Below are 72,089 nucleotides of genomic sequence, written 5' to 3' on the forward strand. Positions count from 1 at the left end.
TTTGGTAGGGGGACCAGGCATAATGACTTGGGAAAATGTTTAATTACTACTAGTTACAGAAAGAAAGCAGCAGAGAAATTGAAAATATGGGGAGAGGTCGGGCTCGGTGGCTCGCGCCTGTAATCCCAGCACTTTGGGAGGCCGAGGCAGGTGGATCACCTGAGGTCGTCACGAGTTCCGGACCAGCCTGGCCAACACGGCGAAATCCCGTCTCTACTAAAAATACAAAATTAGCCGGGTGTGGTGGCGCATGCCTGTGATCCCAGCTACATGGGAGGCTGAAGCAGGAGAATAGCTTGAACCTGGGAGGCGGGGGTTGCAGTGAGCTGAGATTGCACCATTCCACTACAGCCTGGAGAACAAAAGTAAAACTCCGCCTCAAAAAAAAAAAAAAAAAAAAGTAAAAGAAAAGAAAAAGAAAATACGCGAGAAATGGAAAAGGATGCATTTGTTAAGGGCCCTGAGAACCGCGGGGAATACAGCATCTGGTCCAGAACAAGAGAAGAAATCAGCCTTTGCAGGAAAGGGAGCCAAATCTCCTAACCATTTTCTCTGTCAAACAGGTGGGGAAATAATCTGATGAATGGGAGCTGTGGCGTGGGAAATATAAAGCGTGGACAAGGTTTTAAACGGCTGCAGTAGAGCAGAAGGATGGGAGAGGAGGCAGAAGAACAAATGATAGGTTGCAGAGATACAGCTAGAGTCCATAGAAGGAGAAAAACATGGCCTTTCTAATGCAAAGTTGAGCAATTTTCTCCAAGGGTGCCCTGAAGTTCCGATGTAAAAGCCCAGAAGACTGACACCACGTCTGTGAGCAGATGCTGAAAGCAGAAGGCGGGAGAGCGCGGTTCGCAGCACGTGATGGGCAGCGCCTGGCCCACGGGGAGCAGACGATCGAGACGACGGCCAGCGGGGTTGGCGGCGGCGCGGGGAGGAGGGGGCCGGATTTGGGAGACCACCGCCCGTCCCCGTCCCGGCGCTTACCAGCAGGCCCTCCACGTTGATGGGGTCTCGGCACCGACGGCGAACCGTCTCCTCCGTCGGGTCCAGGAGGAGACTGGGCAACTTCCTCGCCGGCCGCTGCTGACTCATGCTGCCTGGCCGGGCGTCCTGCTCCCCTCGCACCCCACGAGCTCTCCCGCCCTCTCGCGCTCAGCTCGAGCACCGCCCCCCACGCGCCGATTTCCAAGGGCCCAGCACCTAACGGGTCCGCGGCCTCCTCCGAGGCGCCGCCCGGCTAGGCCGTCCCGCCTGCCAGCAAACGCGGCACCGCCTCACGTGCCCGGGAGCTCCCGACACAGATGGAAAAGGAGGAGGGAGATCCGCAGCTCTCAAGTCGCCCGGCCCGCCATCTTCCCGCATGCGCAGTACGCCGCTCTCTCTGCGCATGCCCGCCGCGGCCGGAGCGCTCCCACGCACCGATCCTCTCCAGGCGGCTGGCGCCCGGGAAACCCGGACCGCGGAATCCACGGAGAGGCTGGCAAAGGAAAAGGAAGAGGTGGAGCCGAATTCCAGAGGAAGGGAACGGGGGTGAGAGAAAAGAGGCAGCCGGGAAAACGCAGCGCTCGCCTGGAATTCTGGACGGTGATAACTGAAAGTTCTGAGCCGCAGAGATGTTCATTTATTCCTTTTTTTTATTTTAATTTTTTTTGTCGCCTAGGCTGGAGTGCAGTGGCGTGAGCAGGGCTCACTGCAGCCTCGAATTCCCAGGCTCAAGCGATCCTCCCACTTCAGCCTCCCAAGTAGCTGGGACTACAGACACGCTCCACTGCGCCTGGCTAATTTTTAATTTTAATTTTAGTAGAGACAGGGTCTCAGTATATTGCCCCGGCTGGTCTTGAGCTCTGGGGCTCAAGCCATTCTCCCACCTTGGCCTCTCAAGTGCTGGGATTATAGGCATGAGCTACCACGCCCGGCCTTCATTTATTCGTGAGCTCTGTTAGCGCATCTTACAGGCTGGTCAGTGTTGATGCTTAGTAGATGTGAGCAACCAAACCATTGTGGAATCGCTTTACTTCTGCCTGCCTGCCTGCCTTCCTTCCTTCCTCCTTCCTGTTTGACGAATGAGTTATCGTTGACCTATAGTGTCAGACATTGGGGTGGGCACAGGCGATGCTTACTCATTTAAAAATGCCACGGGCTCAACCTCCAATTTCAGTGGGGACAGATAAGTAAACAGAGCATGTTAATTAAGCTGGAGCCAGAAGGTGTGTTTTCAAATCCTGGCTCCTGCTACTTATAAACTAGAAGACCTTATTAAGCCAGTTACTTAATCTGTCTGTGCCTCAGTTTCCTTATTTGGAAAATGCAAATAATGACAATACTTACCTGATAAGGTTGTTGTGAGGATTAAATGAATTAATGGATACAGGTTGCTGTGGTTAGAACAGAGGCCAACACATGTTTGAAATAAAAAGGCAACACCGTGGTATGTACAGAGTTGGAGGGAAACAACTGGTTAGACTAGGGATTTCTACACAGCCTGAGGTGGGCGAGGTGAGGCAGGGAAAAATCCCTGAAGAAGCTGGCTCCCCACTAGACCGTGAGGTCAGAGGCCTTCTCTAATCTTTTTTTTTTTTTTTTTTTTTCTGTCACCCGGGCTGGAGGGCAGTGTCACGGTCATAATTCACTGTAGCGTCAAACTCCTGGCCTCAAGTGATCTCCCAGCTAAGACTCCCAAGTAGCTGAGAGTACAGGTGCATACCACTATGCCTGGCTAATTTTTTTTTATGTTTTATTTTATTTTATTTTTTGAACTCCTTACCTTAAGCAATCCTCCTGCCTCGGCCTCCCAAGGTGCTGGAGTTATAGGCGTGAGACACCATGCCTGGCTTCTAATCTTTGTATCTCTATCGTCTAGCACAGTGGCTGGCAAATAAAACATGCTCTATTAATGTTTGCTAAATAAACGATGAGAAAAAAAGAGAACGTAGTGGAGGTCTCGAGAAGATTGCATATTGTTGCAGAATGGAGAATTTCCCAGAGCCGTTAGAAATGGCCGTTTTAAGGCATTTATTCCGCATCTGCTATATGTTTGGCATTCCACATACATTTGCTTATGTAAATCTCATATCAAAACTGAAAGGTTTTTTTCTGCCCAATTTGTGGATCAGCAGAATTAAGATCAGCAGGATTTACTCAAGGTCCTAGGTAGGCAGTGGTAGAGGCAGGCTTTGACTCCACAACTGATTAATTAACTTGACAGTCAGATCTTTAGGAAGATTCTTGAAGGACGACTAGATTCTCTACAACCAGATATGGGATTGGGCAAGTAAAGGTGGGGTGTGGATCAGGACGGGGTAGCAAGTGGTCCAGGCTAAGGAAAGAGCGTAAGCACAGAGCTGGGAGAGTCGGGGAAATGGCACAATCCTCACACTTATTGTGCCTGTGACCTGGCCTTCCCCCAAGACATAATCTTTTGCACATTTTGTTTTTTGAGCATCTCTCATGGGCCGAGCTGTAGGGTAGGTGTTCAGGGAAGAACTCAATCTGATGGGGCCTTACCTTGTGTTCCAGGGGCTACTAGCCTGGTGGAGATACATAAGCAGAAAGCGTAAGTACTAAATTAGAGTATGTCTAACACACAATAGCAGCACAGCAGAGGAAGAAAAAATAATAACTGAATTAGTTGTAAACTACAGGTGCTTTTCCACATCTGCCTGTGAGGTAGCTATTTCAAGAATACTTTATAGAAGGCCGGGTGTGGTGGCTCACACCTGTAATCTCAGCACTTTGGGAGGCTGAGGCAGGAGGTTCACTTGAGGTCAGGAGTTTGCAACCAGCCTGACCATCATGGCACAACCCTGTCTCTTCTATAAATACAAAAATTAGTCAGACGTGGTGGCAGGCGCCTGTAATCCCAGCTACTCAGGAGGCTGAGGCAAGAGAATCACTTGAACTTGGGAGGTAAAGGTTGCAGTGAGCTAAGATCGTGCCACTGCACTCCAGCCTGGGTGACAGAGCGAGACCCTGTCTCAAAAAAAAAAATATATATATATATATATATATATATATATGAATGAGGGTACAGAGGCTCAGAGAAGTTTTTTCCAGGTTGGGGACTCAAATACCAGGACTTTGGCCACTGTGTCCTTGGCTTTGTCCACCATGGCCTTACATTGGTATACAGACACAGTTCCGAGCACAGAAATTCTAGTATTTCCCAGTTCCAGCCCTGTTTTTGTGTGTGCTTCCTGGGGCAACATGATGCTAGGGCAGAATGGGGCATGGGCTCTGGAACTTTCAAGTTAGGGCTGAAGACTATGCTTCCAGGGATCATCATTTTTAAAGTTAGGGCTGAAATATTACGCCAACTGCACAGGTGTGCTTGAGCAATCCTGAAAGGCCTCATCTATCAGAGGATATTTTATTTCCCTTCTACTTGAAAATGTCCTCTCTAGAGGTCCATGAGGAAATGACCGTATCCACTAGGGCTTTCTGTGATGATGGAAATGTTCTGCATTGTTCCATATGGTGGCCACTGCCCTATGTGGCCATTGGCACCTGAAATAAGGCTGGTGTGTCTGAGGAAGTGAATTTCAATTTAATTTAATTTAATTTGTAATTTAGATAGCCACATAACTAGTGGCTACCATATAGAATAGCACAGGCGAAGAAGCTAAAATTGTAGCTATCATTGAGTCCAGTTGCTATGGTCAGAAGGTTTGTGTTCCCTCAAAATTCACATGTTGAAACCTAATCTCCAATGTGATCATATTTGGATGTGGGGGCTTTGGGAGGTGATTAGGTCGCGAGCAAAGATTGCCCAGGAGTGGGATTAGTGCCTAAGCCAAAGGGGAAAGCCAAGCTGAGAACCGCATCATGCAGACCTGCCTCCCATTCTGTTCATAGATGTATATATGAGGGGAAGTTTACTAAAGAGTGTTGACTCACACGATCACAAGGTGAAGTCCCACAATAGGCCGTCTGCAAGCTAAGGAGCAAGGAAGCCAGTCCGAGTCCCAAAACCTCAAAAGTAGGGAAGCCAACAGTGCAGCCTTCAGTCTGTGGTCAAAGATCCAAGAGTCCCAAAGCTGGAGAACTTGGAGTCTGATGCTCAAGGATAGGAAGCATCCAGCATAGGAGAAAGATGGAGGCCAGAACACTCAGCCAGTCTAGTCTTTCCATGTTCTCCTGCCTGCATTTTATTCTGGCCACACTGGCAGCTGATTAGATTGTGCCCACCCAGATTGAGAGTGGGTCTGCCTTTCCCAGTCCACTGACTCAAATGTTAATCTCCTTTGGCAACACCCTCACAGACACACACCAGGAACAATACTTTGCATACTTTGTGGCTATTTTAATTAATTGCATCCAATTAAGTTGACACTCAATATTAACCATCACATTATCTATGAACCAGGAAGCAAAGTGGACCTTCACTAGACACTGAATCTGCCAGTGCCTTGATTTTGGACTTCCCAGCCTCCAGAACTGAGTTTCTGTTGCTTATATGCTCGCTCAGTTCACAGTGTTCTGTTACAGCAGCCTGAACAGACTAAGACACCAGTGGTATTCTAAGCATGGTCTGTGGACCTCAGCATTGCCATCACCTGCAAGCTTGTTAAAAATACAAATTCTCAGGTCCTGTGCAGATCTACTGAATCAGAAACTGAACGTTTGGGTGTACTCTGCAAGGCACTGGCCCAGTCCAACTCCTTATTTTCCAGATAAGGAAACTGCCCCCTGCCCCTCTTCTGATACCCCTATATTACAGCCAAGTTAACTTTTCTAATGCAGTGTTTTGGGATTGAGGGCTTAGAACAAATACCAAAGGGCACCACTTGTCTCAGTCATTTTATGCCACTATAACAGAATACGTTGGCTCACAGTCTGGAGGCTGCAAAGTTCAAGGTCAAGATGCTGGCATCTGGTGAGGACCTTCTTGCTGCATCATCACACTTACTGCTTCATCACGTGAACATCTCCCATTGGACCCCACTTCCCAGCACTCTTGCATGGGAGTTTAAGTTTCCAACACATGAATTCTAGGGGGCACATTCAAACTATAGCATCATTGTAACCTAATATTTGCTAGATGTTCCAACTCTCTGTCTATACCTCTCGCTCCAGCATAGGCATTCTTATATCTTACAGATTTTTCTGATAGTTAAAGGTGGATGGGGTGATGGTGCAGAGAATATAGGAAGAGGAGTCGAACTGGAGGCAAGAAGAATGGTTAGGATGCTGCCATAGTCACTGAACAAATAGCCAAACTGTGTTGGGGCTGTGAAAATGGAGAGGGAATAGACTCAAGAGATGGAAACGTAGAAAGAACAGAGTTTGGAGGCTGTTTGGATTCCAGGGAAGACTTGGCCTGACTATGGCAATTTGGGTGCTTGAAGTTTAGGCATGGATCATTCAGGGAGCATGAGTGAAGCAACGTGGGGCAAAACCAGAGGATGGAACCCAGAGGAACACCCAAATTTAAAGGCCTAGGCCAGGCGTGGTGGCTCACGCCTGTAATCCCAGCACTTGGGAAATGCTGACAGGGATGAGATGCAGACAGCGAACAGAGGAGGGGATGGGAGATGAGAGAAAAGACCCCCCCCCCCAAAGTGACAGGAGGAGGGGAGAAAAGTCTAAGGACAGATGCAGGTAAATTTGTAAGGTGCTTTGGCAGGAAGTTGAGGGAGTTCTTATTCTGTGAGGCAGGAGCAAAGGTCATTGGCTGAGAGTAAGGGGAGAGGGTAGAATTGGAGATGTGAGAGACAGCAGGTGCTCAGCACATATTTATGGATGGGCAGGTGGATGGGGAACAGTAGAGGAGACTGACTTGGGAAACACGACAAGATTGTGGGGCCTCACAGGAGATTATCTGTGCCTGTCTGTGGCTATCTCACAGGATCTCTAGGTACACATCCTCCCGTGATAACTGGAGTAGGGAGAGGCACTAGTGAAGCATGGCAAAGGAGAAAGAGTGACAGCAAGGATTGTTCCCCATCAGTTTTCTGTAATATGTAATAGTCTGGGTCCTAGAACCTTAGAGCAGGAAGAGGTATTGAGTAAATCCTCTTATTTTACAGAGGAGGTGTGGTCTGTTCTCACAGTGCTATAAATACCAGAGACTGGGTAATTTATAAAGAAAAGAGGTTTGATTGGCCCATGGTGGCACAGGCTGTACAGGAAGCATGGTGCTGGCATCTGCTTGGCTTCTGGGGAGACCTCAGAAGACTTACAATCATGGCGGAAGGTGAGGGGAAGCAGGCGTGTCACATGACCAGAGCAGGAGAAAGAGAGCGAGTGAGGGGCAAGGTACTATACACTTTTAAACAACCAGATCTTCTGAGAACACACTCACTGTCATTAGAACAGCATGAAAATCTTATAGCATTTCCAAGGTCAGTCCCCTCTACTGTTTGCCATCCATTCACCCATCTATAAATCTGTGCTGATTGCCCTCTATGTCTCCCAAATCTCCAATTCTACCCTCTCCCCTTACTCCCCGCCAATGACCCAAGGGGATGGTGCTAAACCATTCATGAGAAATCCACCCCAATGATTCAATCATCTCCCCAGGCCCCACCTCTTATATTGGGGATTACAATTCGACATAAGATTTGGGCAGGGACACAAATCCAAAGCATATTAGGAGGAAACTGAGAACAGCGGTCAAATGACTTGCTTAATGTCCATAAGACGGTCCCTATCAGAGCTGCCACTTGAATGCTGGTCTTATTCTTCCCAGATGAGCCCAGCTTTTATGAAGGGCCTAGAACAAACACACTTGGCAGGAGAGGAGTGTGGAAGAGATGGGAGGATGCAGAAAGAGGAGGATGGAGTGGCATGAGCAGATGAGCCCAGGCTGGAGTGTGTCCAGCACCAACTCCAATTATCCCTCACGGCAGGTAACCTCATCTTTAGGACTCTCAGTGTCCATATTTTTAAACTGAAGGTAAACATACGTGCAATTCTGTTGTATGAGAGATAATAGGTGTCAAGTGCCTAGTGCAAAATCCATCTTCAATGGTCAGGCAAGCTTCACAGTTTCACAGGAGCCGTTTCTAATCGAGTCTTGAAGCTCTCTACCCCAGTGACTAAGAATGCTTCTAAAATGACATCAAATGGAACAAAGAGAGGTGCGGTGAACGCTTTGTCCTGAGGTTTTGTTCAGAACTTGACAGGCTATCCAGAGGGCTCCTAAGATGGTAGCTCATGGAGGCTTTCATTGGTCCCGGCACGTGGATTCAGTCTCTGCACTTAGTAACAGTATCTGCCTCCTGCTTTGGAAAGAAAACAAAAAGGTAACCCTGTAGTCGAATACACCCACGACAGCAAATCCCCATGACAGCCTGTCCACAAAGAGCTGCAGGAAAGATGAGCTATTGCTGTCCGCCTCAGCGAACTCCAATGAGAGGGTGACAAAGGGAAGGGAGTGGATGGGCACGGGGGCTTGTCAGCTCTGCCTCCAAAAAGCATTTCAGCCTCCTCTTCGCCCTTGATTCCCGCTGCCCGCTACTGCCCTCCTCATCATTGTTCCCCGACTGTCACAGCTGCTTCCTAATTCATCTCCCTGTCTTTGGTCTCTCCACTGGCTCTCCACTGTCACTGTCAAAGAGCTACTTTTTTCTTCTTCTTATTTTTTATTTTTATTTTTTGCATCTGTGGACCTCACATTGCCAGAGAAATCATCTCAAAATGCGGATCTGACCTCATCCATCCTCTGATTGAAATCTGTTGTGTGCCTTGTTTTATACTCCTTGTTAGTATTTTCCCCTGTAAACTGGCCGCTTGCCTGCCTGGCGGTCTCCCCGTCATGCTGCCGGCTGCTGGAGGGTTGCAGCTGTTTCTGAGCACTCAGGAGCCCCTGGCCACCACCTTATCATGGACTACTTGCTGCATTGCACTCTCCCTGGGCCAGTCACACTAATATTCACTCAATTCCTTAAAAGCTTTTCCTTATTACTGAGTCTTCTCACATTTTCTTTGCCTAAAACATTATCCCTTCGCTGCTTCCTCTAGCAAACTCCTTATCCTCATTTTGGACATCATTTGCTCAGGGAAACCTTCCCTGGACCCCCAGATGAGGCTAGCACCCCAGCTTCCTCCCTGTAGGTAGCTCGATGACCCCAGCAACCTGGACAAATGACAATAATGATGTTTCACTGTCAACACGTGCATTACATTATAAATAACTAAATCAAATTTGAAAAAGAGAATCTCAACTATGCTGACTTTGAAATATGAAGCAAAACATGATGACAAAATGTAATGTTTTGTCTTAAATCTTCTAAGTAAATATTACAAAGGATTTTGTTTTGATTCAGCCCTATCAAATTATTGGTAAGTTTAGCAACTTCTATTTTCCCTCCTGCTTGAATTATATGCTGAATAATAATTTTTTTAGTATTGCTTAAATACTATTGATTCAAATTAGTTTTGTTTTGTAGAAAAAATAGTAGTTAGCCTTGGGAATTCTCAGAAATGAAAATAGTAAGGAAAACAGGAATACTCGTGCTCAAGTTGCGATAATGATGATAATTTATCCTCTATAAATTTGCAGAGTTCAAATATAATTTGTTAAAAATTTTGTTTTGTCTTTGAGACGGAGTCTCACTCTGTCGCCAGGCTGGAGTGCAGTGGCGCCATCTCATCTCACTGCAATCTCCGCCTCCTGGATTCGAGTGATTCTCCTGCCTCAGCCTCCTGAGTAGCTGGGATTACAGGCGTGCGCCACCATACCCAGCTAATTTTTTTGTATTTTTAGTAGAGACAGGGTTTCACCATGTTGGCCTGGATGGTCTCGATCTCCTGACCTTGTGATCTGCCCGCCTCAGCCTCCTGAAGTGCTGGGATTACAGGCATGAGCCACCGTGCCCGGCCAATTTGTTAAAGATTTTACCAGGCCGGGTGTGGTGGCTCATACCTGTAATCCCAGCACTTTGGGAGGCAGAGACAGGCAGATTGCTTGAGCCCAGGAGTTCAAGACCAGCCTGGGCAACAAAGTAAGACTCTCATCTCTACAAAAAATACAAAAATTAACCAGGCATGGTAGCACACACCTGTAGTCCCCAGCTGTTTGGGAGGCTGCGAGGTGGGAGGATCACTTGAGCCCAGGAGTTTGAGGCTGCAGTGAGCCGTGATTGCACCACTGCACTCCAGCCTGGGCAACAGAGTGAGATCCTGTCTCAAAAAAAAAAAAAAATTTACCAAAGCAAAGTTTCATTGGTAATAATTCGGATGAATCATTTCAATTTTTCTTTTGCATTTACTGTAGTAGGGGTATATGTTACAAAAATTCATTTGAATTAATTGTGTTGAAAAAGGAAATACAGTCAACAAGCTTAAAATCTTTTGTTTTGCTAAGTAGTTCTGTATCATTTACATAATAAAAAAATAAATTATAGTACCTTCTCCTAAAATAGAAAGAAAGTAGTCAAATATCGGAGAATAATCCCATCATATTGGCTTCAGGCTCGTGATACCAAAAAATTTTAAATATCATTAGACCTTGGAGAAATTTTGGTCAAGGCAAATTACAGAAACAAAAAAACTTTGAATTTTTTTTTGAAGAGGTATATTTACATGGCTCAAAATTCAAAAGACACAAAAGAGTAACAATGAAAAATCTCCCTTTCACTCTTGTCTCTTGGCAGTAATGTCCTCTCTTTGGAGACTATCATTGTGCTGGTTTCTCAGGTATTCTTCCAGAATATTTATGCAAAAATGTTCATCTATGTTATCCTTCCCCTTTTTAGCACACTAGTAATGTATTTTTTTCCTTCTTTCAATCTAACAAAATACCTTGCAGATTGCTCTCTGTCAGTGCAATAAATACCTTTCTTACTCTTTTTTTTTTTTTTTTTTTTTTCTGGAGAAGTTTTGTTTTTGTTGCCCAGGCTGGAGTGCAGTGGCGTAATCTTGGCTCACTGCAACCTCCGCCTCCTGGGTTCAAGCGATTCTCCTGCCTCAGCCTCCTGAGTAGCTGGGATTACAGGCACCCACCACCACACTCTGCTAAGTTTTGTATTTTTAGTAGAGGCAGGGTTTCACCATGTTGGCCAGGCTGGTCTCGAACTCCTCACCTCAGGTGATCCACCTGCCTTGGCCTCCCAAAGTGCTGGGATTACAGGCATGAGCCACCATACCCGGCCCTTTCTTACTCTTTTTTATGTCTTCACAGTATTGAATTGTGTGTATACACCATAAATTACCCATGCTGTACCCCAAGACTGGACACTTAGGTTATTTCCAATATTTTGCTACTATAAATAACACTGAATATAGAATAATCTTGTGCAGATGTTACTTCATTTAAGGTTGAGTATTTCTAAAAGATAAATGGCTAGAAGTGAACTACCAGGTCAGAGATACATGCATTGGTGATTTTGATCATTGGCAATTGCCAAATTGTCCTCCATAGATTATCCTACCAATTTACCTTAACTCTTTCTAGCAAGAGATAAAGGTGTGGAACTATGATAAAGCAAATAAATTTTCACTCAGCTTTTAAGAAACAGCATTGTTCATTTGTATTAACACATTTCTCCAACAAAAGAATCCTCATTCTTTTGGATAGAAAGAAGCTCTATGTCGAAAGGCTGCTAACTGCCAGAACAGTAGTTTTCTTTGCTGGTGCTATTAAAGGTTTTCAATCATTTTAGCTTAAAGTCTGACGTGGTACTGAAATGTATATATGAATTTTGGGACACATACAATCATTCAAGTATATTACATATGTATATAGGCTGGGTGTGGTGGCTCATGCCTGTAATCCCAGCTACTTGGGATTACTTTGGGAGGCCGAAGTGTGCCAATCGCTTGAGCCAGGAGTTCGAGACCAGACTGGGCAACAAGGCAAAACCCCATATCTACCAAAAATACAAAAATTAGCTGGATGTGGTGGTGCATGCCTGTACTCCCAGCTACTTGGGAGGCTGAGGTGGCAGGATCAATTGAACCCAGGGGACCAAGGCTGCAGTGAGCCATGATGCCACCACTGCACTCCAGCCTGCGCGACAGAGTGCGACTCTGTCTCAGAAAACAACAAACACACAACAAAACATGTATATAATGTACCTCATGTATATTACATACTATCACATGCCTTAAAGAATGAACTCCCAAGAGGTGTTCTTTGGAGAAAAAGAGAAATCAGATGACAAGGTTAAGTGTGATGGGTACAGACACTCACTGTGATATTGTTTTCTACCCTTTGCATTTTCTTGTCCTATGTAATTTGTTCCGTAACTGCCATTAGAGATCAAGAAGGTAGTCCTTAAATGTTGCTACACACCTGACAGAAAGGTGTATTTCTATATATGTTATTGGAACAACAGAGATTCTTCCCATTCAAACGTTTATAAAATTTCATCTTCTTTGGTTATTGGGAGCCCAGGTCTAGTGTGCACCCACACTGCACTCAGATTTTTTTTTTCTAAATAAAAAATTCTAAATTTTAATTAAAAAACAATTATTCAAGTGACAATTTAAAACACATAAAACAATTTCCTTATCTGATAGATTTCATCTTTGCTTTGTGGCAGATATTCCAGATGAGAGAAAATTTCTCTCATTTTGCACTTCATGTCGGTTCACTTGTTAAACGTGCTTCCAAAGTATTATCAGATTGGATGTTGGGGTATCTGTTGCTTTATATAAGCTGAATTACTTTTTTTTATTATTATAATTTAGGTTTTAGGGTACATGTGCACAATGTGCAGGTTTGTTACATATGTATCCATGACTGCACCCAGATTTTTAAAGAAAACTCCATCAGAGGTGAATTACTACCTTCTATTCTTGAATTCCATGCAAATACTACCTAGTTTGTTAGATAATGTCTTCTTGATTATTAAATGTTCTATTTAAATGTTCACGTCTCATGCACTACCCCCATGAACTATACTGGTTGCATCAAATTCATTTTGCTCCCCGATTCCTTCCTCTGTTTTATCTAATATTTAATGTCAACCAAGATGCTTTTGGTAGTGCTGTTACCAGCTGGTCTATCATTTGCAAATGTGCAGTGAATTCAAAGTGCTCTCCACCAGGTGGAGCACTTTCACCTTAGGGAGTCCATTGAATGGAGCGCTTGAATTTTGGGTGACCAATATTCCTGATAAGATCCGGGTGAGGATCTTATCCCCTCCCTTACCCCCTCCCTTGGTGGGGAGAGGGGTGCAGTTGGATTTGAGTTCAAGGTTTCTAACGAGGAAGTGCCACATCTAGGCTTCAGATTTACTACTGATCAAGATGGAGTTTAGTATTTCTGGTCTAAACCTCACTCCGGAACAAGCCAAACCCGAAGCTTACTGCTACGGGTCAAATTGTGTCCTATTTGTGCCAGGACCATTCCAAAATTCATATGTTGCAGTTCTAACTGGTACCTCAGGATGTGACCTTATTTGGAGAGAGGATCTTTTCAGAGGTAATCAAACTAAAATGAAGTAATTAGGGCGGGTCCTGTCCAAAATGACTGGTGTGTCTTTATAAGAAGAGGAAATTTGGACACAGATTTGCATAGAGGGGCCAGGCATGGTGGTTCACGCCTGTAATCCCAGCACTTTGGGAGACTGAGGCGGGTGGATCACCTGAGGTCAGGAGTTTGAGACCAGCCTGGCCAGCATGGTGAAAGCCCGTCTCTACTAAAAATACAGGAATTAGCTGGGCATGGTGCTGCATGCCTGTAATCTCAGCTACTCAGGAGGCTGAGGCAGGAGAATCACTTGAACCTGGGAGGCGGAGGTTGCAGTGAGCTGAGATCATGCCACTGCACTCCAGCCTCGCTGACAGAGTGAAGACTCAGTCTAAAAAAAAAAAAAAAAAAATTTGCATAGAAGGAAGACGATGTGGAGAGACCTCAGGGAGAAAGCCATTTACAAGCCAAGAAGAGAAGTCTGGGACAGATCCTCCCTCACAGCCATGAGAAGGACCCAACCTGCTCACATCTCAATGTTGCGCTTCTAGCCTCCAAATGGGAGACAATAGATTTCTATTGTTTAAGCCCCTCCGTCTGGAGCACTTTGTTATAGCAGCCCTAGCAAACGAATGCACCTTCCCATCCACATTTTGGCACAATTTAAGCAAGCTGGGTGGAGGGGTGTGAAAATGTGTGGATGGTAGAAAGAAAAAGGCATGGGAAGTGTTGGGTCTGCACAAAACAGCAATACAGGTGCAAAGAGAACATATGTATCCAGCAGACAACTGTTTGTGTGACAAGGCGTGTTTGTGCGTGAGAGTATGGATATGTGTGAAAAACAGCCACGTGTATGCTTTAAGCACGAGTACTGCATGCATTTAAGGAAGTAGATATCTGTAAGGAATCAACATGCATAACACATGCACAGTCACGTAAGACACGTAAGGGGGAAATGTGTGTGAGAATGTGTATGTGTGAGGGAGAGAAAAATGTGTGTGTGTGTGTGTGTGTGAGAGAGAGAGAGAGAGAGAGAGAGATTCTTAGGATGATGCTGGCAAAGACACAAAGGTCAGAAGAGAGCCACGTCTAACTGCTTTGCCCACCCCGCCGTTTTTGGGGAAGGCCTCTGCTTATTGAATGGGCTTGGAGAGAGACGGCTCCTTTGCAAGTTACAGGTTGGCCACCAAAGTTTTTTAGCTCGGCCCCATTCTTGTCAACCGGGCTAATTCAGCTCATTTAAGAAAATATCTTGAAATGACTTTGCCAAGTTTTGGTTCAAGTTCAATAAAGACATAAAACAAGTGGGTCAGGTTCCAGGAAAAACATAATCATTTGTACTTGTGTGCTTGTATTTAAATCAATGAACTAGGAGCGGGGAGGTGATTCACTAAACAAGAAAATAAGAAACAACTTTTTCATCGAATCTTATTTCTTTTCTTAGCTGAGAAAAGAATTACATTAATTAGTTCTACCAACTAATGAATTGTTAGTTGGTAGGAGTTTATGCATTTCTAAAATTCATTATAGATATTCAAAAATAGGATTAAATGGTTTCTCTCAAAGTCATTGTATTAACTAGTTAAGGTATGGGACATCTTCCTAGGAATTTTCCCCTCAGTGTAACATCATATTCATTTTGATTCTTCTATTGAGCCAAATTACACTTTTGTCATGATTGAAAGTGATCACCTGTTTAAGGAAAGGAATTCATTTATGTAATGAATTATTCTATAGCAGGAGTGGGAAATCTAACTATAGCCCAGGGGCCAAATCCATTCAGTTGACTAACTTTTGCTTTTTATTTTTGTTTTACAGTCCATGAGCCAAGTAAGTATATTTTTACATTCTTGAAAGGTTACATTTAGGTGGGGTGCAGTGGCTTATGCCTGTAACCCCAGCATTTTGGGAGGCTGAGGCAGGATAATTACTCGAGGCCAGGAGTTCCAGACCAGTAGCCTGGGTGACAGTGAGACCCCCTATCTCTAAAAAAAAAAAAAAAAAAAAAAAAAAGTTACATTTTAAATGGTTATGTAAGCCTCAACTCTGCCTCCTAGAAGGCAATGCCTAAAATATTGACCTCTTGCCGTTTAAGAAAAATGTGCTGACCTCTGTTCTATGGGATTTTATCTGCTTGGTAAGACACAGTTGTCAAAACGTAAAGAAGAAAAAATGTAAGGACATTTTTCACAGTGATTATTGCTTTAGCAGTTACAGTAAGTAACCCAAACCATAGAGCAGACATTTGGGCTAATGTTAATTCAACATTATTATTCTGCACGTTTTTACTAGAGTGGCTGAAATGAGCTATACCCTAGAAAGATAAATGCAGTTCAATAATGCTCACTGCAGTCTTGTTTATAATCTCAATTCAAATGTCTATCAACAGAAGAATGTATATATGACTTGTGCCCTACTCATACAACGGAATACTATTTAATAGTTAAAATGAATAAACTAGAGCTATATGGATGATCAGATGGATCTTATAATCTTGAGCAAAACAAGACAAACCGACTGGGTTACAGAATGAAATAGGAACACACAGGAAGTTGTCAAAATCTTCTATATGACTTATGAACACACGCATATGCAGTAATAGTATAAAAACAAGAATGGGATGCTTTAGAAGAGTACTCGGGGTGACGGGAGGAAGGCTTCCAGGGGCTTTAACTGTATTGCAATATTCATGTCTTAAACATTTGAAGCAAGTGTGGCCCGATGTTAGGATTGGCTTGCTCTTGAGCACATGGGCTCTTTACATTACTCTCCTAGTTTAGCGTGTGCTTGAAAATTTCACAATGAGAAAAGTCAAATGCAGATGTTTGAGCTACTTCATGATGAGAAAAGGAAAATGACCGTGCTGCCAATCAGAGTATGGTGAGCTGCAGGGGTTCACGCACGCTGCCCTTTTACTGAGGACCTGCGGTGTGCTGGCAGGTGCTGGGGCCTATAACCTCACTCCCCGCTTCTTTTGTTTAACCACCCAGATTCGTGAACTGTGACTTTTCAGGGTGTTTTCAAAGACAGTGGCTGTTAGGCCCAAGGCCCCACTGTGGGTCCTGGGGGTGAGTGGCAGGGGGCCCAGGGACGGTTTCCTGACTCCAGTTCTGCCTCTGGCTGCCTCCTGAAAACACAGGGGCCTGTCTTTTCATTAAAAAAGAGAGAGAGAGAGAGAGAAAAAAAAAAAAAAGAAAAAAAGAGAAATCTCTAGTTCTCTTTGTTTCTTGTCTCAGCTTCCTTCTTCGCTGGGGGCCACCTCAGCAGCAGCCGCCAGTGAGGACCGAGGGACTTATTTGTGGTTCGTTCATTTCTTCCTTCCTTCACTCATTTTTTCCGACCTGGCTGTCACCAGGAAAAGCTGGCCGGGTTCCAGCCGCAGGAGTCCATCATTCCAGAATCTTCCTTTTCCTCTCTTGACCTCAGGGTGGGCCCCTCATGGGCCGCTCGCCGACCTCAGCTGTTGGGGACCGGGTCCCCCAGTCTCCACGTCCTGAGCGGTCGGCGGCGGTGGGGAGAGGGCGGCGGGTGCCCGCGGTCACTGCGCTCGGTCGGGCTCAGTCCCGGCGGCTGAGCGTGGGGGCGCGGGGGCCCCTGGGGTGGAGTTGTCGGGAAGCCTGGGCTCCACTCCTGCTGCCTCACAGCCTTGCCGTGTCCCGTCTGGGCGCCTGCGTTCCCAAGCGACAAAATGACCTTGGTCCTCCGAGGGGTCTCCCAACCTCTGTCCAGATCTTCTTCCCAGCTAAGTGCCCTGTCACCGGAGGGGGCGTCCAGTGTGGCCCCGCGGGAATGTCGGGGTGCCTGGGCCCGGGGGTGGGACGGGGCTGCTGCAGGGAGGGCGGCCCCCGTAAGAGGAGGGAGGACGGCGACACTGCTGAGCGCAGACGGCGCACAGAGCCAGGGGCTGGGCGCTCAGGTGCGAGGTTCCTTCCATCTTTCTGAACCCACGCAGGTGGGCGCGGGAAGGAACCCGGCAGCCGCCAGGACAGGGTCAGCGGGCGGGGCGGCCACGCACGGCGACCTGCCTGGGGGCGCGGGGAGCCGGGCACGGGAGTGGGGGAGTGCGTCTTTGTTGGGAAGGAGGGCGGGCGGGACAGGGTAAGACTGGGGTTCCAGGCCCGGGGCACGAACGCGGGTGGGAGGGCGCGGGGGCCTCTCCTCTGTCCCTGTCACCTCCACCCATGGCCGGCCGCCGCTGGGGGTTCCGCCCCCGCGCCCTCCCCCGACCCTTCCCCGGCGGAGGTCCTGGGGTGGCCAAGCCCACCGCCCGGCCCTCCTCCGCGGCCGCCCCGAAGACACGGAGAAGTGGACCGCAGGGGGCGGCCTGTGTCAGGGGTCGAGTCCTCCGCGCTGGCCGCGGCTCCGGAGATCCGGGCTTTGCCGAGCGCCCCGCGCCGTGGCCGAGGCCGGGGCCAGGTCCTGGTGCGGGGCCTGGCGCTGCGGCCGCGAGCGCAGCCTGGAGGCTGGGCTGGCCTCCGTCGGCGGCGGGCGCTCGGGAGCCGGGCCGCGGCGGCCGGAGGACAAAGGGCCCAAGGTAGGAGCGGTCCCTCCGGGCGGCCGCGGACGGGGCAGGGGCGCGGGGCTGTGCTGGGCTGCTCGGGGCGGGCATTCGGCGCCCGGCAGGGAAGGTGCGCCCCGCCGGACGCGGGCACTTCCTGGCCCTGGTCCCGGGAAGGAGGTGGGAGGTGTTCAGGATCGGCCCTGGCAGCGTGTAGGGACCTGGGTGCTGCGGCTGCCGTGCGCTTGTGCGTGCGTGTGTGCGCGTGTATAGGTGGGCGCGCGCGCGTGTGTGTAGGGGTGTGCGTGCGTGTATGGGCGTGCGTGTGCGTGTATGAGTGTGCGTGTGCGTGCGTGCATGTGTACGCGTGTATCGGTGTGCGCGTGTGTATGTGTGAGAGAGGGCACGCGAGGCTCCTGGCGCTTGGCACATGGTGAGCGCTCGGTAGGTGGGAGCTGTGAACAGTGACGGTGATAATCGTATTGCAAGGGTGTGTGTGTGTGTGTGTGTGTGTGTGTGTGTGTGTGTGTGTGTATCTGCCTCTGTGTTTAGGGAGACTGTCTGGAGCCCAGAGTGGCAGCCACATGTCCCCAGCACTTGGGACCCGGGAGAAAATTTTGGGGTATCTTTCCTGAGTGGCTCTGGGACGGCGGTTTAGGGGCCCCTGCACTTGAAGAGGGTGGTTCAGGGGAGGTGGGGACTTCCTAAGTGCATCCCAGTTTGGGTCCTGGGAACAAAGGCTGCTTCCCCGAAGTACAAGAAGGTGTGTGTGTATGTGTGTGTGTGTGTGTGTGTGTGTGTGTGTGTGTGGCCCGGCCACCAGGGCGCTGGCAGCTGGAGACTGGGAGAGCGGCCATTCATGCAGAGGGACTCCGGGCCATTTTGCTGTCAACTCTCTTTTGATTCCTGGTCTTGAGGACCTGCAAAAGAGAACTACTTACTTTGTATACTAAAGCTTTTCTTTAATAAACTTTTATTAGAGAGTTAAGTGTTACTTCAGGGCTTGAAAGACTTTTTATTATCCTTTTAAAACAATAAATGTGTAAATTTAGCTTGAATAAACACTCTTTTATTCCCAGTGAGAGCACTTTAATTTCTGCATTTAACCTGGGAGTTAGACATGGGGATTCTGAGCTCCATCTTCTATAAATATTGTGGTCATGCCGCCTGCTTCGTAGCATTTTGTTATTGGGAGTTTTAAAGGCCAATTAGAATTCCACTTCTCGATCCTCTTAGGATTTCTTAAATCTCTGGGCAGATTTGCAGAATTGTTCATAAGCAATCCATCGTTTCCAGACCACTGTTTCTGAGTGCTTTCTCAGAAAAGTTTGTTTCTAGGAAAGAAAAACCAAATTTAAAATGTGAAACAATTAAACGGAACACAGGTGAGGAGATCTTCCTACAGGTCTTTTTTCGTGCCAAAATCTGCTTCATTTAAAGTTTGCGGTGTTATCTGTGGCATTTCCAGTTCCCAACTGCAGTTCACGAGGCGTTCTGCTGTTCTTTCATGGACAAGCATTCTTTCTTGAGTAAGAAGTAAACTCAGGAGGCAGGCACGGCTCACACCTGTGATCCCAGCTACTTGGGAGGCTAAGGCCAGAGGACTGCTTGAGGCCAAGAGTTCGAGACCAGCCTGGGCAACATAGCGAGACTCTCATTTCTCTAAAAAAAAAGAAAAAGAAAAAAGAAAAAGAAAAAATTAGCAGGGTGTGGTGGCACATGCCTGTAGTCCTAACACTTGGAGCCTAAGCTGGGAGGGTCTCTTGAGCCCAGGAGTTCGAGGCTGCAGTGAGTTATGATGGTGTCACTGCACTTCACTGCATGGAGCAGGGGGTGAAAAAAGCTCAGGCTGAAACTAAATTCTGTCTTGGCCTTTCTTGTTATTGCAGATGGTTTAAATGGTTTATTGGTGGTTTAAAATGATTCTGATTCATGAAGATAGCCAATTGAACCAATACCTGAAATCTTTTGCTGGGTAGGTAATTAGAAGCAACATTTATTTATTTTTTATTATATATATATATATATATATATTTTTTTTTTTTTTTTTTGAGACAGAGTCTTGCTCTTTTACCCAGGTTGGAGTACAGTGGCACAATCTCAGCTCACTGCCAACCTCTGCCTCCTGGGTTCAAGTGATTCTTGTGCCTCAGCCTCCTGAGTAGCTGGGATCCCAGGTGTGCACCTCCATGCCCAGCTAATTTTTGTATTTTTAGTAGAGATAAGGTTTCACCATCTTGGCCAGGCTGGTCTTGTACTCCTGGCTTCACGTGATCCACCCACCTCAGCCTCCCAAAGTGCTGGGATTACAGGTGAGAGCCACTGCGCTCATCGGGAAGCTACATTTGAAACATCTGTGTTTCTCCCTTGTCACTTTCAATAGGAGAGGTTTTGATCTCAAACAGCCTGTCTAAAAAGTTTCGATGCTTGGTACGAAGTTGATCACTGTTTCTTTCATTTAGTGAGCAATTTATTGAATACCTGTGGCATTATAGATGTTCATTCTATATGTTTACTTGACGTTAGAAACCCCCTTTTAAAGAAAACTGTGTTCACTTTGGGGATTCAAAATTTGAATTATTTAGAGATTCCACAGTGTTCTGAGGCTATTTCACAGTAGAGCTAATGAATGGTTAGAAAATCAGGATGGGAAGAAGATAAGTGTAACATAAAGAGAGAGGACAAGCCCCCTGCATGCTACCCATGCCCAGGCACCATAATCAGGATTGAGAGTGACCAGGACATTTAAAGGAAAGGCTGTGGGATGGGCTGGTGACAGGAACCTGCTTTCAATAATCTCACCTTTCCCCTTCTAGCATTCTCTGTTCCAGACTTGGAAAGGAAGCAGTTAGGGCTTTTGAGGGGGCAACTAACCATCAGGGCTGACTTTGGGCAGTTCATAGAACTCTGGGCTAGCTATTCCAGAGCGTCCAGAGTGGGCTAGCTATTCCTGAGTGACCTGTAATTCCTTCATAATGACACCAGGCAGTTAACCCTCTCGGCTCTTACACTGCCTTAATGGAGAGTCTTGGAATCTATTGGTTCAGTTTCTGGACATACACATACATTGTAGTACTTTTTTAAAAAAATTTAGTTTTAATTGTAATTTTTGTAGAGATGAGGTCTCACTATGTTGCCCAGGCTGGTCTTAAACTCCTGATCTCAAGTAATCCTCCTGTCTCAGTCTCCTAGAGCACTGGGATTATAGGCCACCTCGCCTAGCCTAATTGTAGTACTTTAAAGCTAATTGCACTAAAAAGGCAGGGGAAGGCTCTCATAGAAGTAATATATGTTTGTGACATAAAATTTAACGAAAATACAGAGGAGTTAAAAAAAAAAACACAAAAAACAGCCAGGCGTGGTAGCTGATGCCTATAATTCCAACGCCTATAATCCCAGCACTTTGGCAGGCTGAGGCAGGTGGATCACCTGAGGTCAGGAGTTCGAGACTAGCCTGGCTAATGTGGTAAAACCCCGTCTCTACTGAAAATACAAAAATTAGCCAGGCATGGTGGTGTGTGCCTGTAATTCCAGCTACTTGGGAGGCTGAGGCAGGAGAATCGCTTGAACCCAGGAAGTGGAGGTTGCAGTGAGCTGAGATCATGCCATTGCACTCCAGCCTGGGCAATAAGAGCGAAACTCCATCTCGGGAAAACAAACAAACAAACAAAAAAACAACCACAGAAATCTATGATTTAGATATAATTACTCTGAACACTTTGGTCTATTTTTTCCTGTTATAAAAATGAAATTCTATATGCTTCTAAAAGTTAGTTAAGATTATATGATATAATTTTATATCTCATTTTAATGTAATATATTATGGACATTGCTTATTTCAATATCAATATTTCTTTGACATTATTTTAAATAACAATGTTATAGTCTATTGTGTTGATAAATTGTAATTTCAGTATTTCTCTAGTGGATGCTTGAGCTTTGCCTATCATTCGTACTTTTATTGTTCTTTCTATTTTGGTAAAACGTCATTGATTGATGGTAGTACACATTTCTCAAACTTGACTGCTCTTAGGAAGTGACAAAAATATTGAACTTCAGGGACATGAAATGAAAAGAGATGAAGTCTTGCCCCAGTCCTCTTGATCTTAGTGGGTATAATCTAGCTGACTCTTAACTGTCTCTGATACCACTGTTCAACCCTGTAGCACAACGCTTGCTTTTTATTTATGCCATCATATTATGGGCTTCTTAGAAACAGACATTTATGTTTTAATTTTGTCTGCATCCCTTGAGTGCCCAGCCAAGGCTTGGCAAGCCATAGATGTTCAAAACACACTGTTTTCCTGAGGGAGAGGGTATATTTTAGGGGTAGTGTGAGAGACTAAGCCCTTCAGAAATGTGCAATGACAAATCTTGATCCAACTGATTCCGATAACTTCTTTTTGATTATGGAAAATTTCAAACATGCCCAAAAATAGAAAGATGAGTATTGTGAGCCTCTGTGTTCATCATTCAGCTTCAGCAATTGTCAAGATTTTGTCAATTTTGTTTCCTTCCTCCCTACACTACAAACCTTTTGGGTCACTTTAAAGTAAATCCAAGACATGATACCATTTCATACCCCTGGTGTTTTTGATCACGAGTTTACATCAGAATCCAGTGAGAAAGGAATGTCTTCTGGGGCTCAACAAAAGGAGGTGGACTGGCTGGGAGGTTGTGGAACAGGAAAACTGGTGACCTGGGAGTTACGGACCTACCATACTTGTTCAGTTTTGACCTCGACAGAGGTGGTTCTCCTCTCGGGGCTCAGGTTCTCATCTGCTCCTTGAGGAGGTTGCCTTGGGTAACCTAAAAGCTTCCTTTGACGTTGACTTTACTGAAGCATATGCTCTGCCTGTCTACCGTGGTGGTTCTCAAATTCTAGTACCTGGACCAGCATCAGTGTTGTCAGGGAACTTGTACAAAATACAGATTCTCTGGCCCCTCCTTAGATCAACTCGGAAACTCGGGGGGTAGTGACCAGCAGTCTGTGGTTCAACGAGCCCCTCCAGGGGTCTCTGATGGGTGGTCAATCTTGAGAATCACGAATCCATGAAGGTGGCTGAGGAGTCTGTAAGCTGTTAAAATAAAAACAACATAAACGAAACCTCCTGGAAAGCGCGCATTTACTTGCTTGCAGCTCTGTAAGTCAACCGAACGTTAGACTTCTTCCCTCTGTGCAGAATGATATTGGCTGTGGAAGGACCGTAAGATCTGTTGATCAGGAACTCTGACTGATAGGTAAAGTGATTCATAAAGATTTGGGAAAGAGGCTGGGCTCAGTGGCTTACGCCTGTAATCCCAGCACTTTGGGAGGCCGAGGTGGGTGGATCATCTAAGGTCAGCAGTTTGAGACCAGCCTGGCCAACATAGTGAAACTCTGTCTCTACTAAAAATATAAAAATTAGCCGAGTGTAGTGGTGGGCGCCTGTAATCCCAGCTACTTGGGAGGCTGAGGCAGGAGAGTGGCTTGAATCTGGGACGTGGAGGTTGCAGTGAGCCGAGCCTGCGCCATTGTACTCCAGCCTGGGCAACAAGAGCGAAACTCCGTCTCAAAAAAAAAAAAAAAAAAAAAAGATTTGGGAAAGAAATTACCAGATAAAATCTATCTGAACTGGGGCATATGTAGGCAGTCTTCATTAAAAAAAAAAAAGATTGAGAAGCCCTTTATATGACACACCACATTTGCAGTGACATATTTATTTGTCTGATATATTGTCTCCTCCCAGTATGCAACACATGCCATCAGATCACTTTTGGTCACCCTTGTATCCCAGCACTCAGTACAATGGCTGGCCCATAGGAGGTACTCAGTAAATACCTGATGAATAAATGAGCTTTTGTTCTTTAGGGAACTTATGAAACTCTGGATAGAATGCCAAGCCTCATACTGGTAGGAACAATTAGAGAACAATTAGGAATTCTACTTTGGGCTGGGCGCGGTAGCTTACACCTGTAATCCCAGCACTTTAGGAGGCCAAGGTGGGCAGATCACAAGGTCAGAGGTTCACAGACCAGCCTGGCCAACCTGGTGAAACCCCGTCTCTACTAAAAATACAAAAATTAGCCACAAAAAATAGCCAGGCGTGGTAGCATGTGCCTGTAATCCCAGCTACTTGGGAGGCTGAGGCAGGAGAATTGCTTAAACCCTGGGGACGGAGGTTTCAGTGAGCCAAGATCACGCCACTGCCCTCTGACCTGGGCGAGAGAACAAGACTCCGTCTTGGGGGAAGAAAAAAAAAGAACGCTACTTTGAAGTCTTGCCCCCAAATGTAGGAGAACTTGAGACAAAAGATCATTTAGTTTCATATTTCTCAAATAACAGTATTCTATTATATGCTTAGCAATATCTTAGACTCCGGCAGAGAACTATGGAGGCAATAAAAAAGAATAAAATAAGGGGCTCATGCGTATAAGAGTAGTTCATTGACTTAAATACCTTTCATTCCATTGCCTTTCAGACTCAAGAGTTAGTTGAATAATTATTACTATTATAGCCACCACTTCTTGAGAATCTACCATGTAAAAGTATTTTGGGTGAATTGCCACTCTCTTTACAACTCAGCAAAGTTGTTGTTATTGTTCCCATTTTATAGGTGAGGAACAGGCTCAGAAGTGGCTTGTTAAGGCTGAGTAGTATCTGAATGTCAGAACCATATTATTATATATTATAATTGTAGTACAATAACATTATAATATATATTTATATATTATATTACTACATATATAACAAATAATATTGTAATTATATTACAATTATATATTCTATTACAATTATATGTTATATATATAATTGTAATACAATTTTACAGTTTACGTGCTACAAAATTTACCTTTTTAGAGAATACAATTCAGTGCTTTTAAATATATTCACAGAGTTGTGCAACTGTCACCATGATCTAATTCCAGAACATTTTTGTCACGCCAGAAAGAAGCCCCAGACCCATTACAGTCACTGCCCACATCCCCTTCTCCCAGTCCCTGACCACCACGCCTCTGCCTTCTGCCTCTGTGGCAGATTTGCCTATTGTGGATATTTCATATAAATGGAACCATGTAATATGTGGACTTTTGTGTCGAACTTCTTTCACTCAGCGTGTGTTTTCAAGGTTTACCCATGTTGTAGCGTGTATCAGAACTTCGTCTCTTTATATGGCTGAATAATATTCCATTGTATGGATAGACCACATTTTATTATCCATTCATCAGTCTGATGGATGTTTGGGTTATTTCCACTTCTTGGCTATTATGAATGATGCTTGTAGGAATCTTCATAAATTTTTGGTATGGAAATGTGTTTGTCTTTTTCTTTTTTGAGACAGAGTCTCACTCTGTTGCCCAGGCTGGAGTGCAGTGGTGCGATCTCAGCTCACTGCAACCTCTTCCTCCAAGGTTCAAGTGATTCTCCTGTCTCAGCCTCCCAAGTAGCTGGGATTACAGGCGCGCAGCACCACGCCCGGCTAATTTTTGTATTTTTAGTAGAGACAGGGTTTTGCCATGTTGGCAGGCTGGTCTTGAACTCCTGATCTCAGGTGATCTGCCCACCTTGGCCTCCCAAAGTGTTGGGATTACAGGCGTGAGCCATCACACCTGGCCTTGGAAGCGTGTCTTTAATTCTCTTGGGTATGTACTTTAGGAGTAGAATTGCTGGGTCCTATGGGAACTCTAAGTTAACTTTTGGAGGAACTGCAAAGCTGATTTCCAAATTAGCTTCACCATTTTATGTGTCTACCAGCACTGTATGGGGGTTCCCTGTATGGGGGTTCCAGTTTCTCCACATCCTTGTGCACAGCTGTTACTGTTGGTCTTTTGGCGATACCCATTCTAGTGGGTGGAGAGGTCTTTCACTGTGGCTCTGATTTGCTCTGGTGTGGATTTTCTGTGGTTTAGATCCACTGTTTTTATAGGTTTGCATTTTCCCTACTCACATTATATTCTAAACATTACGAATAAATGGATCAGTACAGCACTGTCTTAATAATTTCCTTGGTATGGTGTAAATTTCTGTATCTACTTTTTTCATGATTTAGAAATCTTAAAATAATATCTGCATATTAGTGTGTTCAATTTTTGTTTTATTTCTTTTAATACAGCTTCTTTGGTAAAATGTCCAAATCCTGACGATGTTATCAGAAGAATGACTTATTAGAAGGCTGAGTAAAAGCTAAAGAAATGGGCTAAATCACTAAAAAGCTTCCTAAAGGTTTTTAGAATTAAGTCTGAGAGTAGGGCCAATGACTTAATTCTTACCTTTGGGCTCAGAATGTAATATGATATGACTGAAATCAGAGGATTAGAAGCATGTTTTGTCTCTAGCTGAGACTTGGAAGAGCTATTCCACCTTCTTATACCTCCATTTAATCATCTGATAATGACAATAATAATTTCCCAGAATTTTCGTGAGATTGAATATTTTGTTCATGAAAAGTGTTCTTGGCATGTAGTAGGTCTCAAGTAAACATTAGCAGCCTCCCTGTCTGGTTCCCAGGAGTGAGGCTGGAGGCCATAAGTGGCTTAACCTTCTAGTTCCAGGCCCAGCAGCCAGTGTTCTTCAGTTTCTCCTCTTCACCAAGAGCTCATTGACATATTTGGATGCCCGGTTTCTGCCTTGTTCCAATGCTTTGTTCTCTGTGCCCAATTCTGCTAATTACCCTTCTACCGATTAGTCTGGTGCTCTAATCCACTATGTATGTGAGGCCTGGCCATCTCTGTTCCAACCTCTCTCAGTGACTTCTAGTGTCTGTACCCTGACTCGGTGACTAGTTCCCACTTCTTGGGACAGATGCCCTTGGTGCTATTGATTTCACGGTCCTCTTCCCTGGATTCCCCATCACTCTTCCAGCCATCTGGTTGACTCCCTGCCTGGCTACCATGCATCGTTTCCATGGTCATTGAACGTGGCACTTTACTCTGGGATTGTTCACCTAGCACTGGAGCATCGTCATGGACACGCCAGGCCTGAGTGGGCTCTTCCCTCATGCCCCCCCCCCCACTTGCTAGAAGCAACCATGCCACATTTGGCTAAGTCTTAAGTTAGGACAAAAACATCCCTCATTCTTTCTTCTCCAAACCCTCAGTATACTCCATCAAGAAATGCTTGTTTGTTGGTTTGTTTCTTGGTTAGCCATTGAAGACCCAGTCAGCTGTACTCCTGGCCATATGTACAGAATTTCCCTAGAAGGGGGACGATAAATTGGGAGCTCAGCTGTGTTATCACAGTCTGGGATCTGGAGCCGGTTTCGCATGGCAGAGGGTCATTCCCTGCTGTGAGAAGTTTGGTATGAGAGGTGGGTTTCTGTGACACCCTGACCTGGGTCCCCCCTGAGCTGAGTTTCCACTCACTGGGGCCTGTGAGTACATGAATGGAGATGGGGACAGTGGGAATAAAGTTTGCCAGAATCAATGTAAGGGAAGAGAAAAGGGTAAAAGTTTGTTTTGAGGAAAACAGTCTTTCATCTGGACTGTGCCCTAGGGCAGCCCCCTTGAGACTCACACTGGAGGCCTCCTGGGGAGGGAACTGCAATGAGAAGGTGACCCCTAGTGCCTGTGGGGCCAGCAAGAGTCTCCAAGGCAGTCGTGCCAGGCAGTACCCACAGAGGGTGTGCCCTAGGAAAATGGCTCCTTATCTGCTGGGGGGCTGGTCACAGCTGGAGCAGAGAGCAGACAGGAGTAATGCAAACCAGCAAGACTAGGCTTAAACAATGGGAGCTGAGGCTCAGCAGCTGGAGATATCCTGTCAGGAAGCAGAGCCCAAGTCCCAGGAAGGGCTGATGGCAGCTGCTGGCCTTGAGCAATTGTCCCAAGATGATTGATCGTACAAACCTATCAATGAAGACACGTTGAATAGCATCCAAACTATATGATTTTCAACTTGGTTATACAATAAGTCCCCACTTCATGTTGTTCATAGGCTTGTGGAAACTGCGACATGAAGGGAAATGAGGTAGGTACTGTATGCCATAGGAACTTGAACCTTGTTTATATCAATTAGCCCAGCAGCCCCCAACCTTTTTGGCACCAGGGTCCAGTTTCATGGAAGACAATTTTTCCACAGGCAGGGTGTGGGGGAGGATGAAACTGTTCCATCTCAGATCATCAGGCATTAGATTCTCATAAGGAGTGTGCAACCTGGATCCCTTGTAGGTGCAGTTCACAATAGGGTTCGAGCTCCTATGAGAATCTAATGCTGCCACTGATCTGACAGGAGGCGGAGCTCAGCTGGTAATGACAGCAATGGGGAGCGACTGTAAATACAGATGAAACTTTGCTCGACTGTAAATACAGATGAAACTTCTCTTGCCCACTGCTCACCTCCTGCTGTGTGGCCTGCTTCCTAACAGGCCATGGACCAGTACCAGTCTGTGGCCCGGGGGCTGGGGGCCCCTGAATTAACCTATGTAAAATTGGTTTCCTTATACAGTACGTTATACTGAGCCAGTATTAATGTAAGCTTATGTTTTTGAAGGTTGCATTTTTTTCCCCAAAATTTGAGAGAGCAGATTTAGTCAGTTCTTTTGACCAGTAAGTCCTTACTGAATGTTTGCTCTGTGCCAGGCATGGTAAGAGGCACATGAGTATCAGCTGCAGACTCTGACCTCAGGGGGCAATTTGTAAACTCCAGAGATGTTAAGGTATTGCTGTTATCCTTACAAATGGCTACAGACATGAGACAGGTTTAGAGAGGGTAGAATTTGAGCTGGTGTGTTTGGGGGCTTAGGAGAAATGAATCTGATGGAGAAAAGATGAAAGAAGAAATGAACAGTTGCTGACCTTTTCCCGAGTCCAGGTACCTTACACAGGCTCCTTCATTGTTCCTTATGTGGTAAGCCAGAGTGTGGTACCCATTGTAAAGATGGGGAAACGGGGGTGCAGGAAAGCCTAAGGACTTGCCAGGGTTGCACGGCCAGCAGATGGTAGGGAACCCATTTTTGTCTTACTCCAAAGTGGGAGAGAGGCTGGACAGAGCCATGCTGAGAAGATGGGCTGCAGCGGCAGTCTGACCTGGGGGTGCCCCCAACACTGAAGCCGTCTTCCCTGACTTGTCACCACAGAGACTCATGAAATTTTGGAGTTATCAGACACCCTCTGGATCCTTTAGTGTGGTTTATAGATGGGCTGTGGCAGCATCACCTGGGAAATCAATAGAAATGTTCATTCTTGGGCCCCCAGACCCTCTGAGTGAGAGTCCCTGATGGCGGGGTGGGGTGGGGGGGGCCAGTGCCATCCAGGTGCATCTTATGGATGCTGACAGTTGAGAAGCATTGCTGTGGATGCTGCTCTAGAGTTGTTCTCATAAGAGACTGATGGAGGGGAACTTTGGTCTAGAAATCCAGAGTCCATTCCTGATGCAGCTGCTGACTTCTGGTTTCCTTATTTGGCCCTGTCTTTCAGTGATGATAATCCTACACCTTTTTTAATGGGAGTAATCTGAGTGGTTAAGCTAGTGGGTGTGTAGTTAAGAGCTGGTCACCTGGAGTCCTATAGACTCGGGGTCAAATCCAAGCTCAGTGACACTTGGGCAGGCTACTTAATGTTCTCTAGATCTGTTTCTTTATCTGTAAGATGGAGTCAATAATAATCAACACCCATGGGGTGGCTGCCAAAATCCAGCGGGTTACACATCAGGTGCCCAGACCATTGCCTCTGACATGAAAAGAGCTCCCAACTTGTTATGACTCATTATTAGTGTCATCGTCACCATGACCTGTCTTTGGGGCCTGGCCTTAGAGGTGCTCACCGCTGGTGGTGTTCAGTTTTCATGGCTGTCCACACCTCCTGCTCTGTTCCCGTGGTGGTTGCTCTGTGTCATTCTGTGACCTTTTGGGAGGAGGGTCTCCCCCACTTGCCCCTGCCCCCTGTGACATTGATTGGTCTTCCTGGTCTTCCTGGGGTATCAGGCCTGCTACATCGTCTGCTTATCTCCACGCCTCTTTCTATAGACGTATTGTTCCTAGCCATATTGAGCATCTCACTGGGAAGGAGATTGGTGGCTTTATACCACCAGCTGCTGTCGTTTACTAAGTCCCTACTTTGTGCCAACATTTTACATTAGCACTAAGCTTCACCATAGCCTCAGAATTAAGGACTAGGATACACATTCTACAGATGTGTAAACTGAGGCTCAGAAATTTACTAACTGGGTGGAACTATACGGACCTGCCATTTTTGTAGGTGAAAAATTGCAGCATATTGGCAATTTCATTCGGTTTAGCCTAGTAATTTTTTCATACAACATAATTGTTTTTCCACAAAATTTAGAAAAAAATGGCCTCAAGGAAGTTTTCTTATTTCTTCTAACCAAACTGTTACCTAAAAGGATGCGTTAAAAAAAAATAAGTTGGGGTCATGCACTGTTCCAAGCACTTCACGTGTAACTCACTCAATCCTCATGACAACCTTACGAGGTAGATGGGATTTTTATTATCCTCGTTTTGCAGAGTGGGAAATTGAGGCACACAGATGTTAAGTAGCTTGTCTGAGGCCACACACCTGGGAGATGGCAGAGACAGGGTTTGGACACACACAATTTGGGCCCGGGTCCGAGCGCCTAGCCTCCGCGTATACTAGTCCCTCGAATCTTGGTTAGGATAAGCCCCCTCCCGCCCATTTTTTTTTTTTGAGTTAAGGGGATTTTCGGTGTTGCGGAACTTGGGTGAGTGGGGGAAGGAAGGGCTCAGCGTCACTGAGCTCCTCTGTTGAGTCTGTGCGTGGCGCTCCTCGTCTGTGTCTTTGCAGCAGCCTTGGGACGGACGTACCGGCAACCCCGTTTTCCAGGTGAGGATAACCAGACTGGGAGAGGGTAAGGAGGTTACAGCTCCAAAAAGCGGCACGGCTGGGGTTTGAGGCTCTGCCTGACTGTGAAGCTGGCTCTCCTTATCCGTGGTGCTTCCTCCCTCTCCGCACGCAGTGGAGGTGCTGCTGGGACTGTCCTTGAGTCTAGCAGATGCGTCAGCCTCTTTACTTCCTCCCAGAAACTCTCGACCTCCTGTGCTCGCTCTGTGGAGATCAGGCACCGGCCACTTTGCGCTGATCCCAGCTCACAGGGATGCAAATGCCTTTCAGATTTGGGCTGGGGTCACCAACAGGGTCTTCTTTCAATGATTCGATCACCATGGACGGGAACAAAAATGCCTTGTTAGGATGTGAACCCTCTCGGTTTATATTTGTCTCAGGTCATTTACATGAGTGAAAAGGACTGGCTCTGACCTGGCCCTTGGATGCTCCCTTCTAATCCCCATTAATATTGTATAAAGGTTTGTAATACCCAGAGAGATTTCTCACACAGGAGACAATGGCAAGCAGCAGCGACTTATCTTCCCCACCCCGCCCCCACTCACATGTCTGAGGAACAAGGGGGAGGTCTGGATGAAAGGACGCTCGCTTCTCAGGTCGCACAGCGTTATGGCAAGCTGCTAGCAATAAGAATATTGTTAAAATGCTGATCTATAGTATTTATTAAATTTTAATTCAAATTTTTATTTCGAGATAATGGTAGATTTACATGCACTCATAAGAAATAATACAGAGGTCTCATGTACCCTATACTCAGTTTCTCCCAATGATAACATTTTGCAAAACTATCATACACTATGGCAACATTGATACAGTCAAGATACAGAATAGTTCCACCCTGATAAAGACCTCTCATGTTGCTCTTTTATTTATTTTTTATTTTTTTGAGATGGGGTCTCGCTGTGTTGCCCAGGCTGAAATTCAGTGGTGTGATTATAGCTCACTGCAGCCTCAAACTCTCATGGCTGGCTAATTAAAAACATTATTTTGGTAGAGATAGGGGTCTCACTTTGTTGCCCAGGCTGGTCTTGAACTCCTGGCCTCAAGTGATCCTCCTGCCTTTGCCTCCCAAAGCACTGGGATTACAGATGTGACCCACCACGCCTGGCCTGTACTGCCCTTTTATAGCTGTGGTTAATTCTCTTTCCCACCCCTGGCAATTGGTGATCTGTTCGCTATAATTTTGTCAATTCAAAAATATCATATAGATGGAATTATATAGTATGTGACCTTTTGAGATTGGCTTTTCTTTTTTCCTACTCATTGTAATTCTCTGGAAATTCATCGAGGTTGTTTTAAGTATCAATGGTTCATTCCTTTTTATTGCTGAATTGTCTTTCATGATATTGATGCACCACAGTCTGTTGAATCATGAACTTGTTGAAGGATATCTGAGTTGTTTCCAGTTTTTGGCTCTTATGAATAAAGCTAATATAAACATTTGTGTACAGGTTTTTGTGTAAACATATGTTGTAATTTCTATGGGATAAATATTCCAAGAGTGCAATTGCTCGGTCTTATTTTAGTTGTATATTTAATTTTGTAAGAAACTATAAAAGAGTTTTCCAAAGTGACTGTAACATTTCACACTCCCACCAGCAATGTGTGAGGATCCAGCTTGTCTTTGTCCTTGCCAGCATTTGATGGTGTCACTGTTTTTTATTTTAGCTGTTATGATAGATGTGTAGTGATGTCATATTGTGGTTTTAATTTGTATTTTCCTATTGACTAATGACACTGAACATCTTTTCATGACTTATTTGCCATCTGTATATCCTCTTCAGTAAAACATCTTTTCATGTCTGCTGCCCATTTTCTAATCGACTTCTTTTGCTTTGTTATACTATTGAGTGTTGAAAGTTTTAAAATAGATACATTCTAAGTACTTAGTCCTTTGTAGTATATGTGGTTTGCAAACATTTTCTTCCATTCTTTAGTTTGTCTTTTCACCCTCTTAACAGGGTCTTTTGCAGAGCAAAACTTTTTTTTTTTTTTTTTTTTTAAGACAGAGTCTCACTGTGTCACCCAGGCTGGAATGCAGTGGCGTGAACACGGCTCACTGCAGCCTCGACCTCCTGGCAGAGCAAAACATTTTAATTTTTATGAAGTCCAATGTATCCACTTTTTATTTTATGGATTGTACTTTTGATGTCAAATTTTAAAACTCTTTAGGCCTAGATCATAAAAAATTTGTTTTTTCCAGAATGTTATAATTTCATGTTTTATGTGTAGGTCTGTGATCCTTTATGAGTTAATTTTTGTAAAACGTTTAGGTTTTGTAAAAGGTTTAGCTCAAGGTTCATTTCTTTGCCTGTAGATACCCAGTTGTTCCAGCACCATTTATCGAAAAGGCTATCTCTCCTACGACGGATTGCCTTTGCATTTATTTATTTTAAGATTTTAAGAATTCCTGCTTTTTATTACCGAGTCAAATATATAGGGACACAACAGTGCCTGAAGTTTGCATAATAAATTATGATATTCACCGATGTTCACATAGCTAATTCTAGGCTTCAAGAGGACCACAGAGACTGTTCAGCTTCGGGACACCGTGAGTCAGAACTGGGGGGCAGTGAGGTGGGGACGTGGGTCAGGGGACAGCCAAGCTGGCCAGGTGATGGGAGTCTGAGTTCCCATGCAGTTTTGCTGCTGGGCAGCTGGGCAGCCTGCCTGCCTGGGGAGAGGGTGGTGACACTTGGCGTCCTGGGCTGATCTGGGGCACACTGACCCACGGGTGGAGCTGACCTTGTGGTAGGTACAGGCATGACTGGGCTGGGTGCCCACTTTGTCTCCTCTGTCCGCTGCAGACCCGCCGAAACTGCTGACTGATTTCAGTTGTCAGCCCCTGTGACATCTCTCCCAGCCCCAAATGTGGCATGCAGCCCCTGGTTGCTGAAAAACCTATGCAGAGAACATGTGGAACTCAAGTGCTATTTTGGAAGTGTGGGTTTTCATTTTAAAAAATGGTTATGATTTTAAAATGCTTAATTACACAAACATGTTCCTGGTGGCGGGGCGGGGAGGGACATAAAAAGCACAGATAAGCAACATGTATCTGCAATCCCCATAAACACAGAATTATTATTAATTGTGGAAGGCAGATTGTCTTTTTCGTTTATTTCATTCCAAAACTCCATTCTTACTCCAGTTGGGTCAGGAAGACACAAAGCTGGTTTGGAAAAAAGGAAACGTCTTTTCAATGGCTGAATCTGGAGAGAATGTTTGACACTGCTGACCATGCTGCAAATGAGGCCTTTGTGTGTGGGTGCAGGGGTCAGCCTGGGAAACAGCAACACCAAGGGGTGGGCGCACACAGGCCGGCTGCAGCCAGTGCTACGAGAATGATCTTTTGTTTCCTCTGGTCAGCCGTTCAGGATGAAGGCTGAAAACATCAAAGACATGTCTAAACACTGTTATCTGGCCATGTCCTTTGCCCTGACTGTGTAAGGGGTCTCTTCTTGGGGAATAGAGCCCTGAGCCTTGCTTCTACTGTGCTGTTAATTTCAGGCAAGAGCAGATCAATAATATTTGCATTAGCTACTTACATCAGTCTCTTTTGTTCTGAGGAAAATTTGTTGATTTATTTATCTGATTAAAATAATTAAAAATCACTTTCTTCAAATCTCAAAAATTGCATGTGTTAATTGCAGAAAACTTATAAAGCATGGAATAATACAAAACAAAAAACAAATTCCTCTACCTGGACATGACTGTTGTTAGCATTTTAGGAAACTGTTCATATCCTTTTAATGTAAATATGCACATTTTACAAAAAAGGCTCTCATATTGTACATATAACTTTCCTGTGGGTCTGCTAGGAACCTGTATCCATGTCATTACTGTAAGCATTCTACTACTCAAATTTTAATATCTGCAGATATCAGATATCCTTTTACATAATTTCTTTATATTATAGAATTGTTGTTTTAAAAAAATTGAAATGGTATTGTTGCCCTTTCTGATTAGTAAAGTTTTCTTTTTTTTTTTTTTTGAGGCGGAGTCTCACTCTTGTCACCCAGGCTGGAGTGCAGTGGTATCATCTCAGCTTATTGCAACCTCTGCCTCCCGGGTTCAAGCAATTCTCCTGCTTCAGCCTCCTGAGTAGCTGGGATTACAGGCATGCACCACCATGCCTGGCTAATTTTTTTAACATTTTATTTATTTATTTATTTATTTGAGATGGAGTCTCACTCTGTTGCCCAGGCTGGAGTGCAGTGGCGTGATCTCGGCTTACTGCAACCTCTACCTCCCGGGTTCAAGTGATTCTCCTGCCTCAGACTCCTGAGTAGCTGGGATTACAGGCATGTGCCACTACACCTGGCTAATTTTTATATTTTTAGTAGAGATGAGGTTTCACTACGTTGGCCAGGCTATTGAACTCCTGACCTCAGGTGATCTGCCCGCCTCGGACTCCCAAAGTGCTGGGATTACCGGTGTAAGCCACCGTGCCTGGCCATATTTTTTTTTTTATTATTTTTAATAGAGACGGTTTCACCATGTTGGCGAGGCTGGTCTCGAACTCCTGACCTCAAGTGATCCACTCGCCTTGGCATCCTAGCTGGGATTACACGCATGAGCCATTGGGCTGGCCCAATTAGTAAAGTATTCTTATTGCAGCAAAAAAAATGTTGCAAATAAAATTACCTACTTGATTTACAGGAAAGACTTAAATGTGTCCTTCAAGTAACAGACTGTTACTTACTAGGGAAGAAGGTTTCAGCAGTTGGGAAAGCGGAACCACAGAGCTTTACTCAGTTTTCATAAGCAAATAATGGGTACTTTACATATTGACAGCAGGGAATGGTAAGATTCCCAACCAACTGCGGCACTTGTGTGAGAGCAAGTCAGAGTAAGAGGAATGGCAGAAGAAACGAAACAGAAAGTGGAGAGAGTGACGGGCAAACTGCAGTTGGGTTAAATGAGATATAAGAAAGGTTAGCAGTTCAGGAGACACCATTTCACTCCCCAGTTCAAGCTATGACATGACTTTAATGTGGTACAGAGCCAGGGTCCCTTCCCAGGGTCTTAGATGAGGTAGTGACAAGCTCTGTCTTTCCTCCACTGCCCAGTCCCTTGAGGGTAGGAATCAGGGATCCATCATCTGGGCACCCATGGGACCTGGACTGAGTACTGCAGCTTCGGCCAGTGAACACATTCAGTTTTTTTTCCTGAAGGGACACTCTTTAATCAGCTGTGTTCCCTACTGACTTTGCATTTATCAATGTCATGTCATAGGTATTTTGAGTAAATCAAAGCAGTGGTGGTGGGGAGCTGAGAGGCAGAAGGGTGGGCCTGAGAAGGCAGGTGGGATTCTTGATCCTGAAATGTTTTAGACACATTTGCTGCTGATCTCTGAGTTACCATGACCCAGCTCATTACAGACAGAAGGTGCTGCTTTTTTTTGAGATGGAATCTCTCTCTGTTGCCCAGGCTGGAGTGCAGTGGTGCGATCTTGGCTCACTGTAACCTCTGCCTCCCAGGTTCAGGCGATTGTCCTGCCTCAGCCTCCCAAGTAGTTGGGACTATAGGCACATGCCACCATGCCTGGCTAATTTTTGTATTTTTAGTAGAGACGGGGTTTCACTTTGTTGGCCAGGCTGGTCTCGAACTCCTGACCTCAGGTGATACGCCTGACTTGGCCTCCCAAAGTGCTGGTATTACAGACGTGAGCCACTGCGCCTGGCCAAGGTGCTGTTTTTATATGCTGTTTTGTATCTTTTAGGAAGATAATTTCAAGATGTGTCCAACCTCAAACACATGTGAAGTGCCTACTTCCTGCAAGGTCCTTGCTATGTTTTGTTAATTTTCAAGCATCGTACTCAGAGTTCTCTTTTTATTTCTGTTTGTGCTGAACTGATTTCTTACTTATTAGAGCCTGGATTTCCTGTTTTTTTTGGTTTGTTTTGTTTTTTAGATGGAGTTTTGCTCTTGTTGCCCAGGCTGGAGTGCAATGGTGCAATCTCGGCTCACTGCAACCTCCACCTCCCGGGTTCAAGTAATTCTCCTGCCTCAGCCTCCTGAGTAGCTGGGATTACAGGCATGCACCACCACGCCTGGCTAATTTTTGTATTATTAGTAGAGACGGCGTTTCACCATGTTGGCCAGGCTGGTCTCGAACTCTTGACCTCAGGTGATCCGCCTGCCTGGGCCTCCCAAAATTCTGGGATTGCAGGCATGAGCCACCACACCTGGCCCTCTTTTTTTTGTTTTGAGACAGGGTCTCAGTCTGTTGCCTAGGCTGGAGTGCAGTGGTATGGTCACAGCTCACTGCAGCCTCAACTTCCCTGGCTCAGGCATTCCTCCCACCTCTGCATCCTCAGGATTTGTTACTACAGGCATGCACGACCAGACCTGGCTAATTTTTGTATATATATATATATATATATATATATATATTATTATTTTTTTTTTTTTTTTTTTGGTAGAAATAGGGTCTCGCCGTGTTGCCCAGGCTGGTCTTGAACTCCTGGGCTCAAGTGATCTGCTTGCCTTGGCCTTCCAAAGTGCTGGGATTCCAGGCATGAGCCACTGTGTCTGACCGGATTTCTTCTTCAGTTTACAGAACTAGTGCAATTTGGGGTTTTCCTCAGTTCATATATTTGCTCCTTTAATAGTTTATCTTTATTTGGATAAACTATTAAAGGAGCAAATAACTACGAGACAGTTTAACTTGCAAGGAGCAAGATAAACTTTTATCTTTATTATCTATTTATATACAAATATGATGAAAATATTTATTGACCTCAAATATTGTACCGAGTACTTTATATGTGCCTACATCTATGTTATATGTTATTTTATCTGGAGCATTTCATATAGTGATGTCACAGGTGGAAGGACTACATAATTTAACTGTGTTAACAAGTCCAGGAGGTGAGTTTTGTTACTGTCTCATGGCTGAGGAATGGGAGCTTAGAAAGCCTCAGTGACAAGGCCGCACAGACAGGAAGGGGTGGAATTGAGATTCATATGAAGTCCATCCGACCTCCAGGCTGTGTTGTTGCTATGGGGCTTCATGGCTCATGTTGGAAAGGAGAAAGGGAGGCTACTGCAGAGGTGCCTGGTAAGAGTGACTTTCAGAGGATGAGGAGACCAGTGTTCTAGTTGTGTGAGGCTAGCAGAAATCACTCTCATCTTATTTCCCCACCTGGCTTGGCTGTTGTACATGGCCCCAGACAGTAAAAAGAAAGAAACTTTCCTCATGAGGGGAAGTCCCCTTTTCTCCTCCCTCATCCCAGAGGGACAGTTCTCATGAGTGTGGCGTGGCTTGTTTCTGCCCAGATTTTCACACGTTTATTACATAAATCTGTATCTATTGCTTTAAGTGCTTACATTTTTTGGGTTGTAAATGGCATTGTTCATATTCACCTTATTGATAGATGTAGTTCATTTTAGCTAATCTTTGGTATTTGGTAATGTGAATATATATCACTGTTTTCTCTTTCTCCCTCTAATGGTAGACATTTTCATTGTTTTTTATAATATTATGACAAATGTTGCTCTGATCATCCTTTTGTATCTCTTCATGTCTCAGTAGGGGAGTTTATAGGAGCGGAATTGCTAGGTTACGTGGTATGTGTACTTTCACTTCGAGTAGGCACTGCCAAATTGCTCGCTATCGTGGCCAGACTAATTTACATGCCCAGTGGTGGCAGATGAGTGCTTCTTTCCTCACATTTTTGCCAACACCAAATATTGTTGGGCTTCTTAATTTTGGCCACTTTCCAACTGTGGAATGATGATTCGAACTTTGATTGCTGGTGAGACTGCTCACGTCTGGTTATCTTAGAGTTAGCAGAGTGAGATAACCTTCCTGTTTATTGCATATTACATATTCTGACTTTAACAAGTTTTCCACAATATTCAGCATTCCAGTAGTTCCCCCTTGTCCATGGGATATATGTTCCAAGATTCCTAGTGGATGCCTGAAACCATGGATAGTACTGGACTATATATATATATTGTGTTTCTTCCTATACATACACACCTATGATAAAGTTTAAGTTATAAATTAGGCTCAGTAAAATATTAATAATAATGACTAATAATAAAGTAGAACAATTATAGCAATATACTGTAATAAAAGTTAAGTGAATGTGGTTTCTCTCCTTCTGTCTCTTACTGTACTGTACTCACCCTTCTTCTTGTGATCTGTTGATATCAGAACTGAGATGGGTCATAAGTGACTAGTGGTCATGGGTGGATGGTGTCCACAGTGTGGACCCTCTGGACAAAGGAGGATTTACGTCCTGGATGGGATGGAGTGAGAAGGTGGGAGATTTCATCATGCTACTAAGAATGGCATACAATTTAAAATTTATGACTCATTTTTGGAATTTTTCATTTAATATTTTCAGACCTTGGAAAACTGAAACCATGAAAAGTGAAACTGTGGATGGAGGTCTTCAAAGCAATTTTTAATAGAGATATAATTCACATAACATAAAACTCACTATGTTGAAGCGATTTTTAGTAGATTCACAAAGTTATGCCACCACCTCCATGAATTCCAAAATATTTCCATTATCCAAAAAGAAATCCTGCGTCTATGAGCAGATAGTCTCCATTCCTTCCTTGCTTGGAAACCATGAATCTACTTTCTGTCTCTATGGATTTTGCTTATTTTGGACATTTTGTGTATTTGTGTGTGGGTTCTTCCATCTAGTGTAATGTTTTCAAGTTTCATCCATGTGGTAGCATGTAATAGCACTTTATTCCTTTTACTGGCTGAATAACATTCCATTGTATGGATAGATCACATTTTGTTTATCCAAACGTTGGTTGATAGACGTTTGGGTTATTTCTACTTGTTGGCCATTATGAATAATTCGACATTACTTTTTGGTTTTCATTCCTGCACTATTCATTGAGCCCTTTCTTGTGCCAAACACAGCACTTGGGGCCACCTTATTGGCTGTGAGTAACAACTGCCTTGCAAGATAGGTGTGATCACATTCTTTTTATTTTATTTTATTTTATTTTTTGAGATGCAGTCTTGCTCTGTTGCCAGGCTGGAGTGCAGTGACGCCATCTCAGCTCACTGCATCCTCCGTCTCCCAGGTTCAAGTGATTCTCCTGCCTCAGCCTCCTAAGTAGTTGGGACTACAGGAGCGTGCAACCACGCCCAGTTAATTTTTGTAGTTTTAGTAGAGACGGGGTTTCACCATGTTGGCCAGGCTGGTCTTGAACTCCTGACCTCAAGTGATCCACCCGCCTCGGCCTCCCAAAGTGCTGGGATTCCAGGCGTGAGCCACCGTGACCGGTGGGTGTCATGACATTCTACCGAGATGGGGACTGCAGCGAGGGGAGTGTAAGGCAGTCTCCCAGCCTGCACTTGATCATGCTTCTCCTTTGCTTAAAATCTCTCCTAATGGCTCTGCATGCTTTTGGGGTGGAGAGCACATTCTGACATGGTGCCTGCCAGCTCCTTTCTGTCTCTCCAGCCACTCGTCCTTACTCTGTCCCTGGCCACCCTGGACAGAGCTAGAGTCTTTCACACAAGCAGTTCTCTCCAGCTCTTCTATACCTCCCTGAGAGTTTGTCCCACATCCTCAGGGATGTGAGGAATTCAATAATAATAAATCATTAAATTATAAAAATAACGAAAGTGTTCAGGCTGGGTGCAGTGGCTCACGCCTGTAATCCCATGCTTTGGGAGGCCAAGGCAGGAGGATCACCAGAGGTCAGGAGTTTGAGACCAGCCTGGCCAACATAGGGATACCTGGTCTTTACAAAAAATAAAAACAAAAACTTAGCTGAGCGTGGTGATGGGCACTTGTAGTACCAGCTACTGGGGAGGCTGAGATGGGAGGATTGCTTGAGTCCAGGAGAACGAGGGTGCAGTGAGCTGTGATCACACCACTGCACTCCAGCCTGGGCAACAGAGCGAGACCCTGTCTTGGAAAAAAAAAAAAGTGTTCAAACTAACTTGTAAACAGACTTTGGAAGTAAAGCAGTAGTAAGGCATGCTGTAAATAAGTATTAAATCAGGAAAAAGGATAATGTTTAACATCGGCAAACTCTCAGTGGTGATGCGGGGTGCAGAGAGGCAGAGCAATTTACTACTGGTTCTACAGTGAAGAAGCGACAGGGCTGGGTATCAAAGCCTGTTGTGTTGATTGCTACAACACATATTTATCGAGCACCTGCAGTATGTCAGGCACCAAGAACAGCCCTGTGAGCCTAGTGCACACGGTCCCTGTGCTCACAGGGTCTAACATTCTCTGTGGTCTGGCAGTGATGTTTCCAGTCACAGCAAATCATCTCGTGTGTTGTTGGTTGAGTACAGATGGTGGAATTTCCTGTCCTTGAGAAGCGTGGTTTGGTAATGTATCAACAGGTAGTTACCACGCAGCTGAGCCAGGGCCAAATGGTTTATCTGGGGACTGGGCTTGTGGTCATAGCCTGAGGGGAACCAGTGACACCTTTTCTTCAGGGAGGCCAATGGTGAGAGCACCTGAGGCCCAGGAATCAGAGCTTCTCTTCCCATGATCTCCTTGGCAGGCCTTAGCATATCCAGACCAGTGGGAATTTTGTTCATTAGGTGATGAGAAAGCTAGGTGGCCAGGGGAAAAGAGTGGAGATATAGTTGGTGTATTTATTATTTTCTATTCAACCATCTGCCTTTGGAGTTGGTTAGGAATTGGAGGTGGATTTCCCCAACGTAGTTAGAAATGATCATACAGTCCCATCTTCCCTTCCTTCATGTCTTGAAAGTTCATTATGCTAAAATGTGATGTGTGCTGGGGATGAGATCATGGAAGCTTGGGGAGGCTCGGGAACTGGCAGAACGACCAGAGTTGGAGCAGCAGAGCAGCGTGGAACCCTGAGCTCTGGACTCTCCATCCTGGGGAGGAGCCAACCTCCAGTCCCTAATACTCCACACACACTGCAGTGTGCAGTGGCAGACTGCACTGTACTGTGGGTATCACACTTTATTTTTCAGAACTTTCAGGATCAAGGATCCACCCATGTTAAATACAACATGCGTTACATCCCTTTATATTTTGTGTGAAGCAATGAAAGAATATTGCTGATTTTGATACAGAATTACACAATAATCAGTAACTTATTATACAAAGAAATTAAAAGAGAAATAATCCTCTATATACCAGTTTTCTTGGTAGATGATATCACAAGCATTGGTATTTTCTCATGATTAATTATAGTAACAACAACAGTAACAGGTGGCTCACGCCTGTAATCCCAGCAATCTGGGAGGCCGAGGCAGGCGGATCACCTGAGGTCAGGAGTTTCAGACCAGCCTGGCCAACATGGCGAAGCCCCATCTCTACTAAAAATACAAAACTGAGCCAGGCGTGGTGGCAGGTGCCTATAATCCCAGCTGCTTGGGAGGCTGAGCCAGGAGAATTGCTTGAACCCGGGAGGCGGAGGTTATAGTGAGTCGAGATCACGCCACTGCACTCCAGCCTGGGCGACAGAGCGAGACTCCAAAAAAAAAAAAAAAACCATAAACTGAAAAACAATAACGGCAGCATAATAATAATAGCATCAAAAGTGGCCCTGTAGTGACTGCCTACTCTGGTGTAGGCACTAGATCAGGTAATTTATATTTATATCAAGAAACCAAGATTGAACATGCAAACTGCATTCTGTGTTTTATTAGTTCAGGAACCTTGCCCAGACCTTGCAGTTCTATCAAATGGGTATTATTTTGACTAACAAGGGAATCTCCTGGCATGGAGTTGCTGCCTGTCCAGGCGCCAGCCTCCTGCTTCTCAGAGTCCTTCCTGCCCTTGGAGGCTCTGGGTGGAGCTGGTTGCCTGGTGCCCCCATCAGCTGTGTTCACACTGAGTCTGTCCCTCTCTGATCCCTACTCTACCATGGAGTCCTGAGACCACAGGACTCAGGGGAGCTGTTGCTGCTGTCACCACACAGGCCTTGGAGTGGGTGAGAAGAAAGCTGCCTTTTCCTGAGTTATTTTAACTGAGGATTCTGGGCCTGTCTTTAATTCTCTCCATTAACTCATCTAAACAGAGGCTGCATTGTTTACAGTAATATATTGAGGAAATTGTCCCAGGAGGGAATTATAGGCCAAAAAACATAAAGCCATGTACTAGATATATTGTTTTCAGAGACTTCTAGACAGCTTCTAATCCATTTCTCCTATGGTAGAGGTCTGCTTTCTTCTTCTTCTGAGAGGAGAAACAGCCAGACAGACAGATAGGCACTGAGCTCTTCCAGGCCCTTCAGCCTCTCCCCACTGTGGCCCCAGTCCCATGCCACAGGCCTGCACCCTGGTCCAATTTCTATCCCTAGATCTTCCTTCTCCAGGGGCTCATGGCAGTTGGAATTTCTATTTCCTCCAGGAAAACCCTCCACATTTTACCTCCAGGGATTGGCCTCACCCTGCAGCCACCCTCACCATCCCATGTATCTGGGACACACGAGGCTGGTGTTGGAATATTTCCCAGATCATTCATTTTCCAACAAAGAACAGTGCCCTGCGTGCGTCTTCAGCAGAACGGGCTTTGCACACGCTTTGGCAGCCTCAGGCTGGGCTCCTTTCTGGCCTTCCCCCAGTGTGGCAAAGGTTTGTTTTGCATCCTTCCTGACATCTTTGCCTGGCCACTCCTGTTTTACGTGGCTTGCTGCTTGAACAAGAACATACATAATCCTCCCAAGAACAAACAGTCATTTTCCAGGACAGTGTAGTCTACACTTGTATTTAGAATGAAACAAAATAAAACAAACATCCTTTTAAAGCCAACATAAACTTTAGAGATTTGGCTTGCACCGTGTTGAAGATTTGTCTTTCTAGATCCATAGCATTTCAAATCATTGTTTGCCAGAATTTCCACCATTGCCATTGCCTACCCAAAACGTCCACCGTGGTTGTCTTCCAAAACACGAAGACATCTGAGGCCTAAAGGTGAATCCAAATTTTTCTTTCTCTCTCTTTTTTTTTTTTTGAGACGGAGTCTCGCTCCGTCGCCCAGGCTGCAGTGCAGTGGCGCGATCTCGGCTCACTGCAAGCTCCGCCTCCCAGGTTCACGCCATTCTCCTGCCTCAGCCTCCCGAGTAGCTGGGACTACAGGCGCCCGCCACCATGCCCGGTTAATTTTTTTTGTATTTGTAGTAGAGACAGGGTTTCACCATGTTAGCCAGGATGGTCTCGATCTTCTGACCTCGTGATCCACCCGCCTTGGCCTCCCAAAGTGCTGAGATTACAGGCGTGAGCCACCGTGCCAGACCCCAAATTTTTCTATCAGAATTCCCCCTAATTCCAGAGTGTGAAGGACCATATTCACTTTTTTCTCCTTTTTAAGGCTTTTATCATGGAAAAATTTAAACATACACAAAAGAAAAGAGAATATTTTTATGAGCCCCCATATATGTATTTCCCAGATTAAAAAAAATTAGCAACATGTGGGCGATTTTGTTTTATTATACTCTGCACACATTTTTTTCTTTGTTAGATTATTTGAAGCAAATCCTAGGTATATCCTTTCATCCAAAAATGCTTTTATGTGTATTTCTAAAAAAAAAATGTTACCACAATACCATTATCACACCTGAAAAACATTAGCAGTAATTCCTTATTGTACCAATTATCCAGTTAATGTTTGCTATGGTTTGAATGTTGGTGTACTCCTAAAATTTGTATGTTGGAGCCTAATCCCCAATGTGGTAGTTTTAAGAGGTGGGCCTTTAGGAGGGGGTTAGATCATGAAGGCTCTGCCCTCATGAATGGGATTGGTACCCTTTGAAAAGAGGTTCTGAGGGAGGCTGTTTGCCCCTTCCACCATGTGAGGACGCAGTGAGAAGGCCCCATCTTTGAAGCAGAGACAGAGCCCTCACCAGACACTGAGTCTGCTGGTGCCGTACCCTTGAACTTCCCAGCCTCCAGAACGTGAGAAATGAATTTCTGTCGTTTGTAAATTAGCTGATCTAAGATACTTTGTGAGAGCAGCTCCAATGGGCTAAGACAATTCAATTTCCCCTTATTTCATTAACATGTTTTTGCAGTTGGTCTGTTTGCTAGAATCAGGATCCAATAAAAAGTCCATGCATTTTGCTTTTTATTGATATGTCTGTTAGGTTTCTTTTGGTTTATAACAGTTTTTTTATTGCCATTTATTTGTTGAAAACATCCAGTCACTGTTCCCTTGAAATTCCCTACTTACTGGACTGTGCTGATTGCATCACTGGCTGTTGTTTAATGTATATCTTTGTCCCTGTATATTCAGTAAATTAGTAATTTGATATAGGGACTGGATCAGATTCAGATTTAATATCTGGTGAGAAGATGCCAGAGTGATAGTGTGTACCTTATATTGCACCATGGCAGGATGCAATCTGTTTTTCTCCCTGTGTGATGTTAGTAATTTCAATAACTGTCAGCCTCATCTATCCATCTTAAAATTCCCCCTTCAATCTTTCATCATTGGATTTAGCCACAATTGCCAGTCACCGCTAAGATCCATGATTTCATTAGGGGTTGTAAAATGATGATACCCTAATTTATAATTCCTTCTTCATATATTTGCCGGAATTCTTTTATAAAGACATTTTCCTAATCAACAATTTGGTTACTTGAAAATACAGCTCACACAGGAAAGGCAGGAGGAAGGCTTGGTTCTTTTCCTTCATCCACCAGTTTTCAGGATAATGAGTTCATTTCCTAGCATCCTCCAAAGCTGACCCAGTGTTAGTTTCTTTTTCTTTTTTCAATATTATTATGAACATATGGATTTTTTTTTTTTTTTTTTTGAGATGGAGTCTTACTCTTGTCACCCAGGCTGGAGTGCAGTGGTGCTATTGTGGCTCACTGCAACCTCCGCCTCCTGGGTTCAAGCAATCCGAGTAGCTGGGATCACAGGTGCCTGTCATCATGCCCGGCTATTTTTTGTATTTTTGGTAGAGACAGGGTTTTGCCATGTTGGGCAGGCTGATCTCGAACACCTGACCTCAGGTGATCTGCCTATCTCTGCCTCCCAGAGTGCTGGGATTACAGGCATGAGCCACCATGCCTGGCCAATTATGAACGTATGGATTTTTAAAAACACAGTCAGTGTGCCTAATCTGGCGAAGTAATTATTTGTTTTGGCGCTCAAATTGCCCAGCTTTGGCCAGCGCGAACCCTTCACACTGGCTTCTGCAGGGCCAGTGGTGAGGGCAGGCATGGGGCGTCAGGCTCACTTCCTCCCAGCAGTCTTTACGAGAACGAAGCTTTTTCCTGGTGAACGGCCATGGGTAGCCAGGCTTGGATGAAAAGATCACTCTGTCCATCATGCAGTAAAGCATTTTTCTAGGGGTCATAGTTTTTCGGGTGCTACACAATCATCCCCATTTTATGGCTGGAGAGCTGGGGCCCAGAGAAGTTACATTTTTACCCAGATTGCATAGCCAGTAAAGGCAGAACTAGGAAGACAATTTTTGGCTCCACATCTCTGAGAGTGAGTGGGGAGTAAGAACAGAGCAGGGGATGGCATTCTAGGTGGGGTAAACTTTGGGCCGAGGCATGGAGACAAGATGGGAGTGTGAGTTCAGGGAAAGACTGGCTAGAACCAAAGCATATTAGGGGTGGGTGGAGAAGGTAACAGGAGCTCCATTTTGGAGAACTTGGATATCTCCAGATGAGGAAGCAGCATGCCCGCTCAAGGTGACCTGGTGAGAGGAGGGCGTCTGCACAGGAGAGCAGCATTCTCGTCTCACTGCTCCTCATCCTCATCCAGGAACTCACCTGCTGCTGAGACCCTGAGCTTAGGGGAATGGGGTTCCTCTATACTGCACAGTAGGCTTTCATATAGCCCAAAGCAAACACTCAGCCTGTTTGCCCTGTATTTTAGACACCTAGTCTCACCGTAAACTGGGGAGAACAGGGGTCCTGCCTCTAGAGTTGATGCGGGGATTAAGTGAGATGACACACCTCGAATGCCTGGCCCAGCGCTGGTCCGTGGAGGAGACCTTGGTGGGTGTGACTGTTATTACCGCCCACCGCCCCTTTCCTCTGACTGTTCCTTTGCTGTCTGTGTTCCTGAAAAAAATCTCGGTCCAGTCTCATTGCTTTCTGTTACTCAGCGATTTCTAGCCTGTAGCAAGTGGAATTCCCAAGGCACTGGCAATGGAGTTATATTCGGAAACAGTGCTGAAAATACATTAAAACAATTGACATGAAATTCACACAACATAAAATTAACCATTTCAAAGTGAACAAATTCAGTGGTGTTTAGTACATTCACAATGTTGTGCCACCATCACCTCCAGCAAAGCAGTCTTCAGATTCTTTTATTTTCATTTTAAAAAGTTGACCACTAGCTCCTGGGGAGGAATTTGTGTCTTGGGAATCATCATTTAATTTAGTAAATCCTGAAGAGAGAAATTATAATTCTTATGGGGCTGAAGTAGAAATTTTTTTTAAAAAGGAGCTAAGTACGTTCCTATTAAGTAAAAATTGACTTAACAAATATTTATTGAGTGCTTACTGTGTGCTATGCCCTGTGTATTTAGTAATGAATGCAACGGGTGTGATTCCTGCAAGGATTTTCCTGGCAACATTGAAGCAAGGGGAAGCGCGTGTATTTCCTAAAGCTTTACAAAAAATGACTCGTGTGTGTTTAGACCAAGGATTGTTGAAGATTACTCTGTTTTGGTGGGAGGCGCCGTGAGCTTGGCGTGGGTCCCTGGGTTGGGCTGTGTGCCCCACACCCCACCAGCTAGTACAGGAGCTGTTGCTCAAATCAACCACCAAGCCTCACTTTCCCTGTGTGACAAAGGGGATAAGGCCTCTTATCTCACATAGCTGTTGGAAGGCTCACTGTGCCGGACACATGGCATGGGCTCAGTGACCCTCGTGGGATCTGAAGAATCCTAAGAAAAGAATGAGACTTAGGGGACTTTTTACGCAGCTTAAGTAATTTTATGTTTTACTTAGGCGAATATGGCTTAAGACTTACAGACAAAGATAATCAGGTCAAAATGACCTTCCTTCAGTTGTTGGGGCAGTGAGGGTGAAGGAACCTGTGGGCTGGAGAGAAAGAGTTATGGATTCTTTCAACACACCGTCCTCCTGGGAATGGAGATTTTGATAAAGATGAAACTTCTCTGTTCTGGAGCTGAAGTGCAAAGCTTAAAAACATGGACTTAATTGGGTCTGATTGTTTTCCTATTTGTATTCATAATGAAGACTGTGTAAGCAGGTTGGCTACGGTTCTAGAATGCCCCGAGGATGAATCAAATCTGTCTATCCTCTTTATTTTCCCACATAAGGACATTTTTCAGTTGTCCTGGAGGTCTGTTAGGGACTTGCAGCTCATATCCCTGACAGAGGCGGGTGGGCGTCTCTCCCTTGTCCTTGTGTGGGAACAGTAAGGACGTTTATGTCACCCTCATGGATTTCAATCCCAGAATCAAAGGATGGGCATCTCAGGGAAGGAAGTTCGAAGCAGCTCAGGGTCACGGTAATTAATTTATCCAGGAGCAACACTCAAGATCTTTGCCACAAATTAGATTCTCTTAGTCTAGCCCAGTATGGGGTTTATAGTCATACATAGCTCTTAGTCATCCTTCAAGGCCTACTTCTTTCAGGAAGCCTTCCCTGATCTCCTTAGCTGGTAGAATTTTCTCCCTTTTCTGAAATTCTGTAGTCCTGGCTTGGAGATTTATTTTGACTTGCCAGAAACTTAAATTAGCAGCAACACCCGATTTCCTGATCATTCTAGTTAATTGATGGTTTTCAGTCTTGCTTTAAAAAAAAAAGAACAGTGGCTTCCTTGTAATAACTCACATTTATTTAGTCCCCAGGTATATGAAGTGCTCTTCCAGGCCTGGTCCTTCTTGGTACCGATATTGACATATTGGCTGGACACCCTGGCTTCGTAGGATGCACTCACATGGGCTATAGTAATACTGGTATCACCAGCATAACTTGTGGTTCTTCAGCCAGTAATTTCTGAGTAATAATCTGTGGCAGGTACTGAGCTAGGCTTCGGGGTTGTAGAGCTGCATAAGTCCTGGCCGCTGCCCTTAAGAGCTCACATCCTAAGAGGGGAGGATGAAGATTAATCTCCTACTCACTGCAACAGAATAGGAGCTGGATCAGTGTGGAGAGGATGGGGATGGGTGGAGGAAGGAATATTTTTGACTGGGAGACTGGACCAGATGGGATAGAGTTGAATCTACATGACAAAAGGCAATGGAAAAGAAATGGTATCTCTAAATCCCAGGAAGCAGGAAATAGGTGATTAACATTGAGGGCCAAATGTGTGTGTGCCAGATATGTTGCTGGCTTATTTACACAGAGTTCTCATTCAGTCTTTTAAACAACACTGCTCTGTACGTATTACCATGTTACCCACATAAATATGGAAAAAGTGAGAGTCAGAGAAAATCAGTTATGTTTCCAAGTTTGCTATTGCATTGTTGAACTTGGGATTCACCAGTTGGAGATTCTGACTCCAGATCCTACACCCTTTCCACTACACCCTTTTGCCAACATCCACTACCATGCCACACCATGTTTCCACGATCAGATGTCAGTGTTGTGTCTTCAGATGTATGTACCATGTAACTGCTATCTTGGGGAGAGGTTTGACCCTCAGCAATGTTTGTCAAGCCAGAGGAGGGGTGTTGATTACAGAGGACTCTTTAGAGGGAAAGAACTGGAATGAACTTTAGAGGTTTCAGTTGGGCCAAAGGAATGCCACTGCAGGTTTGGGAAGGCACATGCTGAACCCAGTGCCAAGAGATCCTTTGCATCTTTTGGGGCTCAGTCTGCACAACCCCTCTGTGCTCAGTCCATTGCTTTCTCCTCTTTGTCATAGCATTTATCATGTATTGGCCTAGGAATATGGCATTTCCCCCTACTAGGTTGTGAGTCCCTCTGAAGTTGAGAGCAGGCATCAGTTGTCTCTGTATGCCCAGTGCTTAGTGCTGTGCTTGGCACACAGTGGGCACTTGAGAGCTATTAGTTGAATCCATCCATCCATGCATGTATCCATCTTCCCATCTCTTCCTCCACCATCCATCCATCCATCCATTCATCCATCCATCCATCCATCCATCCATCAACACATGTATCCATCCTCTCATCTCTTCCCCCACCTGCCTATCTATCCATCCATCCATCTGTCCATCCATCCGTCCATCCATCCATCCATCCATCCATCCATCCATCCACTCACCCATCTGTCCATCTATCCATCCATCCACACATGTATCCATCTTCCCATCTCTTCCGCCACCATCCATCCATCCATCCATGCATGTATCCATCCTCCCATCCATCCATCCATCCATCCATCCATCCATCCATCCGTCCGTTCATGCACGCACCCACTCACTCATTCAGTCTTTCAGTAGGTGTTCTCTGAACAGTACAACATACCAGGTATTATGGCCAGTGCAGAGGGAACAGAGATTGAATTGGATACAGATGATGCACTCAAAGAACAGAGTCTAGGGTTAGTGGGAAGAAAATGTGCCAAGTAGGAAAGAATGAATGAATGAATATGTCATTATCTGCAAGCCTGAGACACTCCAAGAAGAGATTAGATTGTTATTGTTGTGTTTTTTTAAAGTCTTAAATAATGTAGATGTGAGTGAGGCAACCTCCCACTCTGTCTTTTTCCATTGTGTTTCTGCCCCTCTGAGGTTTTCTGTGGCACCATCTGGCTGCTTCCTCTGCTGGAAGCGCTGTGAGATGTGAGGCTCTCCCTGGGAGCCCGAGGGCGGGGGGAGGGCGGGGGCACTGACCTGGTGGCTTCAAGGTGGTCACAACCCCATCCCCTCCTGTGTCTCCCAGGAGGAATGTTGCCTAAAAGGGCAGAGCAGATGTTCTCAGGCCAGAGTGATCCTTCATCAGCCCCTCCTCCAGGAACAGGAGGTGACAGCATATTTCTCTGAGAGCAAAGGCTAAAATCCTCTGGCATTCTTCTTAATTCAGCCTAGTAGGGTTTTGTGAAACACTTCAGAGTCTGAGGGGCAGAGTAAATTCTTTCACCTACTCCAGGCTTTGTGCTTAGAGGCCCGTGTGGAGCCCCTTAGGGAGGCAGATTTAGCCAGGCAAGACAGCACTTGGGGCATGCCGCGGAAACACAACCAGAGAAAAGCTCATTAGAGCTCAGTGGTTTATTTTCAAACTGGCTTGGCAAATCCAGACTCTGGGCATTGAAAGTGAAAATGTGTAGATGGCCTCTGTGGTGGGACATGGTGGGTGTCATGTGAACCATAGGAAGAAGTGCTGTCTGTCTCACACCCGATCTTTAGACTTGGACATCACTCTGCTTGCTGGGGGTCCTCCCAGAGCATCACGTCCAAAACGAACCCAGCTTTTTCTCCTTAGTCCAGTTTCTCCTCAACTCTTTGATGCCATCTACCAAGACTTGGGAATCTTTCACTGCCTCCAAAGCAGGTAATTACCAAGTGCTGTAGATTTTCCTGCGGGGTGTGTGTGTGTGTGTGTGTGTGTGTGTGTGTGTGTGTGTGTTTGGGGGCAATCTGCTCTCCTCTATCTTGCCCTGATTGCTCTGGTGCCGTCCTCAGCTGGACTGTCATAACTGGCTTCTCCCAGGTCTCCATGCAGACCAGATTCCCACCAGTGCATCCTCGAATGTCTTCTACAACATGGTCACACCACTCAGGGGCTTCAAACCCTGCAGTGTTTCCGTTTGGCCTCGGGAGCTAATAAGTGACTCTCCTCTTCCCCGCCCCAAGTCCCAGCTGTAGTTGCCGTAGGAGTCAGGCAGATGGAGACCAGAATCTCACCTTTCTTACTAAGGCTGTGGGCCCACGTGGCTGAGGCGTGAGGGCCAAACGGCCTTACCCATCTCCCCTCCCTACTTCCTGACTCCCTCCCTGCAGGATAGACCTTGGGGCCGTCCATCTAAGGGAAAGACCTGCACCCGTTACCTAGGAAGCTGCCGCACGCAAGCAAGGAAGAGAGGCAAAGTCTCTGTGCTAACAGGCTCTCACTGGATTCATTCTACCTAGTGGAGGAAAGAGGAGCAGCTTCTGTCTCTTACTGAGACAGACTTTTCTCCTCCATGGGCAGTGGGGTGGCGAGGGCTGTGAGGCGGGGAGCATTGCTTTGGAGAAGCCCTTCCAGGAACAGAGCAGAGGATTAGGATCCAGTCCAAGCTCCTTAATATGGGACATGGATGATGTGACCACTGTTTCTTATTCCAGTGGCTCTCTCTGCTGCTGTGTCTGGAAGGTTCCCTGGTACGAGCAGTGGCCCCAGGGTCACTTGGATGAGTGAGATTTTGGGTGTAGGCTGGGGTCGTGTCCTGTGGACCCCTCCAAGGCCAGGCTGGCCCTCTTCCTCGCTGCCCCCGGCCTCCCTGCCCTTTGCCTTCCAGCAGCACCATCCCGTGTGCCTTGTCCGAGTCGGTGTTGCACACTCGCTGCCTGAAGGTGCCGCTCCTGCCTTGTGCCATTCGGCTCCCTCCGCTCCAACCCAGGCACCTGCTCTTTGGACTGCCTTTTGTGACCACCTCCCTCCCAGCTGGCTCAGGTGCTTTTCCTTACAAAGAGAAAGGGATCGATGGCCGGACCAACCTGAATGCGCCTGGTCTCAGAAGCTAAGCAGGGTTGGCTTGGTCAGTACTTGGACAGGAGACCGCCTGGGAGGCCCGGTGCTGTAGGCTTGAAAAAAAAAAGAGGAAGGGGCTTGATCTGAAGGTAGATTGATGTTAGCTGTGGGAACAGGGTCTTGGCTATGAGGTGTGGGAGCCAGAGTGATTTTGTGCTAATGTAATTCTTGTTTGTTACATTTAACAGCTAGTAGTGAAGCATCTTTTCTTTTCTTTTTCTTTTTTTTTTTGAGACGAAGTCTCGCTCTGTTGCCCAGGCTGGAGTGGAGTGGTGCGATCTCCGCTCACTGCAAGCTCCGCCTCCTGGGTTCACGCCATTCTCCTGCCTCAGCCTACCAAGTAGTTGGGACTACAGGCACCCACCACCACGCCTGGCTGGTTTTTTTGTGTGTGTTTTTAGTAGAGACGGGGTTTCACCGTGTTAGCCAGGATGGTCTCGATCTCCTGACCTTGTGATCCGCCTGCCTTGGCCTCCCAAAGTGCTGGGATTATAGTAGTGAAGCATCTTTAACAGCAGTTTAAAGATGCTGGTAACTTCACAATACCCGGAGAGTTTTCCAAGGAGTGAGTTTGTTTTTTGTTTCCCTTTGACTGTGGGCATTTTGCTAGAGAGGGTAATTTAGTGCTATTTCTTCAAGAGCAAAGGAATAAAGGACACAATAACTAACAAAATGGAATATGCATGCTAATTTTTAGGCAATAATTTTGTTTTATGGTCTGCAATGGAGTGGACAACCTGCTGAGAAAACTGAGGCCTCCTTCCAGTTGTTTGACGTCAAGGTCAGGAGGAGCGTGGAGATCCCTTTGGGTGGAATTTATGACTTTGCGATCATTGAAAGTTGAAGATGAACACATTAAAAAAATTAGTGTATAGGAGAAAGTAGTCATGCTCATTTAAAGGTATTTTGGGCTGTTTGGGTAAGATGACTGTGTTTTCCTTTCTTTTCAGTAGGAAAAAGTTGCTATTCTTCTCTCTGGAGCTTGTCACTCTATCTCAGACACTGAGTTTTGAGTTCCAGAAACCTAGAGTCAGGGCGTCGAACGAGATGCGGCTTTCTCTGTGCACAGGGCTGCTGCTGCTGCAGTGGGCAGGGGGCGGGCAGAGGGTGGGGGTGTGTGGCATGGGCCTGGTTAATGCAGACAGATCCAGACAGTCCTGGCTTCCACATGCATTTGCAGCATGTCCTTTAATCAAGGCTCAAACCTGCTAAAATAACTTACATTAGATTCTGATGATATTTTGGTGTCAATTCGAATAGAATTTGGGCAAGTTCTCCAGGTCTGTAGAGCAGTAAATAGGGCAGTAAAGTGAAATGCAAAAAAAAAAAAAAAAAAATCACATATGCATAAAATATAAGCATGTGACTTTTTAAATGAAAAAATCCCACCAGGCGCGGTGGCTCACGCCTGTAATCCCAGCACTTTGGGAGGCCGAGGCGGGTGGATCACAAGGTCAGGAGATTGAGACCATCTTGGCTAACACACGGTGAAACACTGTCTCTACTAAAAATACAAAAAATTACCTGGGCATGGTAGCAGGCACCTGTAGGCCCAACTACTCGGGAGGCTGAAAGAATGGCATGGACCCAGGAGGCGGAGCTTGCAGTGAGCTGAGATGGTGCCACTGTACTCCAGCCTGGGCGACAGAGCGAGACTCCGTCTCAAAAAAAGAAAAAAGAAAAAAATCCCCTCGAAAGTCTTATCTTTTTCCTTGACAGATATCTTCCAAAAATTGTTTTGACAGAAAGTAGTAGTTTAATCAGACTAGTAGTTTAATAAAACTTAGATAGACATAGTTACCTATACTGTTGGTAATAAGGGCTATCTGGATGTTACTGCTTGTTGGATTATTAAAGGCTGGCATTTTGAACATAGGAAGTGAGCATCTTTGAGGGTCTTTATTAGGTCTCTGTGAACTTAGTAAGTCCCCCAGGTATTCTCTGATTGTCCTGTAATTTCATGGTCTTAGCCTTTTCACATCTTACAATTACTTGTTTTTTTGTTTTGTTTTGTTTTGTTTTGTTTTGTTTTGAGGCGGAGTTTCGCTCTTGTCGCTCAGGCTGGAGTGCAATGACAAGATCTCGCCTCGCTGCAACCTCTGCCTCCCGGGTTCATGAGATTCTCCTCCCTCAGTCTCCTGAGTAGCTTGGATTACAGGCACCTGCCATCACGCCTGGCTAATTTTTGTGTTTCTTAGTAGAGAGGGGGGTTTCACCATGTTGCCAGGCTGGTCTCAACCTCTTGACCTCAGGTGATCCACCTTCCTTGGCCTCCCAAAGTGCTGTGATTACAGGCGTCAACCACCGTGCCCGGCCTGATTCCTTGTTTAATTATTTAGCCTCTCACCCTCAAGACTAAAGTTCTGTGAGAACATGAAATGTACTTATCTTGTTCACCGTTAAAAAATTAAATGAAGCCAGGCACGTTGGCTCACGTCTATAATCCCAGCACTTTGGGAGGCTGAACGGGGGTGGATTGTTTGAGCTCAGGAGTTCAAGAGCAGCCTGGGCAACATGGCAAAACCCCATCTCTACAGAAAATACAAAAATTAGCCAGGCATGGTGCCTTGGGTTTGTGGTCCCAGCTACGCAAGAGGCTGAGATGGGAGGATCACTTGAGCCCAGGAGGTCGAGGCTGCAGTGAGCCGTGATTGTACCATGGCACCCCAATCTGGGAGACAGAGTGAGACCCTGTCCCCCTGGCACCAAAAAGTTAAATTATTAACTAAGTACTTACCATAATACTCAGCCTTGTTTTAAGCTCTTTTTATAGATTAAGCTCATTTCATCTTTATAGCAACCCTTTGAGAGCGAGTATTAGCTTCCTATTGCCGCTGTAACAAATTGTTGTAGATCTATTGGCTTAAAACAGCACACATTTATTATCTATCTTCCAGTTCTGGAGGCCAGAAGATCGGTTTTGGTCTTACTGGGCTAGATGCAAGGTGTCAGCAAGGTGGCATTCTTTTCCTGTGGCTCCAGGAGGAATCTATTTCCTTGCTTATGTGGGTTGTTGGCGTAATTCAGTTCCCTGTAGGGAAGGCCTATCAGCTGTTGGCCATTCCTAGTTTCTAGAGGCCACTGACATTTCTCAGCTGGAGCTTCCTTTCTTCTACCTTCAAAGCCAACAGGGTTGGTCAAGTCTCTCTCATGCTTTGAATTCCTTCTCCACCCTCTCTCTCCTCTTTCCTTTTCCTCCTTCTTCTTGTATTATCCCTGATTACAAAGTTTCTTTCTTTTTAAAGACTCATGTGATTAGATTGTGCCCCCCAGATAGTCCAGCATTATCTCCACATCTCAAAGTCTGGAACCTGAATCACATCTGCAAAGTACTATTTCCCACTAAGGTCACATATTGAAGTTTCCGGGCCTTGGGGTGTGGCTGTGTTTGGGGAGCCATTATCCTGCTTTCCATAGGTAGGTACTACCATTCTCTTCCTCTTACAGATGAGGCAGCTGAGCTGCAGAGGGATTAAGTAATGTTTTCAAGGTCACACAGTTAGCAGGGGGCATCTGGGATCCCACTGCGGGCAGTGCTAGAATTCTTATGCCCTCTGCTGCGTGGGCTCCATGGTCTATCAGGACCTGAGCCAGGCATGGATAGGCAACTCAGCACTCACCCAGCGAGGGATGAATTTATGCTGGTCTTTTCTCTTCTTCATCTTTTTTTTTATTTTTTTTTTTGAGTTAGCGTCTCACTCTGTTGCCCAGGCTGGAGTGCTATGGTGCAACCACAGTTCACTGCAGCCTCAACCTCCCTGGGCTCAGGTGATGCCTCCTGCCTCAGCCTCCTGAGTAGCTGGGACCACAGGCATGTGCCACCACACCAAGCTAATTTTTGTATTTTTAGTAGAGATGGGGTGTTGCAATGTTGCCTGGTCTTGAGCTCCTGGGCTCAAGCAATCATCCTACCTTGGTCTCCTAAAGTGCTGAGAGTACAGGCATGAACCATTGTGCCCAGCCTAGTCTCTTTTCTTAGAACAGAAGTGATCGATATTCAAGGATATTAAAAAAATTGGCATATGTGAATTTCTAAAACTTTTAAAGGATAAAACAATTTGTGTCCCACGTAGATGAATTGTTTTTTAACTTTGCAACTTCCCTTGATTTGGGAAGCTCCGTTGCTGTAAACTCTGCTATTTCACTTCCACTCATCTTGTGCTCCTTAACCCCAGTGAGAATTCTCTGTCAAATATGAGGCCCAAAAAATCAGCTATGGAGCCTCTCCTTTGTCATCAAAGAACTCATTCCAATTCAAAATTAATTTTAACATGTCAATAAATCTACTTGAAAATCTTGCAACATGCTAATAATGCAAACCATTTCTGGTTTGCTACTTTGTGCCGTATTTAGAAATATTCTGAGCCAGTTTTCACCACACTGTAGTTATTGCCACAAAAGACTTTAGTGGGTGGCACTGATGCTCTTCATCTTTGTACAGTGTACTCCATTGTACCAGGCCCTGTTCCCACACGTGTCCTGCAGCGAGCTGTGGTCTACACGTTATGATCTCTGCTTTTCTCCCTCTGGGTGTAGTTAATCGCGGCTCTTTAAACTCAAAATACGGAGTTGTCTGCAGGAAGTCTCTGCTTTGTGCCTGGTAGATGAAGAGGAGCACGGATCATCCCCCAGGGGCATCTGTCTATCTGTCTGGCTTTGTCAGGCATTCTGCACAACTCCCAAGTCCCAGGGTTCTGCACATTTGCATTATAAGATTTTCAAGTAGTTTTTTTAGGTATTAACATTAATTCTAAATATGAATGAGTCCCAGGAGAACAATTAAACTCATTTATGCCTAGTGTTCCATTATTGGAACACTAAGCATGTAGGAATTATTTATATCCTACTTCTCAATATCATTGCCAAGGCCTGATTTTTCACACACGTCTGCAATTCAAAAAGTTGCAACCTCCAGCATAAATGGGTTAAAGTAGAGTCTTTTTGCAGCTAATGCTTTTTAAGCCTCTGTATTTGAAAGAGGCTTACTTAGGAAGTTGAACTTGGCTGGGTCTGTCACAACTGTCACCTGAATACTGGTTTTTGTGCTGAACCCTGCACACTGGTGCAGGACTCGCAGCAGGAACCTACGAATCATGGTCCCTGCCCTCCTGGAGCTTTTGGCTTTGAAGAGGACAGCCATTGAACATGTGGTTCTTACACCCGTGACAGGTGTGGTTCAACTCCTGCTTTAGGGAGTTCAAGTCCATAGACACATTCCCTCTGTCTGATAAAACAGCACTTCTGATGGGACACAGAATGACACAAGCAGAGGGACCTGGGGAGGCTTCTGCTGGGGAGCATCTTAGCTGTGCAGACTCGGGGATAGCAGCATCATGTGATGTCTGATATATAGATCCCCTTTGTCTGTGCAGGCTTGAAACAAAGGTTTTGTTGTTTGCGGCACATCTCACCAGGATTCCCAAAGTGCCTGTCATCCATCCTGTGCATCTTGTTTGATATCTTCCAGTTAGAAAAATATCATCTTCTTGCAGCACTATTCACAATAGCAAAGTTATGGTATCAACCTAGATGCCCATCAATGGTAGACTGGATAAAGACAGTGTGGTACAGATACACCATGGAATACTATGCAGCCATAAAAAAGAATGAGATCATGTCTTTTGCAGGAACATGGATAGAGCTGGAGGCCATTATCCTTAGCAGACTAACACAGGAACAGAAAACCAAACACTGCAATTCTCTCACTTATAAATGGGAGCTAAATGATGAGAACCAATGGACACACAGGGAGGAACAACAGACACTGGGGCCTACTTGAGGATGGAGAGTGGGAGGAGGGGGAGGATCAGAAAAAATAACTATTGGGTACTAGGCTTTGTACCTGGGTGATGAAACAATCTGTGCAAAACCCCCCCGTGACATGAGTTTACCTGTATAACAAACCTGCACACGCACCCTAAACCTAAAATAAAAGTTAAAAAAAGAAAAAATATCATGTTCAGTGGATTCTATGTTTTAATGTCACTTTTATTCTGGAAGCTAATTGCTATTGGTCTTGCGATGCCATGGTAGATGGTCCACAAAACTCTTGTCAATTGGTATGGCTTCTGTAATGTGTGTCTTTCCTTGGATGCAGTAAATGGGCATCCTGTCCTCGACACAGAGATCCGCAGAGCTCTTAACTGTCCTTGAGTTCTAAGCTATATTTTGGATAGATGTCTGGTATGCCGAGCAGAAGTCTTAATGTTGTGATTCAAATGAAAACCAGAAAGACGGGAGGACCTGCAAACAACCCTGGTTTTCAGTCTTTCAGATCAGTCTCCTTCCTGTTTTCTTTTCCAGTGACCATAGACAGGCCATGGGAGGCTTTAGCTTCTTTGCCCCCAGCTTACTATGTTCACAGCCTGTGCAGCTCATGATTTGGGGGTCTCCATCAGTTACCATGGTCTCTGCTCTCTAGATTGGTTCAAAGTGTCTGGCACAGAATGGAACTGCTTTCTAAGCAGATAGTACCCATGAATTCATACTGGGACAGGTCTTTTCTCAGGCTCGTTCAGGCTCAGCCCGAGGACTCTTTATTCACAGGAAAGGGATCACAGTTTATCATGTCTGAAGAAATGCACACACGCGCATGCACACTCACACACACACACAGAGTACACATTGCATTTAAATTTGCCAGTGCAAATTTGTACTCCTCGTAATGAAATTATTAAACACTTCAATATAAAATTCATCTTTTTTCTCCCTCCTCTCAGGAGAAGGTGTTAGTTGTAGAAGACAAGTTGGATATTATTGATAAGGCTTGGCGAAGAGGAAAGAGCCTGTTCAACAGTCTGAAGGAGGTGGGCTGGGGCTCCTCATGGCCAGGCCCAGGAGACAGGTTGTAATGCTAAACAGGTTGCAGTGCAATCGCTAATTGACAGCCATTAGGTTGGGTGACATGACAGAGGGAGAGGACATGTCCATGACTCTTGAGGACAGGGCCAAGAGTCATAGGACTGTTTGAGGGTGAAATGAAGTGGCATGTGAAATGCTGGCAAGAGTACCCTCTAAGGGAAATCTGTGTGCCATACTTAGGTGGAAATAGGCACCTCTGCAGGATTGTAAAATAACACTTTGATATTTTTGTGTTTCCCTTGCAGTACCACGTCCTGTCTGAACATCCTCTTCTTCTCAAAAGGTCATCATGACCTTATTGTCTGGGACATATTTGGCCTTGCTCTGTTTTGTTCTTTCATTACTTTTCATACTGTGCTTTCCAAAACACATCAGTCATCTTCTCGTCACTGGTTGCATGGATGCTGGAGTCTTTGCGGCCTGTGGCAGACTACCCTGTCCATCCCCCCACTTCCTGGCTCGCAGAACCCTGATTTTGTTAGGGATAGCAGAGTACCTGGCTAAAAGCTTGATTTCCTAGGGTCTTTTGGAGCTAAGGTAGCCAAAAAACTAAGTCCTGGCCAATGTTTTGTAAGCAGACATCTATGGGTGGGTCTTCTAGAAACGCTGTTGTTTTTCTGGTAAAGTGGCCACGTTCTTTTCATCCCTCATGTTTCTCTCTTCTGGTTTGGAGAGCGGACTACACTTGCTGCCTTCCAAAAGGCAGAAGGAGCTTTGATCTTGAAGTCATTGCAGACTTGCTGTTCCATGGGAAGAACAGACCTCTACTGGGTTAAGCCATTGTGGTTGGCTGTGTTACATGCAGCCAGATATGATTATTGATATGTGAGGTGCTTCTCTGAACTCATACTGACATGAGCCAATCAATTTAAACATGTTTAATGGGGCCTTTAAAATGGCATCTGGGCTGGGCACGGTGGCTCACGCCTGTAATCTCAGCACTTTGGGAGGCCGAGGGGGGTGGATCACTTGAGGTCAGGAGTTCAAGACCAACCTGGCCAACATGGTGAAACCCCATCTCTACTAAAAATATAAAAATTAGCCGGGTGTGTGCCTTTAGTCCCAGCTACTTGGAAGTCTGAGGCAGGAGGATCGCTTGAACCTAGGAAGTGGAGGTTGCCATGAGCTGAAATTGTACCACTGCACTCCAGCCTGGGTGACAGAGGGAGACTCCATCTCAAAAAAAAAAAAAAAAAAAAAAGGGCGTTCAGGTCATATTCTCTTTCCTTTTGCCTGTTTCCTTTTGGAATGACCTACTCTGTTGATTGACTTGGGCCTCAGTTGGCTAAGACATGGGAGGCTATTCTCACACAGAAATTCTACCACTCTTGGTGATAGGGAAGCACCAACTGCAGGGTGTAAGACACCACTCTCCAGGCCAGGACTGCCCTACCCAGAGACAGACCAGCCTGGCAGGATGGAGCATGAGGTGGGGGCTCCAGCAGTCAGAACTTCATATGCCTGGTTCTGAATGACGCACCTAGATTCTCCTGGCCCCGGCTCCATCCTGCTGCGAACTCACCTCCTGCCTGGACTCTCAGCATCATTGCTTTCCCCATGCTCTGCCGTGCCCTGATGGATCCTTTGTTGTAAAGCTTCGGGCTGCGTGGAGTCAAGTGCCTCCTGAGTTGAACTTTGCCCAGAGAGTAACTCTGCTGTCATCTGTGGGTGGTGCTTCTAAGGTGTATTTCAGCTTGGCATAGAAGCATCAGACATTTGAGAGGGTTTCATCAAAGGCTTTCTTTTATCAACGCCAACTTAGCTTGTTCTAGTGCAAGAAAAATCCATAGATGGCTTGAGTTCACACAGGTTAATTATGGATAGAGCCCTAGTTTTATGAATGGTCTTAAACATTGTCCATCACTCTTCTGCACTCATCTTTGCCACATTTCTTTCATTTTTACATCATACGGCACTTCATGAGACTCTGTGGCTCTAAGCTTTCTTCCTTTATATCACTAGTCCTCTTAGAGGAGAATAAGAGAGGAGCAGAATGTAGTAGAAAGATTATGAGCTTTGGATTTCAGTAAAGCTGTATTAAAATCTCAGCTTAACTACTTACTAGCTATGTGATCTTGGTTACTTAATGTCTATAAGCCTCAGTTTTCTCATTAGTAAAACAAGAATTTTAGTGAAGATTAAATAACATTATGTATTCAGTACTAATCTTATTCTCTATAGCTGATCTTATTCTCTATAGCTACTCATGCCTTCTTCTCTTATCTTGTTCTCTGGGGGCAAAAACTTTAAATCCTTTTTTTTTTTTCAAGACGGAGTTTCACTCTTGCTGCCCAGGCTGGAGTGCAGTGGTGCAATGATCTCGGCTCACTGCAACCTCTGCCTCCCAGGTTCAAGTGATTCTCCTGCCTCAGCCTCTCGAGTAGCTGGGATTATAGGCGCCGGCCACCATGACTGGCCAATTTTTGTGTTTTTTTAGTAGAGATGGAGTTTCCCCATGTTGGCCAGGCTGGTTTCAAACTCCTGACCTCAAGTGATCCACCCACCTCAGCCTCCCAAAGAGCTGGGATTATAGGCATGAGCCACCGCTCCCGGCTTCAGTCCTTTTAACTGATTCTTTTGGTAATTATCTTGATATTTCTAAATAACGTATTTTGCTACTTCTTGATTTTTGAATTTTAGGTAATATTCTTAAACTTTCTAATATGGAAGATAAGGATGTTGCTCTTTTTCACACATGCCTAATCCTCCCTATGCAGACACCCACATCCTGCCCTCCATCCTTCCACTACAGTTATTTATGATTTTGATAGCCCAATTCAATGTATACATCACTATAGTCATGTAAACACTTTGACAGCAGAGCCATGTAGTGTACTACTATTAGTTGTCCTGAATAGTTTTTTGCTTTCCCTGAAATTATTCATTGCTTGTTTTTTGATTGCACCTATTGCTATCATGTGGTCAAAAAAAATGGGGAAGTGATAAGTGCTACTAGTCATATTATTAGAAAGAGGCATGTCACTTCTTCAAAGGAAAGGATGTTTTCTCACAGCATTAAATTCTCAAAGTAACTTTGGTTGTGGGACCTCATATAAATGATACAGTGGACTTAATTTGTTAGGAAATGCCAAAGCCAATTCCATATGGCTGTTTTCTGTAATGGTTTCAGAAAATAACCAAGGTAATAACATTTCAGTGCAACTTTGGAAAGATAACTTCATGAGGGACCAAGCTGCTCAGCCTAAAAATGCTTTGTGGGGAAGCTTGGTCCCAGAGTGGGACCTGGGCATCTGGTGGATTGGCTGGACAACCCATCCCCTGGACAGTCTTTCCTGAAGGCCAGCCTCTCCAAATAGCAAGACTGCACTCATTCATTCAACCAGGAGCTATTCAGTGAGGCAGCCAGGCACTGCCTAGGCTCCAGAGATTCTATAGTAAAACAGATGTGGACTTAGCTCTCATGTAGTTCAGGGTCCTATGGGAAGACAGACACTGAAGCATGAAGAGCTGGTGTGACGGGTGCTCCAAAGGAAAAGTGCAGGAGGCCTGGGAGGGCGCCACACTTGACCCTAATCCCAAAAGCATTCTAACAAATTCCGCCACATTTGTTGTTCTGCTGATACAGATCCTCAAACTGCTTTAAGACCTATCAGTATCCCTAAGTCCCTTAATTTCCTTTCCCTTTACCTTTTTTGAAGGCTTATCTTCTTTCTGCACTGACAATCAAATAGCTGCAGAATAAACACACAGTATCTCAGAATCAGCCTTTCTCAGGTTGTAAAATCAAATTCCACCAAACCCAAAACATCCTGAGGAAAACAGTACACCAGGGATTATGTCAGACCTTCCTGGTCCTAGCTGTTCACACCAGGAAAGGGCCCTGAATTCACAGGCTTGTGACTGTCTGAGGAACAGATCACAAAAATCTAGGGGTTCACTGGTGAAACAGAAGAATAATGACTTTTCTGTCACTTTACATCTGCTCCAAATCCACATTTATGTGAAAGCTCATTTGTGGCAGAAAGATCTTTCAAATCTATCCATACAAGGCAAGAATTTATACAGTGCAAATACCCTAGTTGAAAGTAGCAGAATTATTTACTCAGATCAAATGTCCTTCTATTCCTTGTCTTTAAAATGATATAACAGTTTCTTATTATGAATCAGAGGGTTAGACTAGGTGAGAGGTTTTAGTCCCCTTTGAGTTGTAAAATCTATGGTTATAGAGTTTTTTTTTTTTTTTTTTTGAGATTGAGTCTCGCTATGTTGCCCAGGCTGGAGTGCAGTGACTATTCACAATCACAATTATAGTTATCTGCAGTCTTGAACTCCCAGGCTTAAGCAGCCCTCCTGCCTCAGCCTCCTGAGTAGAATATTTTATAAAGTCCTTTACCAGGTTATGCTTCATCTGTAAGCATTAATTGGTACCAAGTCTGTATTTCCTGGGCAAACTCCTTAATACCAATACTCTTATGAAATAATGTATGTTTGTGAAATTTTTCCTTTTTTTTGCTACCTATAGATGTTTATTCTAAAAGAATAACCAGATAATACTTTTTAGAAGTCATTCATTAATTAAGTTGAATAAAGAATGAGCCCTTGGCAATTTTTTCAACTAGCTTTGGCAGTTCTCTACATTATTAAAATGTGACTTTGATTACTTGAAGTGCAGAGTTGCATTGCAGCAGTTATTATCTTCAAAAAATAGAAGACTTTATTTTCTCCTGGTTTATATATATTTTTTTGCCCACAGTGACTTTGAAAGTTCCCATTCACCAGAATTCAGAGAATCTGCCTCATTTGAAAATAATGGGAAGAGTAATCTAAAGAATATTTAAGGTAGTGAAATTGACAAATCTGTATTAAACCTGTAAAGATGGAAGAGTACCCCCACCCCCATGAGAGAAAAGAGCCTGTAAAGCAGAAATAAGACACATTGTAATCTATTGTAGGGCAGGGACGAAAACGCACTAAGAGCAAGATATGAATATCCACAGAAGTTTCTTTTGGTTTGGTAGGATAAGCTAAGGCGCTGGCTTAGGAATTGGAAAGAAACAAGAAACAGATAGTTAATACCCATAGGACGAGATGCTCAACTTCACTAGTAACAAGGGAAGTACAAATTAAAACAACAGTGAGATACCCTTTTACACCCACCAGACTGCCAAAAATTCAGAAGTCTGACAGTGACAAGCATGGATGAGGTTGTGGAACAGCCAGAACACTCACTTACGTGATGATGGGGGTGTAAGTGGGTACCACTCCCTTGCTCTAGGGGAGCGATTTATGTAGCCCATAGTGTGAGCCCCCTGGAGTTCCCTGGCAGCTTTGTGACTTGTGTGTGTAACAGGAGACAAATAGTAATGTTGATTGATACAAGTTATATGTGTACCCTCCTGACACACAAACGCTAGAAATATCTCCAATAGACATAACACGTAGATTGGAAAGAGAAAGTGGTATATTTATACCGTAAAATACTATACAGCATTGAATGTGAATGACTCACAGGTACAGGCAACATTGTAGATGAACTTCAGGAACGTTGTATGAGGCAGAAAAGCAAGTCTTAGAAAATTCATACAGCATGAGCCCATTCATACACAGTTGAGAAATGTAAAACTAAACAAAACTAAATGTAAAATGAAACAATATGTTTCTTAGTTTAAAAGTTAAATGAAAATTAAGTTAAATTGGCTTGTCAGAAATGCTAAATTTCTGGGCTCTAGCCCAGAGGTACTGAAATAGAATCTGCATTTTAATAAGACCCCTCGGTGATTTTGTTTTTTTTTTTTTCTGAGACAGAGTCTCGCTCTGTTGTCTATGTTGGATGGAGGACAGGGGCACCATCTTAGCTCACTGCAATCTCGACCTCCTGGGCTCAAACTATTCTCCCACCTCAGCCTCCCTAGTAGCTGGGACTACAGGTGCAAGCCACCACACCTGGCTAATTTTTGCACTTTTTGTAGAGATAAGGTTTCACCATGTTGCTCAGGCTGGTCTCCAACTCCTGGCCTCAAGTGATCCACTCACTTTGGCCTCCCAAAGTGTTGGGATTACAGATGTGAGCCACCGCGCCCGGCCCTAGGTGATTCTTATGCACACTAAAGTTGATCTTTGCCAAATAGGAAAAGAAAAAAAAAGTAAAATCTATGTTAAAATTTAGGTTAAAAGTTAAGTTACTGGGAGGCTGAGGGAGGGGAATCGCTTGAACCCGGGAGGCGGAGGTTGCAGTGAGCTGAGATTGCGCCACTGCTCTCCAGCCTGAGGACAGAGCGAGACTCTGTCTCAAAAAAAAAAAAAAAAATTAAGTTACAATTAAATCGATCGTGTTGTTAAAATCATGAAGAGCAAGGGAAAAATAAACATAAAATTCAGGATGTGAGTTATGGGGGGCAGGGATGGAGGACGAGAAGGGGGCTTCAAAGACGATGATGAAGTGCTTGTTCAGAACCTGCACGTGGTGCATGGTGTTCATTATATCATGAGTCTGTGCAACATACATACCAATATTCTTTTGTATCCACTTAAGTTTAATACACACAATTTTTAAAAAGGGGTTAGAGTGAGGGTTGGCCAATGTGGGAAGGCTGCCTGGGGGAACTAGGATCTGAGGCTGGCCAGGAAGGGTGGGGAAGTTTGGTGTTTGTGGAGCAGAAGCCACCCTGGCTCTCTCTGGCCAGAGAAGCCCTTTGTACAAGGCCGCCCATCCCAGTCCATTAACTCCATTACCCCTGCCAAAACTAGCCTAGTGCCAGGGAGAAAGAGTTCCCTAGGTAGGTGGGCCTGTTCGGAGGGTGTGGGCAGGTGCCCTGGCTGCTTCCTGAGTGGCCTCAGGCCTTGTACTGGAGGTCAGCTCAGTCAGTGTCACCCAGACCTGGGGATATTTGCTTCTATTTAGCTCCTCGTAGGTTCCCAATTTACTGTGGGAGTGTAGTTGCTTGACGCATACAAGCAGATGTTGAGCTAGAGCCTAGGCTGCCAAGGAGCTGGTTTAGTTCAGACCACTAATTGTATAGAGATTAAGTGACTTGCCTGCTGGAGATTGGCAGAGCCAGGTTGGTGCGACTCCAGCATTTTGTTCCTTTCATCTGTTCCACGTTGTGCAGCCTACAGAGTGATTCCAGCTTGATGGAATTTCATGATTATAATTTGCCCCCAAAAAGCTGTTTATAAAAAATGCATGTGATCATTTGTAAAAAATTTAGAAAATACAGACGATTAGAAACAAGAAAAAAAATGCCTATAATTCTTTATTTTATTTTTAAAAATTTAATTAATTAATTTTTTTTTTTTTGAGATAGAGTCTTGCTCTGTCGTCCAGGCTGGAGTGCAGTGGCACCATCTTGGCTCACTGCAACCTTGGCCTCTCGGGTTCAAGCGATTCTCCTGCCTCAGCCTCCCAAGTAGCTGGGATTATAGGCGCCTGCCACCATGACCAGCTAATTTTTGTATTTTTAGTAGAGACAGGGTTTCGCCCTGTTGGCTGGGCTGGTCTTGATCTCCTGACCTGAAGTGATCCACCTGCCTCGGCCTCCCAAAGTGCTGGGATTACCGCATGAACCACCGCGCCTGGCCTAATTCTTGTTTTAAAATACCCACTGTTAACATTTTAGTGTATTTCCTCCCAGTCTTTTTTCTGTGCATTTAAGAAAATTACAATTAGATTAGGTGTTAAGGATGTGAATGATACCACTTTCTCTCTTTATATATACTTTTCTCTGCTTTCTACTATTATTTCATACTTTCTGTCATTTGAATATGCCATATTAAATATGTTGGAATTATCTTTGCTAAGGAGTCAACATTAGCAAGAATAAAGTGGGAAATATTCACTTATTCCTGAAGAGTTTAGCAAAGATCATATATTCGAGTCGTTAATTCTCTCTTCTTACTGCTTGAAAATCACCCCGCGTATAGGAGCACTTCGTCAGTCAACACTCTCATGGTACTTATTTCTGGTAGGTGCCGGGAAACAGATGGGAGAGACAACTTCCCAGGAGCTCTGGTCTTGGAGCGAGGGAGGTTCATGAAAATTATACCTATGTTCAATTGTGGCCAATAAAATAAAGAAAATCAAGTGTGAATGGTTTCCTTGATCAGGGCTTGCTTCTGAAGGGCAGAGCTGATAACGTCCTCACTTTGAGCAAAAGCCACAAAGTAGTTATCTTTCCTTACGCCTTTAGTTTTTGTTTAAAGGTTCATTAAAAAAAGTGTGGCAACTGGGTCATTCTGACCTAGAAGCAACCAAAATACTTCTGATTGCCACAGCAGACAATGATGAATCATACCTAAACAAGCTTGCTGCCTTTTCAGTTCTGTGAGTCGTAATCAGACTCATTGTTTTGTAGCCAGTGAAACATTTGCAGCAGCATGTTTTGGTCTGTGGGAGGACGGAGGCTTGCAGATCTTCCCAGCGACGTGTATGCTTGTCCCCACTAGCGCAGTGGAAACAGTGTTCATGTTATTCAGGTTTAAGCCCCGTTAGGGATATGGCTTGTTCATTGTCATCGTGATGATACTGCTTAAAGGTATCCTTTGTTGAGCACCTGCCATATGGCAGACGGTGTAAAAGGTGCTTCGTGGTCCTGGTGTCATGGAAAGGCTTCCAACAACCTTACGACAGCGGTATTATTATCTTCATTTTGCCAAGAAAACTGAGGGTCTGGGAAGTTAAGTCAGTCACATAGCCAGTAGATACCAGGCATGTTTGTTGAGTGAATGAATAAATGAAGGAATGAATGGCAACTCCAAACTAATGGGAGAGAAATGCAAGAAGAGAGAGACTGATCAGCATGAGACAAAAAAACTTGGTGCCACAAGTTAAGGGGTTTTGCACATCCCAATTATTCATTTTTGCAATTTTTAAGCTCCACATTCAAACAGAGATGGGGATTGGGATGGGATTTCAATGCAAATAACACAAGACAGATGGAGGAATATGTTTATGATCAGCAAAGAGATCACCACTCATCTTGAAAAAAAAAAGATAAATGGGAAAACACTGAAGTGCCAGCCACTGTACTAAATACTCTACTACATTATCTCATTTAATCCTCACAAAGCCAGCTTTGAAGTCGGCACTGTTATCTCTGTTTATGGCTGAGGAAACTGGAGCTCAGGGAGTGAGGGAGGCTGTCCAAGGTCACACAGCTCCAGTGGGTGAGGGGATGGGGACCGGACCCAGGCACACCCAGCTCCACAGCGTCCCTGAGACTCTGTAAACAGAAGCCGGGAACAACAATTTCATTATTTATGCTTGAATTTAATTTTGTGTTTGATGGAGGAAAAAATGGATGATACACAGATTTCTACCAAAAAAACCCAACAATTGGTCCTATCCTGGGAAGATATTCTAGCTTAGTGCAGGGAGAAAGGCAAGCAGGTGATGAATGTTTTGGGGTAGCCAGAAATAATGAACTAGGGGTGACTGGTGTGAAATTCAGTTGTGTGGACCATATTTTCTAAACTAGAATCTGCACACCATGCTCTCCCGCCATGTTCTCTCCTAGGAGAACTCCTGAAAAATTGTAGCTTGCAGGCAGAGATGTAAACACATAATCAATTCTACTATAACATGATATATGTGTTCCTGAAAGTTATTGCACCACGCAAGATTGGGCAATAAAAACCGCAGGGTTTATGACGAATACAGGCTTAGGGCAACAGCTCTCAAAAACTTCATCAATGACACATTTTTAAAAAAGATAAACCTAATTAAAAGGGCAGCACCGTTTTACACATGCTAAATGGTTAAGAGATACGTAAATACTGCAGTAGAGATGGGATTTTACCTCGAAGTGCAAAGGTAAATGAAATGAAGTTTTTTCAGTGGAAGGCTTGCAGCTCGTGAGGGCCTGCCAAGTGGAGGAAGGACAGAGACCTGGAGTCTTATGGAAAGTTCTGACACCATATGTGGAAGGACATGGCTTTTAACACGTGTGGTGACTGGAGGTAGGTGGTAGGTGCTTGAGGCTGGTGTGTGTGTGCCTTTTGTATATTCTCAAGCAGCTCGGTTCAGTTGGGCACCGTTTTTCTGAACTTACTTTTGTGTTTCTTGCAGAGGAAATCACCAGGCACACACAAAACTCACAAGGTATTCAAATTGTTCTGTAATATGTCAATCTGTCTGTACGAATTTGCGTTTCAAAACAAGCATTATAGCTGAACTGACTGTATATGGGAACATCACTGCAACTCTTGCTGCCCCTGTGTGCTGAAGTGGGGAGCGTGCGGCTTTCATACCCCCAGCCTTTCCGCAAAGCTCTTCGGTTTACCCGGGGTCCCTCAACAGTAAAGCCAGATCAACAGGCTCACCCGTGAGAGCTCCTCTTGTGTGATTTTTGAGTGGTCAGTGATTGGGTTGGTTGGGAAACAGAGTGTGGCCCTCAGTCTTCCTGAGGATGGTGATTAGAGGGGGATGTGTGTTTCTTCTTCACGTATCCCTGGTTTTTCTCTGATCACTTTGGTGTCTTTTCTTCTGTTTCTTCCGCTGGATGTTGTTTTCATGTTTCCTTCCTTAAGTGCTACATGACCCTTGGATTTTCATGTGTGTTTAAGAATGAGGCAGAGAAGGTTGACTGGGAGTGTTGTGTCCACAGGGGGCTCTGGTGTCTGGCAGTTGTCGCTTTTGGGGTGCTCAGGACAGAATCAGCTGGCATTCTGGAGGCCTCTGAATGCCAGACTGTGTGTTAGTGGCTCTAGTTCTTGTTGGTTGATTCAATTTGTATCAGAAGAGCTTTCCGTATATTTTGCCTGGGGTGAACGCCTGGCTCCTGGGAGATCTGCATATGGCCCTAGGGTGGGAGGTGGAGGAGCTATCTGCTCTGTAGACAGGATTTCACAGAAGAGCCCTGGTCCCAGCGCTGCTGCGCACTCCTCCCAACACTTGTCTGGCGTATCTGAGTCTCTGGATTTCCTCAGGGCCCGTTGGTTCCCCCAGGTATGCACCCTTCTCCTGGGTCAGCTCCACATTCCCTGTCTAGTCTGGCTTCTGGAAGTTTATGAAACCTGAACCTCTAGTTAGCTAATGGCATCCCTTCCATCTTTTCATCACTGTGGCTTAAAATACCTCACCCCACTTATTTATTTATTTATTTTTAATTCAGTATCTTTTGAAGGTTATCTCAGGAAGCGTCAGGTACCATGTTGAATTAGAAGTTAATTCTCATACCATAATCTAAATTTCTGTTTCCATTAAACAACATTTTTACAAGGAAAGGACTTTACCTCTACTCTTCGAGTTTCCAGTGCCTAGCACATAGGATTATACTTAAAAAATAATAATAAATAAATAATAGAGAAATAAGGTGTGCGTTGATTGAAATACATTGATTGAGTTCTTTGGTTACTTCTAGGTCTGATAGTTTAGGATTCGGTGATTCAAGGGGAGAGGCTGAGGAAAGTCTTTAACTAGATGGGAAGGCTTGCAGTCCTTGGGTTTTCATAAGTATAGAAAAAGGTTGCATTAGCCCCACTTAATGATTTGTTTTATCTTCCCCACTTCCTGACCGTGCCTACTAAATCTCTGGGCTGTCTACATTTTGCCTGGATATGGATGTCGGAATTGTTCATCTTTCTTCTTGCTGCCCTGAACTCTTTTTTTTTTTTTCCCTGTAAAATGCAAACACTACCTTGTAAATAAACTCTTATCAGATACCTTCTATTTCCTAGGCACTGTGATTGGCTAAGGGCGTACATCTGCATGTTCTCTGCTCTCCTGGGGATCCCAGGCAGCAGGGGAGAGAGGGAAGCACACAGATAACCATGGTCCTGGGAGACCACCGCAAGCCTGGAGCCTACACAGGAGTGGTGGGGACACAAAGAGAATGCCCAGCTCAGTTTCGGGAGGCCAGGACCACCACACAATAGAAGAGATGCTTGAACTGGGTCTTGAGGGATGAGTAGAAGTTCATGTCATGAATGAGGAGTAAGGACTTTCCAGGCAGGAGGAACACAGCATGTGCAAAGAGTTGGAGGCATGACAGGTTGTGACAGGATGCGGAGGTGCTGCTTGTGCCCCAGGCAGTCAGCAACCAGGCAGCGCCAGCACCACCAACCCGGCATGGTTTGTCCTAGTAAAGCTTTGTCTTCTCTAGTGATCTGGAAACCTCTCAGGGAAACATTTTGTAAAAGCCAAGCCATATTTATTTATTAATGGTGGTTATATGGTTTCTAGAGCATTTTGTTGGATACGTAGAGACTTTTCTGCTTTTTGAAAGTAATCACTTCTAGGCTTTGTGGCCAAAAAGAGAAAAATGCCAAAAAATACCAAACTGTGGCTATGATTGTCACGTTCAACGTGGACAGGATTTGGCCAGGGGTAGAAGAGCATTATGTATAGAATAGAACAAAGAGATTTATGGCAAGAAGATATACTGGCATTTAGCAAAGAATTGCAGATTTAAACTGATAAGAAAGCCGCACAGCAGATGGAGATAACACTGGAGGTGAGCTCTCTCCTCTTTAGGCACCTCATTGCTATTCTCATATCAAAAGCCTATTTTTGACAGTAATGGGAAAGCATAGTTGGTTCAAAGTCATTGCAGTTCAGACCTAATGAAGGCAAACTTTGCTAATTTTCTCCTCATATTAGTAAGTTACATCAATTTTAAAAGCTAGCAATTTACAGCACAGTTGAAAGAAGCATGTTTTAAAAAACCTTGAATTATTTCACTTAGAGCAAGTACCATAGATATTTTCTTTTCTTTGAGACGGAGTTTCACTCTTGTTGCCCAGGCTGGAGTGCAATGGTGGGATTGTGGCTCACTGCAACCTCCTCTTCCTGGATTCAAGAGATTCTCCTGCCTCAGCCTCCCGAGTAACTGAGATTACAGGCACCTGCCACCACGCCTGGCTACTTTTTGCATTTTTTAGTAGACATGGGGTTTCACCATGTTGGCCAGGCTGTGATTGAACTCTCGACCACAGGAGATTTGCCTGCCTTGGCTTCCCAAAGTCCTGGGATAACAGTTGTGAGCCACCGTGCCTGGCCATCATTTTCTTTCAGTCCCTTTTACACATTTAATTTATTTATTCACAGGTTGCAAGCTTAGTATTGGTAAGAA

The 72,089-nt window shown here is 44.9% G+C and overlaps 1 protein-coding gene across 5 annotated transcripts in view; it reads right to left on the reverse strand.

Annotated features, from left to right (window-relative positions):
* The window catches only part of E2F6 (E2F transcription factor 6), a 22,254-nt gene extending 20,865 nt beyond the window's left edge, over positions 1–1,389 (reverse strand). For 3 of the 5 annotated variants that reach the window (XM_003272753.3, XM_003272749.1, XM_030800010.1), the window contains exon 1: positions 985–1,389. Coding sequence is in view for 2 of the 5 variants with exons in the window: in XM_003272749.1 (XP_003272797.1) it covers positions 985–1,092 (108 nt within the window). In the remaining 3 variants the exon portion in view is untranslated. The remainder of the gene's footprint in view (positions 1–984) is intronic. The other 2 variants (XM_012497766.2, XM_003272752.4) reach the window with 1 other exon arrangement.
* Between the last annotated feature and the right edge of the window lie 70,700 nt (positions 1,390–72,089).

This window comes from Nomascus leucogenys, chromosome 19 (genome assembly GCF_006542625.1).
Source record: "Nomascus leucogenys isolate Asia chromosome 19, Asia_NLE_v1, whole genome shotgun sequence".
NCBI lineage: Eukaryota > Metazoa > Chordata > Mammalia > Primates > Hylobatidae > Nomascus > Nomascus leucogenys.